This window comes from Nicotiana sylvestris, chromosome 2 (genome assembly GCF_000393655.2).
Source record: "Nicotiana sylvestris chromosome 2, ASM39365v2, whole genome shotgun sequence".
Taxonomy (NCBI): Eukaryota; Viridiplantae; Streptophyta; class Magnoliopsida; order Solanales; family Solanaceae; genus Nicotiana; species Nicotiana sylvestris.
In genome coordinates, this window is record NC_091058.1 from 83,620,910 (window position 1) to 83,692,998 (window position 72,089).

The 72,089-nt window shown below is 37.8% G+C and overlaps 4 protein-coding genes across 5 annotated transcripts; all 4 read right to left on the minus strand.

The window, feature by feature from the left end:
* Positions 1 to 19,009: 19,009 nt before the first annotated feature.
* LOC138885160 (secreted RxLR effector protein 161-like) lies at positions 19,010 to 19,399 on the minus strand. Its single transcript, XM_070166067.1, has one exon. It carries the CDS (start codon positions 19,397 to 19,399, stop codon positions 19,010 to 19,012), a length of 390 nt encoding a protein of 129 aa, XP_070022168.1.
* A 1,595-nt stretch (positions 19,400 to 20,994) lies between these two features.
* Positions 20,995 to 25,418, minus strand: LOC138885161 (uncharacterized). Its single transcript, XM_070166068.1, has 7 exons — positions 25,362 to 25,418; positions 23,513 to 23,986; positions 23,305 to 23,461; positions 22,937 to 23,199; positions 21,910 to 21,976; positions 21,454 to 21,662; positions 20,995 to 21,210 (listed from the first exon to the last, which is right to left on the minus strand). The coding sequence occupies exons 1-7, from the start codon at positions 25,416 to 25,418 to the stop codon at positions 20,995 to 20,997; spliced, it is 1,443 nt and encodes a 480-aa protein (XP_070022169.1).
* Positions 25,419 to 27,087: 1,669 nt separating this feature from the next.
* LOC104214408 (peroxidase 72-like) lies at positions 27,088 to 29,113 on the minus strand. The gene is made up of 4 exons (XM_009764067.2): positions 28,569 to 29,113; positions 28,106 to 28,297; positions 27,852 to 28,017; positions 27,088 to 27,753 (listed from the first exon to the last, which is right to left on the minus strand). Exons 1-4 carry the CDS (start codon positions 28,791 to 28,793, stop codon positions 27,344 to 27,346), a joined length of 993 nt encoding a protein of 330 aa, XP_009762369.1. The 5' UTR covers positions 28,794 to 29,113; the 3' UTR covers positions 27,088 to 27,343.
* A 1,614-nt stretch (positions 29,114 to 30,727) lies between these two features.
* Positions 30,728 to 41,955, minus strand: LOC104214409 (uncharacterized). 2 transcript variants are annotated; one of them, XM_070168030.1, is made up of 18 exons: positions 41,898 to 41,955; positions 41,686 to 41,773; positions 41,485 to 41,576; positions 41,135 to 41,173; positions 40,999 to 41,052; positions 40,178 to 40,252; positions 39,394 to 39,459; positions 38,862 to 38,904; positions 37,624 to 37,669; positions 34,856 to 34,949; positions 34,716 to 34,768; positions 33,332 to 33,416; positions 33,122 to 33,224; positions 32,911 to 33,003; positions 32,060 to 32,126; positions 31,762 to 31,828; positions 31,589 to 31,642; positions 30,728 to 31,260 (listed from the first exon to the last, which is right to left on the minus strand). In XM_070168030.1, the coding sequence occupies exons 2-18, from the start codon at positions 41,750 to 41,752 to the stop codon at positions 31,123 to 31,125; spliced, it is 1,236 nt and encodes a 411-aa protein (XP_070024131.1). In that variant the 5' UTR covers positions 41,753 to 41,773; positions 41,898 to 41,955; the 3' UTR covers positions 30,728 to 31,122. The 2 variants fall into 2 exon arrangements, with proteins under 2 accessions (XP_070024131.1, XP_009762370.1); XM_009764068.2 differs by lacking the exon at positions 41,898 to 41,955 and having other exon boundaries at positions 41,686 to 41,854.
* Between the last annotated feature and the right edge of the window lie 30,134 nt (positions 41,956 to 72,089).

Here is a 72,089-nt window from a genome sequence, read left to right on the forward strand (position 1 = left end):
TTACTTTCAGAACCATTTCTTTTCCGATCTAGGGTTTTCTGGAAAAATATTTAAGTGTTCTTCTGACTTTCTTCCTTTTTTATTTTGTGTAAATCTGCCTCTACTATGTTCTTATATTTTTTCTTCTACCATGTTCTTGTATGCTCGTTCTACTGTATTTTCTATATTCTATTCTTGTATGCATCTCCTACTATGTTTTTCTATACTATGTTCTCGTATGCTTTTCTGTTGTGTTTTGGTACTTTCTTCCACCATGTTCTGATATGTTTCTCCTACTATATTTTTCTACTGTGTTCTTAAGTGTTTTACTATTTTCCTTCTACTAAGTTCTGTTTAATTTTCTTCTAAAAACTTCTCAGCATGTTTCTGCTACTTATCTTATCAGTCTTTTCCATTACGTTTCGTGTTAGCTTCTTCTACTCTATTTTCTTTGAATTCTTCAGCTATGCTCTGTATGTTACTTTTCTATCATGTTTCTTACGAGTTTCAGTTGCTGAGAGGAACATGGTAGAGGTTTCAGTTCTTTCTGAGACCTCTGAACCTATTTTGAATATCTGAAATGAGTTTCAAAACATTTGTTCTTCATATGATTCCAGCTCTTGCTAAACTCTGTTGCACTGGATCTTCTACTAATTTTACAATGACATCACAGTATTTTTCATGCTTAACATGTTCGTATGCTCCTTATATATGATGAATTTTCCTCTAAAATGGTTTTCAAATTTGTAATTAGTTCAAACTTCCTTCTGAATATGGCTTGATTGATTTCTTTCCATTGTTTGCTGATTTTGTCTGTGACTCGGCCTAAGTTAAAGCCCTTCTTCATCTTTTCTTGACTTGGTTCATTCATACAAAAATCCCTGACCTTTGATTTACTGGCTGTTAATTGATTTTCTTACCTTATTTGTACAACCGTGTACTGCAAAACCCTGACCTTAAAATAACCTTTTATGTATTTGCCCCTAATTGCATGTTGTGCACAAAGTGCTTACTCAATTTCTTTCCTTAAATGGTTTTTACCCGTTTGAATCTGAATCCCTTAATTAAGGGAAGTCTTGTGTAATTGATTGACAATCAGTTCCTCAACTATTTTCTTACCTTATTTCTGCCTGATTTTACACTATAAAAGGCACGACCCTCTTCACAAACAACGACACACTTTCACAATCCTTCTGAACTCTTACTTACACATAATAGTATTCTCTCTTCTTGTCTGCACTGTGGCTTTTACAAGACTACTGCATTTTCTCTATTTGTTTCTTTGAAACTGGTATGTCCTAATTTAAGCTTCAACATCATCACAATGTGTTCATTTACAGCTTTTATATCCATATCTACTTTACTGTTTCTGTAAAGTTCAATATTTAAGTTAGTATGCTCATGTCTTTCTGCTTGTTTCTACTGTGAATCCTTTCTCCCTATCCCCATTACCCCTATGTGTTTAAGAGTTGTGACTTAAGGCATGGCTAAGTGAGTTGTTGCCCATGAATTAAGTTTGAACCAATGGGGTCTTAACCTCTAAGCAAACAAGCTGGAGGGTGTGCCAGCATCTCCCATTGTTGGGTGTGCCCTTCAGCCTGCTTTTCTTTTGCTCTTGAAAATTCCCCCATTCCCCTACACCCCTATGTGTACTTATTTTAAGTTATTCCCATTTTCCCTTCCCTTTCAGAATTCTACTTTCGCACTTGCACTCCCTCTTAGTTCCTAAGTTTTGCCCCCTCTTGTGAGCCTTGCCTTGGGACCTTGAGTTCCCTCTAAACTTGGACACCTGAGGGCTGGCCCTTCCACACTGCACTATGGCTTAATTTGGTGATACATTTGGGTGTAAGCACTGCCCGGAGTTCTTATGAAACTCTTAGGGAACTCTGACACATCCAAATGGAAGAAAGGCTTTGAAATATGACCTCTTGGAGTTGGTTTACTTCATACTTCAGACAGAAAGTCTGAATCAGGCTCTCTTTGGTTGTACTTTTTAATTTCCGATATATTTTTTACTTTACTTTTTTGGGCTGTAATAACTTTGTAATAAGACTCTCGGGGATGGCTAGTGAAAAAAGGAGGGGTAACCATGTATGCAAAAGGGGTAGATAACCTGCCTATAGGGGTTTATGAATTCCTGCATTCTTATATAAATACCATGTCTATAGGAATCTCACATTCTCATATAGATACCATGTCTCTAAGAATTTCTGCATTCTTATGTGTAGATACCATGTCTATAGGAATCCTGCATTCTCATGTATAGATATCCTGTCCATAGGAGTTTTTTGAATTTCTGCACTCTCATATAGATATCATGTCTATAGGAATCCCACATCCTCTCATATAGATATCATGTCTATAATTACTCGAAATCTGAATTCTACATATGCATATAGAAAATATGCCTATAGGTCTTTCTAATCTTGCATATCCACTTTTCATTAGGCAAACATGTTTATAGGTCTTAAATAACCAACTGCAATTAGATATCATGTTCATATAAAATACAACAGCTAGATATCATGTTTGTAGGATTCTGCATTTCTCTATGTCTATAAAAGTGTTCTAAAGTCGACAAACGCATAGAAAGTATGCCTATAGGAGCTTTAATCAAATCTGAATCGCCTCACTCGCTTATGAGTCTAAACCAGCAATAATAATGCATTACCAGTTGAAGAACTTATGATCTTTTGCTAAAACTCGACCTCCTTTAATAATTGACAACTTTTCTTAAATCAGTTTGTAATCAGCTCATATCCTTGTTTCTGAAGTCTGTAGATATCATGCATATAGGATTTTCGTCCAACACTTAGGCATCCATAGGGTAAACTTATAAACTGAATCAGACTTTTTACAACCAGCAGGCAGGCCTGATTTGGGCTTCTTATCTGAACTATGTAATAAATCAATATGCCTCAACTTTTTTAGTTTTAATCAGACCCTAAATAGTACATGCAAGTCATGCTACATTATGTGCTTTCTTTGGTTTAAAGGGGGTCTGTTTGAGCCCTTTTATTTGTTTATATGCTTCCCCAAACTTGCTATATGTGTTTTGTTTGTCGCCTTAGTATTTTACCTTCTGAAACTACAAATAAGCCCAATACCTCCTCCTTTTAGGATTAGTAGTCCCAAGTGCCTCCGGGGCTGATAGGATTGGGGCGGGTAATAGCATGCAATAAGTAAACGAGACCATTCTGCGCTTTAATACCTTAACGGGGTGGGAAAGGGTAGATATAGATATGATGACCACGCGATAACATCACGTGTAGCCCCTCACTGAGGAGTGATTACCAGATGTTGTGTGGGGTGATCCATATTATTAATAAACCTAGGACCACCCCCCCCCCTTCCCTTTGTTTTCTTTGTTTCTTTTAAATCTTTTTCAAACCATTTCTTTTAAGAAAATCAAATCTTTTTTCCTTTTTCTTACTTTTGTTGATTTGTAACCATTACGTGAAAATCCCCTCTTATTTGAAGCCTTTATTTGCCTATGTGTTATTTGCACTTAAGTCACAACAATAGTTTGGCCGGGAACCACACTAGTAGATCCTGAGGGGTGCCTAACACCTTTCCCTAGGGATAATTTCAAGCTCTTACACAATCTCTGGTTACTCAAATCAAACCTTTCTTAGTGTCCTGATGCACTTAAATCATTAGGTGGCGACTCTTCAATTCAAAACCCAATTCCCAAAAGGGAACGAGTTGTCCTCCCAAATTTCATAAACCCGATTTCATGAGAAAAAGGGGGCGCAACACCAGTTTCCTACCCTCGACCTCTACACCATTATCTTCCCACTGAGACTCAGATTCTTGTAACTCTAAAGTAACTTCAGAAGGCATAAGAGGAGTATTACCTGTAGAAACAAGGCCCGGGGCTGTCATTGTTGATTCATCACTGGTATGACCCACACCCTATTCTTTCTCAAATCTTTCCTCCACTGGTAGGCTAGAAACTTCTTGATTTTCTACTTCTTCCACTGTAACTTCTTCGACCATTTTTTTCTAGTGAGGCAGGAGGAGAGGTCGTAACCATAAATTTTTGGGGCATTGATCGCGGCCTACTCCACACTACTATTGAGTAGCGAGAGAGGGTCGGAGCAGCTTTTACCGATTTAAGGTCGGGATCGATTTCCACAGAGAGCTAGAATTTGGAATCAAGTATCTATATAGTTTAGGATTGCGTATGTGTTCGAAATTACACTTCCAATCATTTTTGGCGTTTTCGTTTTACTTCTACTATTATCAAACTACAAATGGTAAATACAACTAGATTAAGCTAAGAGTTAATGCTACGGGTTGTTCAAATGGTTTAAAAGGCACTAGGGTAGTGACTTTTGCCTAGGTGGTCAATTGAAGGTACTTGAATCTAAGGCACAATTGACATAGTTGAGGAGTATGATATAACCGTTGCGCGACTTTACCCACTCTACACCTCTCGGTGGCTCGAGTGATTTTTCCCGAATTGACTTTCTCAAGACCAATTGGGTATGCAAATTTGCACAAACAACTAAGGTTCAAGTCGGGTATTACTCTCTCGAGGTTTAACCCTTTAATAGGGACTATCAATCTCTTGAGTACACCTCAATTCCTTGTTGGACCAATTTCGGAGACTTAGGCTCTCTTTCTCAAGAAGAGCCCAAGTCAACTAAATACAAACTAGTGTTTGCAACCACTAATTCAACAATTAACCATGAAATTGGCCCAAATATCAAACACTCATAGTCAATTTAGCCCTAAAATACAAGACTCATCAATTACCCACACTAGGGTTGAGCCACAACCCTAGCTTATGGGTCTAGCTACTCATAATTGAAGAAGAAAAACAAGAAATAGATGAAGAACAACTCATATTAATTAATTGCTAAGCTAAATAACAAGATTCAATGATGAAAAGTAGATAAAATTACCCAAAATATCTAAGAATCTCGAACCCACAGGCGCAGGTGCTTAATTACAATATCTGATACCCTAAAAATGAAAAAAGAAGCTATTTATACTAAGCTAAAAATTTTGGACAAAAATGCCCCTGCGGGGTTAGTGCGGACCGCACAAAATGGTGTGCGGTCGCACTAAGGCTCTAAACTTGAAAATACAGCTCTCTGAACTCGGGCAATGCGGACCGCACAGAATAGACTGTGGCCACAGAGGCTTCTAGTGCGGTCCGCACAGAATGGACTGCGGACTGCATTAGCTTGAAACTTCAAAACTGGCATCTCTCTGATTCTTAGGTCTGCGGACCGCACAAAACCTAGTGCGGTCGCATTGCCTTCAGTGCGGACCGCACAAAACCTAGTGCGGTCGCATTGCCTTTGTGCCTGAATGTCAACCTCTTTGAATCCCCTAGTGCGGACCGCATAGAATGGTGTGCGGCCGCACTGGGCGTCTTTTGCCTGAGCTTTGTCTTGTATTGGGACTTGTGCAAGTTTCACTCCTTTTTGAGCTGATCTTTGACATATTGTCACTTTGTTGATCAAACCTGCAATCAAGCACAACTTGTGAGCCTTTTGGGACTATTTTGTATGAATTTCTAATCAAAGCATAAGCAAGAAGGAGTATAAAATGCGGTAAAATCCCTAGTTATCAACTCCCCCAAACTTAAGTTTTTGCTTGTCCTCAAGCAAACAAAATAAGACCCACCCCTTAAGGGAAAATCTAAGAAATTTTTAGCTGACCTAAAGTAACCTCATCTAGCATCAGTTGGGACTAACTATTGCCCTCAATACAAATGAATCATGAACAACTTTTACTCCTTGAAACACCATGGATTAAGTGTGACACAAGAGCATCAAGAATTGACTCAACACATCAAAGAACTCTTTTCTATTACTTCGGTCATTGTGGAACCCAAACTTACACATCCTCAACTCTCCCTAAGCAAACCTCACATTTAGAATAGTGGCACTCAAAATGAGGTTAATGGAAGTTCACTCATCTCTCTCAAGAAAAAGTCACAAGTCCGGCTCTAGGTACCATATGCTTGCCCCTTATGTGAGTATCCACTAATGTAAGCTTCATTCAACTCAAGATCATATAGGGCTTTTGTGGAGACATTGTGAAGGCTTTTGGTTCAGGGTAGGAAATGTTTTGGTCTAAGTAGGTTCCATCTTCCCTTAAGCACTTCTTTTGATTCATTTGGCATCCATTCACTTGACTCTTTGAGTCATTTCACTTCTTTCTAAGGGGTTAGAGAGACACGCTGTCACTCTTTCTTATGCATTTCAAACCTTTTCTCCTTTTTCAACTTTCCATACCTTTCATTCTTTGCTTTTCTTGAATCCCTTTTTATTCTTTTTCACATTGAACATTTTTTTTGTCTTTTTGCTTTTCTTTCTTTTCATTGCCTTTCCTTTTCTCCTTTTTTGTGCTTTTTACCACTTTGTTGCAATCCTCGTCTCTCCCCCCAAACTTATACTTTTTCCATGTGCTAAAGGAAAGATCGGGTACCAAGAGAGGGTATCTTTCAGAACAGGTATAGGCTTGTATCATGGTTCTTGAAGGAAAGAGGTCTAAGGCCCAAAAGGGTTAACTAGGAATCTTATCATTAGTAGGTTATGGGTGTGTTCAACTATCATTTGGACCAAGGAGAGCCTATAATCATGTCTCAAGTCAGAATTCACTTAGGATTTCGCCTCACAAAACATTCAGGGCAAGTTCTAGACTAATGGCTCGGGACTTGGACTTGCAATGCGATTACTCACCACACAAGCTATGGGATTGCTAGATGCAGATTCGGAGGCCCACAACAACCTTAGATAAGATTTGAGCACACAACGGTCCCGAAAAACCACTTGATGATTATCGATCAACACAAGAGTCTCAAGGTCACTACTTTCACCATCCTAAACACAACACTTTGTTTTTGACCATAAGATCGAAGGCAAATGTACTAGGCCCAAGTGAAGCTTTGCTTGAGGCACCCTTAACTACTAACTACTAAAAACAAAAAGAAAAATGGACTCAAACAATTAAGAAGGTTGTCACACCATCCATCATTGGGAAGAGCCACCTGGTTCACACAAAACACCACCTTTGGAAAGAACCGTGGCATTAAGAAAACCAAAGGATTATTGCAAACTTTCAAAACAAGAAGCTACGAAGCACAAATAAGAAGCTAAGAATGAAAAATTTGCGAAAAGTAGAATGAATATATACAAGAGGGGATTTGAATATACAATAGATGGGATGAATATGTACAATATAGCATAACTTTATATACAGACCCAAAGTAAAGTAAAAGTGCAATAAATGTAACGAAATGTTAAATTATATACAACCCAAAGATGAAAAGATAAAGAAAGCATAAAAAATGTAAATGTCAAATATATACAATCATTCGAATGTAGGGCCTACCCCCTCAAATGAAAGCTGGCATTGTACCCAATGCCAACTAAACCAAGTAAAGCATCAAAAGAGAAAGGAAAAAGGATATAGGGACTCCATATGGCCTGTCTGTCTGCATAGACTCCCGAGTGGTCCCAGGGTCCTCACTGTGCTCGGGAACCTCAGACTGGTTCCCAGGGGCCTGCTACTCTGCTGCTACTAGGACCAGGGCCGGGACCTGGACAGGCTCCTGAAGTGCATCCTAAGGCTGACTGGAGGAAGCGTCCGGTGGGTCGGCCAACTGGATGACTGCATCATCTGCTCTAGGAATCATCCTGTTCCTCTTAGGAGGCCTCTATGACTGATCTAGCTGGGAATGAGCTGCGGGTACTAGGTCCTAGAGCAGTAAGTCTAAAGGTAGCCGATCTGCCTTCAGTCTGTCAACATCAGCTCTTAACACCTTCACGGACTCCTTGGATGCTCGTGTCTTCCTCAGCTTCTTGTGCTCCCGAGCAAGCTCCTTGAGAGCCTTGCTATGTGAATCAACTGCCTCAGTCAGTACCTTCTGACTGTCGAGGATTTTCTTCTTGTTGTCTAAAATCTCTTTGAGAGCATCCTCTATCGACTGGGGAACCTGTGGGGGTGGAGGTTCCGATTGAGCCTCTACCATGGTAGTCAGGATGGACAACTTGGATGAGGCAGTTTGCATCTAGTTGTTGATACTAAGAAGTGCCTGGCTCAGTCGGTGGGCAATAATAGGATGGGCCCAGGAAGATGGAATCTCCGGGTCTGCTGAGATGGATGGACCAAGAGGGATAGCAGTGGAAGTAGAGGCAAACTCGGCAGGAGTCACTACCACAACTAGCACTTTAGACTGGCCAGTTGGAGCAGTAATTGTACTCTTGAAGTTCTTGCTCTTGGGGTTGTCATCCCCCTGCATGATGTACTAGGAAAAAGGGGCCTTCACTTTGACTCTGATGTCGAAGGGCCTCTTTTCCACCTTCAAATCTCAGAAGTACATAGTGAGAAAACTGGGGAGCGGGTAGTTTCTGTCATGCTCAGCACCCACAATAGTAATAATCTGCGACATCACATTCCCCATATTGATTGGGTACCCCGCCATTTTCGAAGCCACTAACACAGTCCGGTGGAGAGGGAGAGAGTTGTCATGCGTTGTAGGGTCCAACCTGCTACATACAAAGGTCTCCCACCCCCGTGCCTCAAAATTCAAACTACGTCTCAGAATCTTGACGCCCGCAGTCAACCAGTCAGGGGTGGTACCTGGGATTGCCAGATACTGTGCCAACCATGGGCGGACCTTCTCGCCCATTTCCATCTTTGCCATGTATATGGTTTCATCTTCCTCATTAAACCCAAGATAGTCATTGATTGTCTTCCCGTCGAACAACACTTTCAGATTTCGAACCTTGGTCACTTTGGAGCCCTTTTTTATGTGGGCTACGTTGCTGTAAAATTCCTTGACCAAGTGTTCGTTGGCATCCACACACTCATCTAGAAAATGTTCCCAGCCTACTCTTGTCCTAAACTGCCTCCTCACATTGGGGTTGTGAGGTAGCAAGTCTCTAACAATAAAACTCTGCTCCAGGATTAACTTCCTCACCGGCCACCATTCCCGGAATTTATGGTATGCTACTTCAATAACGAAATGGTCTTGCCAAACCTCTGGCTTCCTAGTTCTAGCAATACCCCCCACCTGAGGTCACCACCTTCTTCAACTACTTTTTCTCCTCCTACTTCCTCATCATCTCCTACTTCACCCTCTCCGGATAATGAAGTTGTGGGAGAGGTGGAATATTCATCTCCGCTACCTGTTGCTGAGCCCTCAGACGACCTAGAAGATATATTCACTGACGCTTGGGCAGTGGGGGATTCTGGAGGTATGTCCCTGAGCTTGTTCCTCTCCGGCCAGTCATGGATGTATTCTGGCACGGAGTCTAAAGAAATCTCCTAGGAGGGCTCGTACTTACTCCCCGACATGTCAATGGCTCTATCAGCAACTTTTATCATATTCCTTATTTTTTTGATGTTTTGCCTAGCTTGGGGAGTGAGTCTTATCATTTCCTGCTTCCCTCCCCGAGAGGATCCACCTCTAGCAGGTTATTTAGATCCTTTACCCCGTTGTTTCACCATTGTCTGCAACCATAATCAAGTAAACTTGTTAGAATCAGTAGACACTGAAAAGCAGTGTTGTAGAAAGAGTTGCAGAATAGGAGAAAACAAATTGCAGACATGTTGCAGAAGTCACGCAGTACGGACCGCACAAAGTGGTGTGCGGCCGCACAGGGGTCAATGCGGACCGCACAAAATGGCCATGCGGTCCGCATAGAGGTGGGGTTCAGACTACCCACTCTCTGTATCCAGGCAGTGCAGACCACATAAAATGTAGTGCGGCCGCACAAGGGGCAATGCGGTCCACACATAATGTAGTGCGGTCGCATTCCCTGAGACTCATTTTTCAGAACAATAAGCAGTGTGGTCCACACAAAATGGTACTGTGGACCGCACAGAGGCACCGCGGACCGCACAGAAGTGATTGCGGTCCGCACTGAGTGCCCAACTGTGGCACTAAATTAGATTATACGAGATTTTGATTTTTAGTCCAATTTTTGCATCTAAGTAAGTCCCTAAGTGATTGCCCATTGATTGTAACTACATAATCCTACTTTAATTAAGGAATTAACTACCCCTAACCTAACAAAACTAAAGAAATACGGGGAGAACATGAATATAAGCAAGAAAAATAAAAAGTAAAAGAAGAACAACAAAATTAAAACAATATAAAGAAGATGGGGGTTACCAGATGTGAGAAGCAATGGAAATGAATTAGCTCAAGCAGTTAATTGTAAATAAACGAGATGATGAACAGTGTTTTGAAGGTTCTGAGAGTCAATAGTTCGAAAAATTTGAACAGGAGGGCTTTAAGCCCTATTTATAGAAAAGAACCTGGGGCATAGTCTCACCAACCAGTGTGGACCGCACAAAATCGACCGCGGTCCACACAGCATAGCCTAATTCAAGCTTGAGGAGGCAACACACTGCGGTCCGCACAAAATGGACTGCGGCCGCAGTGGTACACCACGGACCGCACAAAATGTAGTGCAGCCGCAGCGGCAAACTTCAGAGAGGTCTACATTTCACCCTCACCAGTGCGTTCCGCACTAAATGTAGTGCGACCGCATTAACAACTTCAGAGACCTAGCACTTTTTTCCACTATGTCTTGTACTGCATCAACACAACCCTGTAACATCTCACAACCAGTTAGCCCCAAACATCAATCCTACTCTACAATGAAAATCAAATAAAAACAAGAAGAAAAATATATGGGTTGCCTCCCAAGAAGTGCCTGATTTAATATCGCGACACGACGCAGGTTACCATCACATCATTTGAAATGAAGAAGTGCCACCACGTGGCTGTCATCAATTTTTCCAAGGTAATGCTTAACCCGGTGCCCATTAACTCTTAAAACTTCACCATTTTTGTTCTTTAAATCAAGAGCACCAAACGGGTCACACACACCACTTCAAAAGGTCCACTCTATTTTGACTTGAGCTTTCTCGGAAACAAACGTAACCGAGAGTTGAACAAGAGAACCAAATCACCTACTTTGAACTCCTTTCCACGAGCATATTTATCATGAAGGTACTTCATCTTGTCCTTATACAAGGACGAACTGGAGTAGGCGTGGTATCTAAATTCATCAAGTTCATTGAGCTGCTCCACACGAAGATTAGCTGCAACATCCCACTCAAGATTTAGCTTCCTCAAATACCACATGGCCTTGTGCTCTAACTCAACCTGTAGATGGCAAGCTTTCCCAAACACCAACCGATACAGAGACATACCAATCGGAGTCTTGTAAGCAGTCTTATAAGCACATAGAGCGGCATCCAACTTCTTTGACCAATCGGTCCTATTTGCATTGACCGTCTTTGACAATATGCTTTTGATTTCCTTGTTGGAGACTTCAACTTGACCACTTGCTTGAGGATGATAGGGAGTAGAAACTTTGTGATTGACACCATACTTTGAAAGCAAAGTGTCGAAAGCTCTATTGCAAAAATGAGACCCCCCCATCACTTATGATTGCACGATGAGTACCAAACCTTGTAAAAATGATCTTTTTGTGAAATGCAACAACACTTCGGGCCTCATTGTTGGGCAAAGCCACGGTTTCAACCCACTTTGAAATATAGTCTACCGCCATAAGAATGTAAGTGTTCCCACAAGAGCTAACAAATGGGCCCATGAAATCAATGCCCCATACATCAAAAATATCAACCTCAAGGATGGTATTGAGAGGCATCTCATCTTTCTTCGAAATTCCACCCGCTCTTTGGCATTCGTCGCATCTCTTCACCAAATCACCCGAATCTTTGAACAAAGTTGGCCAATAAAACCCACAACTAATAACTTTAGAAGTCGTCCTAGCCCTGCCATGATGGCCACCATAGGGAGAGGAATGACAAGCCTCCAAGATACTCAATTTCTCCTCCTCCGGGACACACCTTCGGATCACACCATCCGTGCAAATCTTGAACAAGTATGGATCATCCCAATAGAAGTCCAAACTATCCCGTTTGAGCTTATTCCTTTGGGTAGAAGAGAGATCACACGGGATTATACCGGTCACAAAGAAATTAGCAATATCGGCAAACCATGGCATATCATTCATCGACACCGAAAGGAATTGTTCGTCAGGAAATGAACCATTGATCTTTAGGCCATCACGAGGCCTCCCCTCCTCCTCCAAGTGGGACAAGTGGTCTGCCACTTGGTTCTCACTACCCTTATGGTCCACAATCTCCAAATCAAACTCTTGAAGTAACAAGACCCATCACATCAGTCTAGCTTTGGAGTCCTTCTTCGTCATCAAGTACCATAGTACGGCATGGTCGGTATGAATAATAACCTTAGAACCCATAAGATACGGCCGAAATTTTTCCATAGAAAACACAATAGCCAAAAGTTCTTTCTCGGTCACTGTGTAGTTTGCTTAAGCATCATTCATTATCTTGCTCGCATAGTACATCGGGTGAAACATTTTGTTCACTCTTTGACCCAAAACCGCCCCAACCGCAATATCGCTCGCATCACACATGAGCTCAAAAGGCAAGCTCCAATTAGGCACGGTAATGATAGGAGTGGTGGTCAACTTATGCTTGAGAAGTTCAAAGGATTGCATACATTTGTCATCAAACACGAACTTAGCATCTTTTTCCAACAACTTGCACAAAGGATTCACTACCTTCGAAAAGTCTTTGACAAATCTCCGGTAGAACCCCGTATGCCCAAGAAAACTTCGGACTCCCTTGACGGATGTAGGGGAGGGAGCCTTGAAATTACATCGATCTTTGATTTATCTAGCTCAATACCATGCTTCGAAATTTTATGCCCAAGAACTATTCCTTCTTCCACCATAAAGTGGCATTTCTCCCATATGAGGACAAGATTGGTTTCTTCATAACGGTCCAACACCCTATCAAGATTCTTCAAGCACTCATCAAATGAATCCCCCACAACACTAAAATCGTCCATGAACACTTCCATAATGTCTTCCACCATATCGGTGAAAATGGCCATCATACACCGCTGAAATGTAGCCGGTGCAGTACACAACCCAAAAGGCATCCTAGAGAAGGCAAAAGTGTCATATGGACAAGTGAATGTGGTCTTCTCCTGATCTTCCGGAGCAATCAAGATTTGGTTGTACCCAGAATACCCATCCAAGAAGCAATAGAAGGCACGTCCAGCAAGTCGGTCCAACATTTGATCCAGAAATGACAAAGGAAACTGATCCTTGCAGGTCACTTTATTTAACTTACGGTAGTCCATGCATACCCTCCAACTAGTGACTGTTCTTGTAGGAATCAACTCATTTGAGAATTTGTAACGACGGTCATGCTACCCTTCTTCGGTACACATTGCACCAGTGAAGTCCAAGAGCTATCAGAGATGGGGTATACAACCCCGGCATCCAACCACTTGATCACCTCTTTTTTCACAACTTCTTGAATTGCTTCATTCAATCTTCTTTGATGCTCCAAGAAAGGATTTGCATCATCCTCCAAGATAATTTTGTGCATACAGAATGCGGGGCTTATTCCCCGAATATTAGCTAGAGTCCATCTAATTTCCTTTTTCTACTTTTGAAGCACCGCCAATGTGGCATCAACCTGCATTTTTGTAAGGCAAGAAGAAAGAATACCTAGCATAGTAGAATTTGAGCCTAAAAACTCATACCTGAGGTGTGGAGGCAGTGGTTTCAACTCCAACACTAGAGGCTCCTCAATTGAAGGTTTAGTTGGTGGAGTCTTTCTATTCTCGAGATCCAGAGACAATTTCCTAGGCTCATAAGAATAAGAGCCCATTTCATGTAAAGCATTCACGCACTCCACTCGGCTTGCATCCTCATTGACATCAAGATTCAACAATACGGCCTCCAATGGGTCCTCCACATTGATCATTGCACTGGTGTCATCAATTATCACTGTTGTGACGAGGTCAACAAAAGAGCACACCTCTGTACTGTTGGGCTGCTTCATAGATTTGCACACATAAAAGACCACCTTTTCATCACCCACCCGGAAGGTGAGTTTCCCTACTTCCACATCTACCAATGCCTTCCCTGTAGCTAGGAAAGGTCCGCCCAGTATGATAGGAACTTTGTAGTCCACCTCGCAGTCCAAGATCACAAGCTGGCAAGATAAATTGTCCACCCGGACAAGCACATCATCAATAATACCCAAGGGTCTCTTCATCGATCTATCCACCATTTGTAACCTCATGGAAGTTGGCCTAGGTTACCTAATACCCAAAGTTTTGAAAACTGAGTAGGGCATCAAATTGATACTAGCTCCCAAATCACATAGAGCCTTGGCAAAATCCGCACTCCTAATGGTGCAAGGAATCGTGAAAGCACCAGGATCTTCAAGCTTCGAGGCCATTGAATGCACTATAGCACTAACTTGGTAAGTCATGTTTATAGTTTTACAATCCATCGAACGCTTCTTTGTGACCAAGTCTTGCATGAATTTTGTATAGCACGGCATTTGTTCAAGAGCCTCCACCAGAGGGACATTAATGGACAAGCTCTTCATCGTGTCAATGAACTTCTTAAACTGATTATCATTCTTTTGCTTCGTGAGCCTTTAAGGATAAGGTGGAGGTGGCCTTGGCAAAGGAGCCTTGGCTTTAGGCACAACCGGCTCCGGCATGTCTATTATATGTTCCCTAGATGGGTTCACATCATTTTAGTTTCCATCTCGACATCTTGAATATCAATCCTCACTTCGTTGTTCACATTTTCTTCAACCACATCTTCAACTACCAAAGGGACTTCATCTTCTTGCAACTCAATATCATCATCCAAGATTTGTTTTGTTTGGAGGCATTCACATCACCGCCTCTCCTACTTCTCGTTGTTACCTCCATGACATAATTGTTTCTACCCTTCGGGTTCACTACCATATCACTTGGTAGAGCACCCTTAGGGCGAGTATTTAAAGACAGTGAGATTTGGCCTAACTGTACCTCCAAATTTCTGATATAGGTATTGTGGGAAGCCAACTGTGCATCCGAATCCGCATTCTTCTTCATCATCTGTTCAAACATCATTTCAATTCTACTCATATCATTTCCAGAAGAACTAGGACCTTGAGATGGAAATGGGGATGGATTGTTCGGTTGTTGGTACATTAGGGGCCTTTGAAAGCCTTGCCCCCGATTTCCTTGGTTTCCATTGTTCCATCCACCTTGATTGTTATTGCCACCCCAATTGTTGTTATTACCATTCCAACTCCTTTGGTTGCCTTGATTGTTGTTCTGATTTCCCCAGTTGTTATTTTGGTTGTTATTCCCCCAATTACCACTATTTTGTTGTTGGTTGCCCCAACTGCCACTGTTTTGTTGTTGGTTTCCCCAATTGCCTTGAGGTCTCCACTGTTGTTGGTTGGAAGAGTTGCCCCGTTGGCCTTGATAGTTATTTACATATTGAACCTCTTCACTTTGGTCATCATAACCATCATTTTGAAATTCATCACAGTCATCATCAAATTGCTCAGAACTCCCTTGGTTTTGTTGCCTTCTTTTGTTGACAAGCATATTGACACCCTCCATGGCATTCATTTGGCGAGGATTTTGGACTTGTTGTAACTGTGTCTTTGCCTATTGGTTCATAGTAGTTGTCAACTCCACTATAGCCTGACCATGATCATGTAATTCCTTGTGCAAATGAATAACCGTGGGGTCACCCTAAGGCACATTGGCTCTACTTTGCTATGCAGAAGAAGTGTCAGCCATCTCATCAAGTATATCACATGCCTCATCATACGACAGCTTCATAAAGTTTCCCCCAGCAAGTTGGTTCACTATACATTGATTTGTTGTATTGATGCCCCGGTAGAAGGTTTGTTGTATCATAGCCTCGGTCATATCATTGTTGAGGCATTCCTTCACCATTGTTCTATAGCGCTCCCAAATCTCATGCAAAGGTTCCGGGGGCTCTTGCTTGAAAGCCAATATCTCGTCACGCAATGTCGCCATATGCCTTGGTGAGAAAATTTAGCAATGAACTTATCCGCCAACTCATCCCAAGATGTGATGGAATGGTTGGGAAGTCACTCGAGCCAATCCAATGCTTTCCCTCGAAATGAGAATGGGAAAAGCCTCAACCTAAGAGCATCCTCGGACACATTCGCCTGCTTGCTCCCCCAACATGTATGCATGAACCCTTGAGATGTTTGTAGGAATTTTGATTTGCAGCGCCGTGAAATACCCACGCTGCTCAAGTAAGGTCAACATCATATTGGTTATCTGAAAACTGCCCGCCCAGATTCGGGGTGGGACAATAGCACTCGCATAGCCCTGGTTCGGAAGTACTCTGGGAGCCACTCTTGGAGGGTGCGGAGGAGAGTCTGGAATATTGTCATTCACATTAGCATTAGCCTGACGGCCTCTACGTTGTCCTTGAGGTACAAGAGGCACCTCATCTTCTCCGACATCATCTACCTCCTCCCCCGCAATCACATTTCCAAGAGGGTCATTAGCGTTGTTCGTTGCCATTTAGTACCTGAGTTGTGAGACAAACAAGTTAGTAACAAAGAAGGAAAGAAGAACAATACACAAAACTAACTAAATAGATAGCCAAAACAGTTAGCTCCCCGGCAATGGCGCCAAAAAGTAATTGCGGCCTACTCCGCACTACTATTGAGTAGCGAGAGAGGGTCGGAGCATCTTTTACCCGATTTAGGGTCAGGATCAATTTCTATAGAGAGCTAGAATTTGGAATCGAGTATCTATCTAGAGGATCACATATGTGTTCCAAATTACACTTCTAATCATTTTTTGGGGTTTTCGTTTTACTTCTATTATTATCAAACTACAAATGGTAAATGCAACTAGATTAAGCTAAAAGTTAATGCTATGGGTTGTTCAAATGGTTTAAAAGGCACTAGGGTAGTGACTTTCGCCTAGGTGGTTAATTGACGGGTACTTGAATCTAAGGCACAATTGACATAGTTGGGGAGTATGATATAACCGTTGAGCGAATTTACCCACTCTACATCTCTCGGTGGTTCGAATGATTTTACCCGAATTGACTTTCTCAAGACCAATTGGGTATGCAAATTTGCACAAGCAACTAAGGTTCAAGTCGGGTATTACTTTCTCGAGGTTTAACCCTTTAATTGGGACTATTAATCTCTTGAGTACGCCCTAATTTCTTGTTGGACCAATTTCGGAGACTTAGGCTCTCTTTCTCAAGGAGAGCCCAAGTTAACTAAATACAAACTAGTGTTTGCAACCACTAATTCAACAATTAACCATGAAATTGGCCCAAATATCAAATAACCATAGTCAATTTAGCCCTAAAATACAAGACTCATCAATTACCCATACTAGAGTTGAGCCACAACCCTAGCTTATGGGTCTAGCTACTCATAATTGAAGAAGAAAAACAAGAAATAGATGAAGAACAACTCATATTAATTAATTGCTAAGCTAAATAACAAGATTCAATGACAAAAAGTAGATAAAATTGCCCAAAATAGCTAAGAATCTCGAACCCACGAGTGCAGCTACTTAATTACAATATCTGATACCTAAAAATGGAAAAAGAAGCTATTTATACTAAGCTGAAAATTCTAGACAAAAATGCCCCTGCGAGGTTAGTGCGGACCGCACAAAATAGTGTGCGGCCGCACTAAGGCTCTAAACTTGAAAATACAGCTCTCTGAACTCGGGCAATGCGGACCGCACAGAATGGACTGCAGCCGCGGAGGCTTCTAGTGCGGTCCGCACAGAATGGACTCCGGACTGCATTGGCTTGAAACTTCAAAACTGGCATCTCTCTAATTCTTGGGTATGCGGACCGCACTAAGTCGAGTGTGGCCGCATTAACTTCAGTGTGGACCGCACAAAACCTAGTGCAACCGTATTGTCTTTGTGCCTGAATGTCAACCTCTCTGAATCCCCTAGTGCAGACCACACAGAATGGTGTACGGCCGCACTGGGCTTGTTTTGCCTGAGCTTTGTCTTGTCTTAGGACTTGTGCAAGTTTCACTCCTTTTTGAGCTGATCTTTAATATTTTGTCACTTTGTTGATCAAACCTGCAATCAAGCACAACTTGTGAGCCTTTTGGGACTATTTTGTATGAATTTTTAATCAAAGCATAAGCAAAAAGGAGTATAAAATGCATTAAAATCCCTAGTTATCAGGTGTCGAAGTTTTGCGACTCTGATGAGAACCAGTACTCGATTGGGTTGGAGAGGAAATAGAGGGTGCTTGTGACTCTAGGTTAGGGTTTGGACTAGTCGGAGTAGGGAGTGTGGGCTCTACACTAGTACTTCAATGGATTAAGACACGGTGGGGACAATGTTTGGAGTAGTCCAGGTTTCTTGATTTTCCGACATGGTGGAGTATAGTGAGATTCGTTAGAAGAAGAGAGTGTTTAGGAAAAAGAAAAGGGAATTTTTGGCTCTTGATGTTAACAGTTATGAGAGTGAAAATGAGTGGATGTATTTAAGAGGGGTGGGTAACAGGTTAGGATTGGGTATCAATTTTGGGTAGTCGGGTCGCTTATGAGGGTGAGACACTTGTGTTCAAAAAGCGGGAAAGAGAGAAACTGGCAATTTTAATGACGTGACACCATTTTAGCCGTTTAAAAGTTGTGCATGAGAGTACAGAGGAACTACTAACTTGTGTCAAGGGAACCAGGTTCCCTAACAGATTTTGCAAATATAAGCCCCATCCTTTGTACAACGTGCAATGCATTTGCTACTCATTTGCTCTGTAATCATCATGCGTGTTTACCTGTAACTGTATAGAGATAAGTTAGACTTTGCCAGAAAACACCTTTTTAGCTATTTTACATGTACATTTCTTTCGTAGCCAACCATCAAGGGACCAGATCTTTATCTTGATTTCATCAACCCTAGTGTCAAGCGATTCTTTTCAAAGTGCTCTCTACTCAGCACTTTAGTGAAGATGTCTGCAATTTGATCTTCTGTGCTGCAAAATTTCATGAAGATGAGCCCTTTTCCAACATTGTCTCTGAGAAAATGATGTCGCACATCAATTTACTTTGTTCTCTTATGTTGAACTGGATTCTTGGCCATGTTGAGAGCATTGGTATTGTCACATAGTAAGGGCATGCAATCGGAAAATATACCAAAATCTTCCAGCTACTATTTAATCCATAGCAGTTGAGCACAGTAAGAGGCAGCCGCCATATATTCAGCTTTTGTAGTTAAGAGGGCCACTGAGTTTTGTTTTCTTGTACCCCATGAAATCAGACATGAACCCAGAAAATGTGTCATGCAAGAAGTGTTTTTCCTATCCACCAGATAGCCAGTGTAATCAGTATCAGCATACACAATTAAATCAAAATTGTCTCCTGAGGGATAGTAGAGAACCAGGTCCTGTGTTCCTTTGAGATATCTCAAGATTATCTTGGCTGCCTTCAAATGATATTCCTTTGGATTAGATTGAAACCTGGCATAAAGTTCCACACTAAAAACAATATTTGGTCTGCTTGCTATGAGGTACAGGAGTGACCCTATGATACCTCTATACATGGTCTCATTCATAGAGGAACCAGGTTCATCCAATTCCAGACGAGTGGTTGTGGCAATGGGAGCATCAATGATTTTTTATCCTTCCATGTCAAATCTCTTCAGCATCTCTTTGATGTACTTGTGCTGACTAATCATTGTCCCCTTAGGAGTTTGCTTTACTTGTAAGCCCAAGAAGAAATTCAATTCCCCCATCATGCTCATTTCAAACTCACTCCCCATGAGTTTTGCAAATTCCTCACACAGAGAATCATTTGTTGCTCCAAAAATAATATCATCAACATAGACTTGCACAATGAGTAGGTTCCTCCCTCATTTCTTCAGAAAAAGGGTGTTGTTAATTTTTCCTCTAGTAAAGCCATTTTCTAAAAGAAATTTTGACAACCTTTCATGCTAAGCGCGAGGAGCCTGCTTTAGCCCATATAAAGTCTTGTCAAGTTTAAAGACATGCTCGGGATGCTCATGATTATCAAATCTAGGTGGTTGCTTGACGAAGACTTCTTCCTTTAGAAAACCATTCAGAAATGCACTTTTGACATCCATTTGATACAATTTGAATTCCATATGAGATGCAAAGGCAACAAGGATTCTGATGGCCTCCATTCGAGCAACTAGTGCAAAAGTTTCCTCATAGTCAATCCCTTCTTCCTGATTGTAGCCTTGAACTACTAGCCTTGCCTTGTTTCTTGTTGTGTTTCCAAACTCATCAAGTTTATTTCTGTATACCCACCTGGTTCCATAACGGTTCGGTCAGTAGGTCGTGGAACCAGGTTCCATACATTATTTCTCCCAAATTGATGGAGTTCTGTTTGCAAAGATGTAATACAGTCTGCATCTTTCAATGCTTCCTTGATATTTTTGTGCTCAATTTGAGAGAAAAAGGCTGAGAAGGCAAGTGAGTTTCTTGTCTTTGATCTGGTTTAAATTCCCAAATCAAGAGGAGTGATTATGTTTTCAAGGGGGTGTGAACTTTTGTGCTTCAAGTTAGACACCGGAATCTCATTGTGAGAACTTTCAGGTATTTCTGACTGTGATTCTTGGTTGCTTCTCATCTCAGCATATGGGGTGCCTTGGACAGCATTGACAACTCTGTTCTCAGCCTCAGTTGTTGTGATTGAGGGACCAGGTTCCTCTCCACCAATTAGATATATGGTTTCACCATCCTCATTTGATTCCTCGACGTGGCTCATCATATCAGCCTTTCCATTTGCCATGTCAACTACTTCACCAGGGACAGTTGACTGTTCTCCGTCTTGATCAATTTTATCATTTGAATCCTTTCCACATGAGTAATGAGATTCATTGAAGATCACATGTATGTGTTCCTCAACACATTGAGTTCTTTTGTTGTATACTTTGTAGGCTTTGCTCTGTGGTGAATAGCCTAAAAAAATTCCTTCATCGCTTTTGGCATCGAATTTTCCAAGTGCTTCATTACCATTATTGAGAACAAAACAATTACAGCCAAATGTCCTTAAATGTGTCAGCTTGGGCTCCCTTCCGTTCAGCAGTTCATATGGTGTTTTGTTCAGAAGGGACCTGATCATGCACCTGTTCACCAAGTAGCATGCGGTATTGACGGCTTCTGCCCATGAACCTTATGCAATGCTACTGTCAATCAACATTGTTCTTGCCATGTCTTCAAGTGTTCTATTTTCCCTCTCCACAACATCATTTTGTTGAGGTGTTTTTGGAGCTGAAAAATTGTGAGTGATGCCATTTTCAGTACAGAATTTGTCGAATTTGGCATTGTCAAATTTTGTCCCATGGTCAGACCTGATACATACTACATTATAGCTCATCTTTACCTGGATCTTCTTCACAAAGACCATTAACACTTGAAAGGTTTCATCCTTGGTTCTGAGAAATAGAGTCTAGGTGAATCTGGAATAGTCTCCCACTATAACGAAGATGTACTTCTTTCCTCCTCTACTTGACACCCTCATTTTTCCACATAGATCCATATGGAGGAGATTAAGTGGCCTTGAGGTACTAAATTCCTTTTTGGGCTTGAAAGAGGATCTGACTTGCTTTTATTTTACACATGCATCACACACCTTGTGATCCTTGAAGCTTGACTTTGGCAGACCACGAACCAGGTCCTTCTTAACTAATTTGTGTAGCAACGTAAAGCTTGCATGACTCAGCCTTCTATGCCATAGTTCAACATCATCATCAACAACAGTCAGACAACTGAGATCCCCATTTTGCAAGGATTCAAAGTCAGCAACATAGATATTTTTGTATCCTTTGGCCACTAACACCACTAACCAGTCACAAGATTAGTGACTGTGCATATCTTTGATACAAATTCCACTTTGTTTCCCTTGTCACATATTTGAGAAACACTCAGGAAGTTGTACTTCAACCCGTTCACATAGTACACATTTTCCATTGAGTAAGAGAGAGATTTCCCAATCCTTCCAAGTCCCAAAATGTATCCATTCTTGCCATTTCCAAAGGATACACTCCCCCTACCTATAGGGCCTTCAGTGAAAGGAAATCATTTGTACTTCCATTCATGTGCTTCGAGCAGCCACTATCCATGTACCATTGTTGGATGCTCCCTTTCACTGCTCCCTACACAAGAAAATCAAGAGTTAGACTTAGGAACCCAAACAAGTTTGGGCCCTTGTAATGAGGAAATGGGTGAATGAGGGCTCTTTTGGTTCAAGCAGGCATCACAAGTTTTTATATGAGGGTCCAGGTTCCCTTGCAGTAGTTAATTTTTCAGCAAAACCCTTATTTTTTTGTTGAGACTGAAACCTGGACTTACAGGTTTCCTTAAAGTGCTTAGTGTTAGCACAGTAAGTGCAGAACCAGTTATCAGTTACAGAACGTACTTGCTATGAGGGTTGTAGGGAGTCTTTTCCCTTTGGAACCTGTTTCCCTACTTGCTTCCCCCACTGTTTGTATACATAGCAGTGATTGCATCAAAGGACCAGGTCCACTTAAGAGATTTTTCTAGGTCACTCTTCACTTTGCCTAGATCTTCTTGAAGTTGTCTATTTTTCTCAAGCTCAGCACACTAACTAGATTTCATTGATTTTAACTCATTCTCAAGCCTAAGGTGTGCCTCACTTACAACTTCATTTCCTTTTTGAGTGTTCTCAAGCGTACTTTCCCTTCTTAGTTCCTCAATTATTTCCTTTAGGTCTACAACCACTACTAATAGGTCATCTCTCTCATGCTCAATGTTAGCAACCTTCTCAGTAAAAACTTTTTTCTCCTTTTTTATCATACTCAATGGTATCTTTTAGATCGACCACAACAACCACTAGATCATCTCTCTCATGTTCTATGTTTGCAATTTTTTCAGTTAAGGCATCTTTTTCCCTTTTAAACTCTCAATGGTTTCATTTAAATCTACTACAATGACTACTAGATCATCTCTCTCATGTTCTGCTTCTCCTAGTTCCACAGTTAATGCATTTTTATCATTTATAAGACTATGATAAGCATCAATTAACACATTGCCAAAGACACAAGTTTTTTCGGAGAATAAGACTTCAGATTTCTTTGAAAATCTAGAAAGTTTACCTCATCATCATCGTCGTCACCTTCATCATCATCATTAGATTTTGCTATCAGGGCAAAGATTGAGTCATACTCAGCTGCTTCACTTTCCACTGCCATCATGGAGTTGTCACCTTGATCATCATCTTCTTCAGATTCGCTGGAAGAGTTTCCCCATGTAGCAAGAGCTTGTTTCACAACATTGTCAGCGACATCTTTTCTCTTGAATCGTTTGTCAGGAATCGAGTTCCTCTTAGATGCTTTGTTAGTGTTGTGTTTGTACTGATCTTACTTGAAGAGAGGGAAATCCTTGATGAAATGTCCTGTCTTACCGCACTTATAACATAGGTCATACCCTTTTGGCTTGCTGGAGCTGCCCCTTTTTGGAATACCTCCATTTCTGCGAACCATTTTCTGAAACTTTTTTGTCAGGTAGGCCATATCAGCATCCTCACCACCTGAATCATTGTTGTCCGTCTTGAGGACTGGGTTCTTCTCCCTTTTGGGATCTCTTCTATCATTATCCTTCTTCTTCTTCAATTCATAAGTCTTCAGATTGCCAACAAGTTCATCAATGGTCAGCTTCTACAGATCCTTTGCCTCTGTGATAGCATTTACTTTGCTTTCCCAGGAACCAGGTAATACACTAAGTATCTTCCTGACAAGTTTTTTCCTGGGGATGATCTCTCCTAGAGAGTGAAGCTCATTGATGATAGATGTGAAACGACTGTGCATATCCTGAATAGACTCATCGTCCTTCATCCTGAAAAGCTCATACTCTGTGGGTAGCATGTCAATCTTCGACTGCTTTACTTGTGTTGTCCCTTCATGAGCTGTATGGAGAGCTTCCCAGATCTCCTTAGCATATTGACATGCTGAAATTCTATTGTACTCATCTGGTCCAATACCACAGACGAGGATTTTCTTGGCTCGAAAGTTCTTTTCTATAGCCTTGCGGTCAACATCGTTGTATTCCTTTCTTGCTTTAGGAACTGTCACTGCTGGGTCTCGAATGGTTTTTGTAGGAACGATGGATCTATCGCTGATGATATCCCAGAGCTCTGAGTCTTCAGCCTAGAGGCGGATCCAGGATTCGATGACTACGGGTGCCATTATATTTAATTAAAATTTACCATTAGTCAAGGAGATTGAATTAGGCTGTATATTTTGCTAATTTTCTATTTTTTATTCAATTTTATTTTGAATTAATTCGATTTACTTTATAAAATACATGATAACCAAACTAAAAAAGTTTGGTCCTTTTATTCAAAATCAAAGGGAAAACAACAGTATATGGATAATAGAAGAAAATAATTAAAATTATATTCAAATGAAAAATATTGTAGATCTAGAAAAAGCAAAAAGAAGCAAATGTTTAATATATAGTAAAAATGGAGTTGTACACTGAGAGGAAATACAAAGATGAACAAAATTACAAGAATATAAGAAAAAGAGAAGAAAGATTAACAAATGGAAAAAGGGAACGAGTAAGGCCGAGAGGGAAAAGTAAAAATCCATTGCCTATCAACAGCTTCGATCGCGGGTCTTGTATGGAAAGCGGCTATCTTACCGTGGTACCTAAGGTCACTTTGTGATTCCGGGTGCCACTCTTTGCATAATAATCATTTTTTCGTGAAATACCAGTATATATAAGAAATTCTACCCTAGCGTCAGGGTGGCGTACCACCTCGTCTCCTCTACGCAGATCCGCCCCTGCTTCAGCTATGATGAAGTCGTGCATCCTTTTCTTTCACCATTCATAGTATTGGCTGTTGAATTTTGGTGGTTTGTAGGTAGATTGACCTTCTTCGAAGTTTGGCGGAGCAGCCATGAGGATCCTTTCTAGGTGTTAGCCTGATAGAAAGAACTTGCTCTGATACCAATTGATAAAGCTAAGGGTCCACCAAACTATATAGAGAACCAAGTTCTTTATTAATTCCCACAGAACATACGCACACTGTAGTAAATAAATGACACAATGGAGTTTTACGTGGAAAACTCCCAACTCAGGGGATTAAAAACCACGACCTACCCTTATAGGATTTCAACTTCACTATTGAGCAAAATTCAAATTACAACCTATTGTAACCTAGAAATTAACCTCTTAATCTCTCACTAACTTGTAATAACTCTATTACAAGTCACTTTAATAACTCTATTACAAAGGTTTTACAATTCGACTAACTCTAGCCAAGACATAAACACAAAGGTTTATGATTTACAAAGGTTTTCTACACAGTGCTTCTCACTAAGCTAAGTAGGAATTACAAGTAAAGTACACAACTAAGGACATGCAATAACTCGATACAGGGAACTGTTCATTGTTATGTTGTTCTTTATTCTTGATGCCCTTGAGAGTCACTTACCAGATTGATTGATCACTTGAGAGAGTGCTTGATTATTCTTGAATGTGCAAGTGTTTTGTTTTTCCTTTGCTTGATGTTAATACTTCATTTGTGACATCACTTGAATGATACAAGCAAGTTAGGTAAAGGGCATTCCCCATAAAGTTAATTGTTGCACTGTTTTTGCACTGTTGCGTGTGTAGGCAGCAACTTTATAGCTATGGAGGGTTAACTTGTACCGTCACCACGGGAATTAGTAGCTATATATTCCCTCTGTTGTTCCTTTGACTCTGAAGAGTTAAACCGCATCCCCGACTGAAGACTTGTTGATCTTAAGTACATGAGGATGTGTAACAGGTTCTTTATCTGATTCTTAACAATAAGTTTGTTAGATCATCAAACATAACAAGGATACACATATAACCTATCACTAAGAAATATTAACCTCTTCCGCTAATTTTTATTATTGCAATCCACTGATTGAGTTTTGTAAACCTATAAATGAAAGTTGGAGAAGTTTAGTCAAACAAGACAAAAATTAATTATGCTTTTCCAGTGTACTTTGAGCTATGCTAATGCACAGTTTCTTCTCAATTAATAGAAATGGCAATCCGCGTTTACTGCTTGCTCTATCTCGATCAGTTACTCGAGGCGTTGGAAATCCAGACGGCTCAGAGAATCACTCTCGCTATTTAGCCCTTTGTTCCACCAACAAAGAAGTCATCCTTGATGATTTCCCATTCCTTCCATGCCGAGCCGCCTCTCCGTCTTTTCTTCTTATCTTTACTAGGTTTGACTCTAGTTTCTCGTTCAACAAAAAGAAAAAGGAGTGTGATTCTTTTATTCCTAATATTTTTCATCTCTTTCTTTTTCTGTTTCTAGGTGCACAAGGTTTTCTAATTTAGCTCATCATCAAATTAGAAACTACATTCGGATATCTACACATAATACCTCATACTTTACAAGGTATTTAATAGATCCATTTACCTTTAAAATCTTAGCAGATCACTTTTTAATACCATATATGTGCAAGTCCATAAAAAATTCTACCACTATCTTGATCCACGGTATATAGTGAGTTGAGTTTTTTTTTCTCTTGTTGAATCTTTCAGCCACTCACATCCAATTCCCATGTTTTTCAGTAGTGATCCAGTAGAAACAGACTGCTTACATTGATTCCTTTTTTTTTCCTTGGGCCTGTGCTCTTAACACGACAGCTGCATACTATTAAATGAAAAGAAGCTGCAAATATAACGATTTAAGTGAATTTACTCCCTCCTCTTTCTTTGGTCGTTGAATGCTTTCAGATTATCACAGTATATAGTATCCTTTTTCATCTCTATACCAATTTATGTTTGTCTGCTGATATAGTATATGCATCTGCAGCTTCTTTTATTTGTTCAATTCGATTGCTCCACTGTTAAAATAAAGTGAGATGGCTGCTAAAACTTTAAGGGGTTGTTTGGTATGAGGTATAAGAAGGTATAGGGGTGGTATAAAAATTTAATACCACCTTAATATTCTGTTTGGTTAGCAAACCAGGTATAAGTTATCTCGGTGTTAATTTTAACGCCGGAATAACTTATACCTTATAGGGGGTGGGGTAATTAGCACCGATATAACTTATACCTTCTTCTTAGAAATTATACTATTGTCATTCAATATAACATACCAATGAGTGAATAAACAACAATCCCAGCATAACTAATCTCAGCATAACTTATCCCAACATAACTTATACCGGCATAAGCCCTATTCCAACCAAACGACCCCTAAGACTATGAGTGGTATAGATTCATGATTAGCAATTTCCAAACAGATGGCCATGTGTTTCAGATAATGTGTATGAACCCATGCATTAATTTCTGTTTAGCACACTTTTGACAAAAGCAACCTAAAGTACCCCTCGAACAACAATAACTGTCTATGAGGATGGCACAAGCAATGCGATCCTCAAGGACGAATATTGAATAAACTAGAAGAATGTAAAACAAATGAACAAGAGAAAGATACATAACAACATATCAATAAAGGGACAATTATTGACTTTGTTTTGGCAATGGAAGTTGTGCTAGCTCTTTTAAGATCAGTTCATCTTCCTGCAATTTTTCCTGATCTCTCCCGTGGAACCTGTCAAAGGTGAAATGTTCCCCATCTTAACCATAGACTTGGCAAAGTGCTCGAAGAAAAGCGCATTGTTCTCTGCATATTGTTTCACCAAGGCTAATGATGCTTGACTCTTAGTTATAAGAACTTGGTCTGAATTCAAAAGGCCCTTTGAAGCCAACAAGTTCTTGAAGTAGCTGTTGTCAAATTTTGTGGGGGAAACAAAGTCCAAGAAAAATAGGTTCTGATCACCTCCAGATCTTGGGCACCTGTTGTGCAATTGAGCAGCATATGATTGATCCAGAGTAGAGTCTGGCTGACTGTTTCCTGATTGGTTGTAGAGCCTTTGTCTGAAGCTGGTACATCTTGAATTTCCAATTGTGTGGCTCCCTGCATAGATAGTGATTTATTGGTATTAACTATTGGTTTCACGTGAGAAAACTAGTCTGTCTAAAAATTAAGCAATGTCTAAGAGTAGGAGTTTTTACCAGATAAAGCGACAAGGTCAACAAGACCAAGACCTTGTCTCTTGAATTTAGTGAGAATGGTATTAAATGTGTTGTTTGGAGAAGGAATGTCATTGTTGGAGCCACTTAAACTGGCACTTCTGGAGTCTCTTCTTCCCAATGGAACCTCCCAGTTTGGTCCACCAGCCTGTATTGTATAAAGAAAATAAAGTTACCTCTGTTTCATTAGGCCTCCTAGTAAAGTTGTATGATCAATTTTAAGTGGCTCTACTTACTAAAACAGTAGAATCCCTTGCAGCAAGTGCCAAGATATCAGCGCAAGATACAGTTTGAGGGCATTCCTTCTCCAGTGCAGATTTAATCTCATCAATGACTTCAAATCCACGAGCTGAATTCCTGTTGGGGTTTGATCTTTTTTCTGTTACTATACCTCTGCTGCTGTCCAGAAGCAAAGACGCATCGCAACCCTACATGGCATAGTAAAACAAATAATTAGCCATCAACTTTATAATACATATCAATATTGGAAAGAAAAAGCAGCCTGTATTTTGTTCATAGCAAGTAACTTTTAGTAGGTGCGTTCTTGCATGCTAGTGTGCTGCAAGTTTCCAACTTCGTATCAAATCTTTTCCAAATTCTGAACTTTGCCATGTCGAATGGTCATGTTACACTTTGTTATGTTAACAGGGGCAGATGTAGTTTGTTAGGAACGGGTTCAGTAGCAAAGCTATGTTTTACCTTGACAAAGCAGTCATGGAAATGGAGCCTCAGTAACGAAGCAGCCATTCGAGCTTCTTTGGCAACAGACTTGGCAACAACAGACTTGACAATTTCTTGCGCTTTTGGGCATGATCGGTAATAATATTGTGGGTATAGCGAACCACCACTTGTCTTAGCAGAGAAACAAAGCGGTGCAAAAGCAAGGAGACCTATGAGAAAAAAGAAGCTCATGGACTGAGCCATCTTGAAGCTAAGTTTTAAAGATTTGGTATTGAAGAAGTTTGAATATTAAAGAAGGCAACTTTGCTGTGATGAAATTGAAATAGAGTTTCACCAGTATATAGTGTGTCCAATGAAAGAAGAGGTACAAAGGGCACACAAATAACATATGGAGTTGGTAGCTTTTTTGTTAGGATTAGTATGTTTCTGCTTGATTGACCAAGTGAAGCAAATTAAACTTGTGTTCTACAAGTAAATGATTGATCTGGTCCATGATTGTAAAATTAGAGGACATTCACCAGCTACGTAAATGTTAATTTCCAGCATCCACTCAATTGTAATGCATGACAAAAAGTTGATTATGACTCTTAATCTTACTAATTGTTGACTTAGCTACATTTTCGAGATTTTGTAAAGTTGATGCGGTCCAACTTTAAGGGAATAAAACAATTAATCGGCTTCTTAAACAAATGATTCTTGGGACACAATTGTCAAAGTTCATCTGTAAAATCGATTTGATATTAGTATGGATGAATGGCTTCGTCCTCTCCTACCCAAAATCCAGATTAATTAGTTCTAGAAAATCTTTAATGAAAGTATAAAATTAAACATGAGAGAAAGACTTGATCTGGTCAACCCCGCACATACCTTGATTTCTTTTGGTATGAGGGGTGCAGAGATGACAAACATTCATGAAACATAAGAGTTGATAAAAGTGGGGACAGAAATCACCTGCTTTGTTGACAAAAGAAGACCTCCATAATATTAATTTTATTTGACCGAATTTCTTCATCTCCTATTACACAAGCCTTTCTTCCTTATCTTGTTTTTCTTTTTTGTTTTATTTATCAGCATATGAAGCTTAACCTTTTGTTTTTCCTCCTTTCAGTTTCATGTGAAAGCACTGCTGAACTTCAATTCATTAATAACTGGAAGTAAACAACTACTACTATAATTTAACGCTTATAATTTACTTATTTATTTTGAATACTATTTACTACTATATGAAATATTCAACTTTTCCGCTAAATTTTATTGCATTCAAATAAACTGTATTAGTTCGTAGATGTATAGAAGTTGGGAATTCATCTTCATCAAGGTGGTCAAACAAATAAAATATTGATTATGCTTTTCTTGTATACTATGAGCTACGCAATTGACAATTTCTTTCTCAGGAAAATCGAAATGGCAATCCCCGTTTATTAAAATACTAGTACTAGTGTAACTTGGTGTATGTCTGCTCTCATGCGTTACAGAAGTGAGGAAGGTGACCTACGAATGGGTAAGCGAATATTAGGTGTATCTGATTGGTCCAATCTATATATCATAAAAATAACAGGAAAAAAATGTTAGGAGAACTGCTCCTCTACTTTTTCAAACATGAACAGAATAATCTTTATTGGACATTTATGCCAAAATAATTCTTTATTAGAATGAGGGCAATGTGGTTGAAGCAGATTGGCGATCTAAATTTTCTCATTAGTAATGAACTGTACTATATCCTCTCTGAAATAGGTGCAAGGAAGTACCTTCCTCAGCAACTTAAGCAAACGTGAATCCTAAGTTTTGAAAAGCCCAAATTTGCTCTTACAGTCTTCGCTCTTTGCATGCATCACGAGGAATGAGAGTCCCCAGCCCACCCCAAAAATCAGATAATGTTAAACATTGAGGTTGAACAGTTGTTTTTCATCCTGTTTAAGGGTTGTCTTTGATTTCACTCGAGACAATAAAATTGACCCGTTTTTACGAAATTTTGCTGATTTGATAAATATAGGAGACTTGTCGGAACCAAACATTGTAGAACCTGCAAAGACGCAGCAACCACACTAGTCTAGAACCAGCGCTATTATCTGTTGATACTGACGGCATGGTTTTTGCTACAGGAATCTTAATTCTCCTATAGGTTATTGGATTTCAAAATTACCGTCTACCATAGTACCATATCAATTCAATAAGAATGTCAAAAGCCAGTGTTCCATAAATCTATATACCATGAACAAGATAACCAATAAACATTCGAATTCACAGCATTTTCGCCTCATTTTGAATAAGCAAGTGGCTGCTTGACAGCCAGTAATTAACGGGAGGTGGCCTAGGGAACTAATAGGAGTAAGAAATTGGTAATCTGGTCTATTTCAGAGCTTCATTCTAGTCATGCAAACAGTAGCTCTCAAAACATTTCTTAGTTCGTCAGTTAGCAAGAATGCGAGAGGATGAGGCAATGTTTTATATGCAGAAGCAGAGCACCAAATATCAGTTGCTTCTAAAGAGTGACCCGTCTTGTGCACATTTCTAACTTGAAACACTGGCCTGGGATGTGGGCAACGCTCTTCCATCTAGAAACAAACAGGACTCAGATTGACCCGTACCTAACTTCACTAGTTCTCCGTGTTGCTTGGGCAGAAGCAGGTTGACGCTCCCATGAAGCTTGATTTACAAAACGATTGTTGACATCTTCAGGTCGTGAGTAGCCATGGCCTCCCCCGCTTACCTGTGTTTCAGTTCCAATAGTGCAGGTTAGACGAGCTAAGAAGGTAAATTCAGCACAGTACACCAGTTCATTGCACATGATTTTCACAGCATGCTCAAAATACTGTTTTCCCCTAGTATACCCTTCTACAACATCCATACGCCCTTACCCTGGCCTGAACAACCATACCCCTTGCACTACTTACACCTTCATCTGTCACTCTCCCCTTGCAGTGTAACCTCTTCACATGCTTCACTTTTTTGGCCTCCTAAAATAAATGTATTGACAGCTGACCCAAAGCCTTCCACACCATCCCAAGAAGTTAAGCTGCACAAATAGGTAGACTTACAGTTTCCAAACATGCGGATAAAAGTGTCATTCCAGGCAATGCATCAAGCCCGCGCTGTGAAAATGAATTGTAATGAATTACTAAATGTTGCAAGAGAATCATACAATTGAAAACAGAGCTGGACTAAAAGAGAGAGCATAGAAGACAGCAAAAAGCATAACTAGTAAACCTACCTGATTTTGCACACGTGTCTTGTAAATGAACCCTCCAAAGCAGAACAGTGTTGAGGCAACCAATAATCTGTACCACAAAATGTCATATTTATATGATACACAAGATGACCAAGAGAAGCATCTTTATATATGAAACAGTATTCAAAATATAAATCTCAGCTACAGCCTCGACAACTTCCTAACCAAGACTACCAACTGTGCAGCAGCAAAACATATGAAGTATAACCGTATAAGATCTGGAAGAATTCACTCATACATTTCAACATGAAATAAGAGGTTGAAAAGGAACATGACATACATGCATGAGAGTACACCAAATATGGCCCATCCTCTTGCAGCATCTCCGCCTTCGCTTTGCTGATATTCTGCAGAGATTTTATTCTATTATCATGATATAAATGGACAGCCACTCAGAATAGTAGAGCGCCAGCTAGAAAGGACAAACAATATTGTTACGACTACATAATTCATATTACGCGAAAACATCACCAATCCAGATCTTCCCTCTGCCCAGATACACTACTATTGTCCTCCCCCCCCCCCTCTCCCCCCAAACCCCCAATTCTTACCCTAATATCTTTACTAATGATAATCTTATGGTGGGAAAGGTGGATAAGTGCAGGGGAGGCTGGAGATGGTTAGCTTAAGAGAATGAACCACATTCTTTTCTTTTTCCTTTTGTTTTTGTTGCTTTTGTTTTATTATTCTAGTTATCATTTTTGTAGATGAGACTGCTTTCCATCTTTCTGTTTCTTTCGCATTCTGCAATTGTTCGCATTTTATACATTTGACATGGGATGCTTGCATGTACTCTTACATTGATTTGGCTAGTGGTGGGGTTAGATTACCAATGGTCTACTTCAGAATATTGGAATGCAGTTGAATTGAATCAATTTTAGAGACCAGATCAAACTGAAGGCTAAAACTTGACTGAAGAAAGGACTTCACAAACATTTTGGTAAAAAAGCACATAAGAGGAAAAACCGGATTTCAAGTTTACTCAAAAGTTAGTTAACTGTTATTGTAGACGCACATTGTCAAAGACTCAAACATGCATTGCTCAATGAGCGAAATGAATGCTCATTATTTGAGAAGCATATATAGATGGTACATACAAGTGTAGTCGAATAAAAGCCAGATTGCACTTACCACACATCTTTGTGAGGGTGAACTGAACGGGGTCGTAGTTTTCTACAGGGATGGTGACCTCAACTTCATATGGGGAATCACGAGCAACTTCACCTGAAAATACAATCAGCAATTTAGAGGAACAAAAGGTAGAGGCAAAAGATTATATGATAGCAAAACAAGAAAAATCTCCCCAAATAATCTAATAAGAGGAACAGTCGAGTCATTATACATCTCCAGTCGATCAGTAATACTGTTGGAGACAAAGTTGTTGGTGATCCACCAGTTGCTGCTGAACCAGATAATGTGACCTTTAACCCTTTCTCTGGAGCAACCTGGCATGTATATGGAGAGGGGCAGGGAAAGAAGGGAAAAACAGTGATTTCCAAGTGAAAATATTCAAGCACAAAAAGAATAAATGCATAACAAAAAGCTTAAACACCTTTATTAATGGTTTCTGCACACAACCCGAAACCGAAGCAACAGCAGTCATATAAAGGGCTACACGAGTTTGTGCAGTGCTGAAGCTACAAAATAAATGAAGAATCAATTGAAGTTACTTTAAGCAATTTAGACAGTGATATGATAAAGACTGCTGTAGCTATGCAGCTTACGATAAAACATGGAAGTCTCAACCCCAAAAGAACTGATCGAGTATAAAAGCACATAGGGTGGGCAAAATGTGTATTGGAACCTAACAAACTTAGAAGTCATAAGACATTCACAAGCACACAAAAATAGGCAGTGGGAAACTGTTGGCAAAGTTGACCAGCAAAAAAACCTAGGATTACAACTAGTCATCTCTATGGTATTGTGCTTGGTTACCCGAACAAAAGCACATTCATATGTAAATGCAAAGCATCTCTATGCAATCATGAAGGGAAACTGTGTTTTACTGAAAAGAGTTGCCGAACTTCATATTGAAGGAAAAGCAGATTTTGGAAGGTGACTAATTTGGCCACCCAAAACCAGAAATCTCTATTCCAATTTTTTCCCTGTTCCCTGTTTTCAGATGACAGATGACTACGTCAGCAAATGTGTACTTCTTAAGTTTGAGCCAGTATTTCTATCCAATTCAACATCTTATGATTGGCAGGATCTATCCTGTTACAAAATAGAACTCAACTATAAAACACAATTACTGTCCTACATAAAAGGCAAAAGTAACCATATAGAAAACTACATAACCCATACATATTCTATGTCAAGGCATAAGAATATTGCTATTCATCAATCAAGACTCAGTTTGAATTCTCTCCGCCCTCATAATTTCAAATGTAGTATCCATTAGAACTTTGCTAGAACCAATATGACGAGCCATAATACCTCCACAGTTCGAAAAAATGGTAGATACCTAGGTGGACGCAGATGTCAGACTAGAAAAATGAAGATACAAAGATTTGTTCGAACAGATAAGCAGCAGAAGATAAAAATAAGTAGAAAAGAAAAAAAAATTAAAAAAAACAAGAGCAACAAGAAAAATCCACGGTCTTCTTTTGATTATCTTAGCTTGAATGCACATGGAGTATAAGATTATAGTTGTAAAATGCAGTTGTTTAAAGCAAAGTGGACGCAGATCCAAAGATATGCTAACTTTATGAATATGAAGTAGTATTAGAATAAAAATGGGGTCCAATGTGATGTATGCAGCAGTACAGTATTCAACAATTAACGAGTAAATGTAAGAAGGCTTCTACTTAAAGAAGGTAGATAAATTATCTGGTAGTCCAAAAGAGTAAAGTAAGACAACCATGTCCGATATAGGGAGTAGTTGTAATAAACTAAGAAGAGATAATACTTTGTAAGTAATGAGATAACCCCTTTACCTGAATTCCTTGTGAGCTTCTTCATAGCCCAATTGAGTCATCCCATTGTAAACCTGTAAATTCACAAGCAAGGGCCTCCACACCATAAGCCTGTAAGACAATTTGAAGGTACCGGGTGAAAGAAAAAACGGTTCCCTTACAATTTCCCATGACCTTGGATGAAAACCAACTGTGAAACCTTCGAAGACTCGCAGACCTGGTTTCTCACATGGAATGGCAAGTTCAACGACAGCTCTGTCCAAAAGTGATATCAGACATACAGCTAGACAAGTTTGAAGTAGAAGTGTACAAATTCATGCAGTTTCAAAACCCCCACATTTAGTGAAGAAGTCACAAAATCCACAATATTTTATGTAACTCTTTCCCAATAATCAAAACTTTTAGTTAATCTGGTCAACTTTGCCCTCATATCTTGTCACCAATACATAGTTTAGAGATAATATAGAATAATTCATACTTCATAATATCGGTTTTATGAAGCATTACAATTCCACAATTTCTTTGCACCGTACAGGTTGAGAAATGTCCCTCATTTCTAGGTCCAAAAAGAGGTCTGTCATGGCAATGAGTAAATGGGTAAGTTGAGCAGCAGCTATTTAAAGCAGTGCAAGAGATGTTCTCTTAGCTTGATTAAACAAAATTGCTAACATTGATGCTTTGTCTTATGTTCTCAGATGTAAGGTGGGCTCCCTTCCCACTACCTACCTGAGTCTCTCATTGGGCGCTTCGCATAAGGATACTACGGTTGGAATCCAGTGATCGAAAGGATTGAAAAAAGATTAGCAGGCTGGCAGAAAAGGTACTTGTCAAAAGGCGGTAAGGTAATGCTTATTAAAAGCACTTTATCGAGTATGCCCACCTATTACTTGTCCCTGTTGCAAGTTCCTGTGGCATCACAGAAAAACTGGAGCGGCTTCAAAGAATTTTCTTTGGGATGCGCTAATGGAACTAGAAAGTTTCATCTAGTGAATTGGCAGACAGTCACTTCCCCAAAGAAGTGGGGTGGACTTGGAGTAAAAGATCTTAGGGTATTCAACAGAGCTTTGTTGGGGAAGTGGCTGTGGAGATTCGGGGTAGAAGAGCATGCTCTATGGAGGGAGGTCATAGTAGAAAAGTACGATTCCACGGGAGGGGGTTGGAGGACCAAGGCAATCACAGCACCTTTCGGGTGTGGCATGTGGAGGAGCATAATGAAGAATTGGGAAGCTTTCAGTGGCAACATCACTTACAGGGCGGGAGATGGAAGGAGAATCAGCTTTTGGAATCATAGATGGTGTGGAGAGGATACTCCGAGGGTCTCCTTCCCCCACGTCTTCAGAGTTTCAAACCAGAAAGAATGGATGGTCCAACAGATTCGTAAGGAGCATGAAGGGAGGGTAGTATGGGACCTCTTATTTAGAAGGAACATGCAAGATTGGGAGATTGCGGAGCTCCAAGATTTGTTGACACTGCTATATGGGCAAGACAGGCCCCAGCCATCTTGTGATTCTTGGAGATGGGGTTTGCGTGGCGATGATTTGTTCACCATAAGGTCCTTTTATCAGAGTATGTTGGTGAGAGAGGAGGTCACTTTTCCATACTCCTCGATCTGGATTCCTAAGACGCCCACGAAAGTGTGCTTGTTTGCATGGCTAGTGGCGAGGGGAGTGATTTTGACTGCTGAAAATCTGCGAAAGAGAGGAATTACACTTGTTAGTTGGTGCTACATGTGTAAAAGCTCAGGGGAAGATGTTGATCATCTTTTGTTGCATTGCCCTGTGTCCTCGGGTTTGTGGAGGGCAATCCTGAATCTTTTTGGTGTTTAATGGATGATGCCAAGCACTGTAAATGAAATGTTATATAGCCGGGCTGGTTTCCGTCGAAGAAGAAAGCAAAAGGCGTGGAAGTTCGCCCCGTTAGCTCTCATATGGATAGTTTGGGGGGGAGAGAAATAGGAGAGCTTTTGAGGGGATTGAGTTTTCACATCTTAAGAATAGTCATTTATCTTTGATCGCTTTTTGGTGCACTCATATAGCTCCTACTTGTATAGAAGATTGGGCGTCTTTTGTAGAGAATCATGTTCTGATGTAAATTCTCTACTTTTTGGTATACCTCCTGTATACGGGAGTTCTCTCCCTTTTGATTAATACAATTTACCTTATCCAAAAAAAAAAAATCATATCATAGTTAAAGGTCAATTTGATTAAATTCAAAATCAGATCAGATATGGATTACGTACTGTATTGAAAATAAAACATAACGATTAACAAACAAAATGAAATGTAGTACAAGTTACAAACTTTATATATTGAATTATTGATGAGAAGTGTTAATAACTGCCAAAAGTAAACTTGGACAAGAAAATATGCCATCCTGTGAGAAACACACTACAATTACAGCATACCCCATAAGAGTTGTGAACCCACCTCATGCTCACCCCACTTCCAGTTGTCAGGGAATGCAAGCATCTAATGAAGTAATTCAACTAAAGGAGACATGAGAATAGTGTTAATCTTAAGTCTTTCCTTTTCAAGGGTCTGGAAAGGGAATGCACCCACAACTCCAAATATATACTCCCTCTATTTGAATTTATATGCACTCTCTCCACAACTTCAAGAGGTAGAAAATCTTAAATTATTGAAATTGTAAATTTTAATGGGATGATTTCTCTGTCAAACCAACTTTTCAACCATTAGATTAATATTTTCTTCCAATATAACTAATATAATATATAAGTCACATTTATATCTTAAACTGCAAACCCAATACTATACAGTTATAAAATGGAATGAGGAGACTGTGAACTTTCCCAATCTTTTAGACCTCACTCCAACATGCAGCTTCTCTCTTTTTTCTTTTTTTGTTGGAAAGGGGACACAGGGGAGGGTGTGAAAACACATTGAATATCAGCTGAATGATGGGAAAATACCTACAAGTAGAATCATATTCAACATTGCAGATGCATCCAAGTCCACCTGAGGAATTGAATTTAACCAAATAATTAGCAAGACAAAGACAGATTCTATAAGACTATAACTGACTCTCAAAATTCCAAATCCCACGTCATTCTTAAGCAAAGAGATAGTAGTGGATTCCTCAGTCAAATCAGACAAAGATTAAAGAACCTAGCGTCTTCTACTACTTCACTCTTTTCTGCGAAAAATCACTATCTATACCACCAGCAGAAGTTATTCCATTAAAAAATTAGCTTTTAATTTTAACAGTGAGGTACATATGACACAGAAACCAGGGAGAAAGAGAATACATGACTAACAGATTTAGACCAATAATACACTTCAAAACTAAAGATGAAATTCAGGCCCGTGACCTGTCACTCTGTCAGCAACTCGCATACCGTTAAGCAACGCAAAGACCTACTGCCTTTATCACATCCCTGGAATCGAAAACCAAACTTAGCAGTATGCTGGTCTTCGCCTAATTCAGGATCATAAGACAAACTAAACCACACAAATCACATTTTCTAAACACGGACCAAAGCACCAAGAATAAGACATCTGTCTTACATCAATTCATCGAGCCATGTACATATCTCAGTTACACGGGTGATTAGCTTTGTCCTTATATAACCTGATACACATCAAGGGATACACGAATAAATGACATAACTTCTGGTAGATTTTCTAATTAGCACTTGTTGCATATAGATCAACCTCGTGACTCAATTCCAGGAACCACGATACACTGCCAATCAGAGGGACATAATATTCTACCCCAACATGAAGAGCCATGGCGAAACCTAATAGAGGTATATAAGATTTACACAATGGTCAACAGCTAATAATGATTTCACTAGCAACTTTAGTAAAATTCACTGTACATTCACTGGATAAGTCACGCAAATATGAGCCACCAAAAATGGCATGTTCAAAGTTATTTAACACTTGCAATACTTTGTACACCATTTCGGCTGGCAACTTTTGGTGCATTAATATGTGATATCAAAATTATGTATCTCCTAGCTGACCCCCAGGCTTCATGTTTATGATGCCATTGTAGATCTAAATTTTCAGAATCAGTCAACTGTTTCAGAGGTATTTCAGAGATTAATCAAAAACACTAACTCGTACAGTTTGTAATTTATTGAGGCTATTTCATGCATCTTGCATTAACAAACTATCTTACTAGTCAAATGAAGGGTTTGCATACCTTTGCATTGTCCCTGAGGACAGTTTCCACATATGATATTTACCTATCAATCCAGAAGTGAGAGAGTCAATCCAATTGTGTTGGAGTTCAGTACATGTAAACCAAATATTGGAAGGTGATATTCCTATAGGGCCCACTACTCACTTTTATCTTCTTCTTTTTTTTTTAGAAGGTAAAGTGTCCAATATATTCAAAAAATCATCAGTACAAACTTTGTGCTGGAAGCCAAAATAGGCAATTACAATATGGAAAAGCAAAAATATAGTCCTTGTTCTTCCTACAAGGAACTCAAAACCTCTAGGATTAAATCAGGATCCTCTACATATTCTGATTTAAACCAAAAACAAAAGAAGAATACACTTCATCTTAATCTTTTGTAGAGAGCTGGTTGTATCTTCAAAGCATCTCAGGTTCCTTTCTTTCCAAATTGTCCACTCACTTTTATATTTTGGGAAGATCTATAATATGATTTCTTGAAAGTACAACACATAAAAAAAGGTTACATAGCTGGAGAGAGAGAGATCATTCAAACCTGAGCTGTTCGGCCCATCTTATCATAACTCTGCTCGCAGTTCATCAGGTCACCGTTGAAATATTCCTGGGGACAATAGAAACAATGTAAATTAAAATTAGACTTGCAGGGAATCGGAATTGAAAAGAAGGCACTTTGTTAATTCAAGTGACAGAGCAACATGAAGCAAGGGAGCAATGCATCTGGGGAGCAGGTTGATGCGACTTGAAGCACATACTTCACAAGTTGAAGCTCAAAGTGATCCAAGTGTTTTGCTTATCCCAATTACTAGTATGTATAAACATGTCTGCTAACTCTACTAATACACCTACAGCTAACAAATCAGTAAATAAGCCCACTGTATAACCCCGCATTAAATTTTTTCCTAAAGTCAATCGCTCTTTTCTCAGCTAATTTATTAACTGTCATTTCCAGTTTATGTAGTAAACAGCTGCAGCGAACCAAGAAACAATTGTTTAGATGAATCACTAAAGTCTCGTAGCTCTGTACGGTTTTATATGCCACGGAGCAGAAATAGAACACAAGCCACACATGCCTAGAGCCTATCAATTACCGTGGGCCATATAATGCAGCCAGCAAAGAGAACAACAATTATGTCAATCCCAAGGAAGTGTTTTTTTTTTGGGTTTGGGGGGGGGGGGGGGGGTAGCCAGCCAATAGAACAAACAGAATACATTTCACTTCCCAATTGCACCAATAGGCATCACAGTCTTGCACAGACATGCAGGAGTCTTTAATTTTCTCCAGCATAAGATTAAATTTCACCAACAGTTGAAAAGCTTACCTGAATGAAGCTGACATGTCCAGACCCAGTATGAAAATAGTAGAGTTTATCAAATCTGCCAAAGTCCACATATCCCTGTAATTCAGGTTCACTCTTTATTACATAAGGCATCAGCGTTACAAGAGCACAGAATGGACTAGTTAATCAAGTAGACATTCTCTTAGTATAACAGCTCGGTATTTTTAACAATCTACAAGATACAGTGAATTATGAAAGATGCATGGAGTTGAGTAAGAATCATTTTCCCCACTTTCACTAGGCACTCACAAGCAAATCCAGCTTTTATTTATTCATCGGTTCTTGATAGGCAGCTAATTTCTACTCCTATGTACTTCAGAGGTGCCAGCCCCTAAGAAATTACTCATCACAACCACAGAGAAAACTAACCAAAAATCTGACAGTAACAGGTTGTTTTGTTTATGGTCTAATACAAGGATTTAATACAAAGATTTTAGCAACAGACAATAATATAGGGATTGTTATGCGGTGAACAATAATAAGGTAACTTTCTTTATTTTGCTTTAAAGTAACTATGAAGAGCCACTATCAGCACCAACTGGTATGCTCAACAGCTATTAATCTAATTAGGTATGAAACCCTGAAGGATGTTTTTGTGTGCATCACATCAGGATAGGGATGCAAAGATGAGAAGTAGGGAAGGAGCTAGCTGAAGATTACTAGAAAAGACAAAGTTTGTAACAGTTGGAGAGAACATTTTCCGAAAAAGAAGTACTAACAGAAAGGAAAGAGGATAGAAGCATCTAGTAATATACCGAGTGACAAAATCACAAAATAAATGAGAACATCCTAAAATGCATTACCGTGTGTGATCTAGACTCGACATCTTTGCAAAATCGAACCACCAAGTCAGCTTCCTACATTAAAAGACACTAATGAGCATTGCATTTTGCATATAATCGAAACCATTTGTGGACATAGCATCAAATTAGACATCACCTTCCCCTCATACTCAAATGGATGTCCAATCCAGCTACTCTGAGACACAGGTTAAGAAACACAACTTTATTCAAAATGCACCTCTAATAATACGGCCAGGTTTAATCATTTCAGATCTCGAAGGATCAAAAATAACATATAAGAAGTTTGCAAGTATTGTGGCACCGTCATGGTGATTTAATACAAGGAGATTTATTTTATCAGAATAAGAAATATAAGAAGATTGCAAAGTTCAGCAGCATGACATTATAAAGGTTAAATTTCTGTATTTTACGCCACTGAAAATGGAACAATTTCAGCATTTCTGTGCGCATCTCACTAAATCGACTAGCAAAAATTTCAAAGGATACAAAATCGTGAATGTGGCTGGAGTTATCCAGTGCATAGCAACCAGTATTTGGTGCAACAACTGAAACAACCTCAATTGCTTGTAACAATACAGCTGAAGAAAATATGAATTTGCAGATTAGATCAGAATTTTCCAAATTCGTCAGTATAAGGACATCAAGTAGTTCCAGAGAATTCTTCCTCGTAGAATATATACACATCACCTGCTACTACTGTGATTAGCAAATGATACGCCACATTATCACTAGAGTAGTTTTTTGGGCTCCGCATTTCCTCGAGCACACCGCGGTCCTGCCAATACAGTTCAAGCAAGCAAATGAGAATTTATTTTATCACTACTCTATATTGACTAATTGGTTATTGCTGCAATTGCTAGCAATTTTGCTATGTCGATAGTTCGGAGTTCGGACCTTACCAGGGGCGGGTGTAGGGGTAATTAAGGGTTAAAAAAAAAAAGCACTGCTATATTATTATATGATATATAGTGCATAATTTATATTTAACACTTGATAGACTAAGATTGAGTGAGTTAATTGGATATATTTTTCTCGCTAAATTAAATAATATATTTACTTTCTTATTAATTTTATTTTTCTTTCATTATATATAGTCTTTTTTATGGTTCTCACGATTTTACTTACCAATTTCAACTCAAATTGTCTTTTAAGTATTCCTTTTTGTCATATTTATTTGATCCACACACCAAAAAGTAAGTTTTTTTGTGTCTTGTCTTTTTTAACTAAAAATCCCCGAGACAAATGTCGCAAGGTTCAAAACACGATGGATAATGGGCTCACCCTTTACCATTTTCACTTAAGGGAAGAATTCAATACCATATGACGTGTGCCTAACTCATACATCATGAGTTGCGCTCTCACCGCTATATCAAAGTCATATAAGTTTTTTTGTGTCTCATTATTTAATATAGATTTTATAAAAGAAGTTTCGGAGTCTTTTTAATATATTTTGGTTTTAGGCCACCAGCTTTATTGAGCCACCCCTCATTGACGATCAACAATTATTTACAAACTATTGCCCTACTATGAACATATTATTCAACCAGCTTCATTCACATTTGGTAATTGAATGACATACTCATTGCCTTTAATGTTCTTGTCATTGTCGCTTTATCTTAAATGAGACTATAAATTTGATTAAGAATGTCAGGGATGGACAAGTGACTCTAGTAAGAGACAAGTAAAGCCTTGATTTAGGTCCCCCAAACTTTTTAATAATAAATTTTATAATTTTATTTCAAATTAGACAATATTAACGTTTGTAGAAAAAAATTACAAAATAATTTGTAAGAAAAGAAAGGAAGGTGTCTACTCTTTAATAGTAAAAAATATTTTTAAAATTTTAAATTAAACTACTTAAATCTTCATATTAGTAAATATATTTTTTACAATAATTTCAAAGGTAACATATTGCAAATACATGTCTAATATCTTATTTATTTAAAATTTCTTTTTATAATTTAAATAATAATATTACTATGTGAAGTTAAAGACTTTATGTCATTTAAGAATATATACTATAAACAATAAGTATGAAAAAAATGGCAAGATTATTTTATTTTATTTTTTGTATATGTGTGTATATGTACTAATAAAAAAAAGTATAAAACTTCTTATTAAAATTTAGCTTTAGGTCACTAATTTCATGGAGCCGCCTTGGACCTTACTAATAGAAACTTTCTTTCACATAGGTGGCAGACGAGCTTCTGAATTAAGCAATGCCAGTACGCAGGAACGGAAATAAGGAAACCACCTGAAAATCTCCGCCGTTGTTGTTAGCACTTGTCGGTGTACAGATTTAGATGAATTGCTCTATACCAATTCTTCGTCCTAAACTTTCAATGACCCCCGTTCTTGATTTGATTTGGAATATCATTTCGTTAACGATGCACCTTGTTTACCGTGAAAATAATAATGATAATTATATTTGATTTAGTGGTTCTAAAAATACGTGATATATTTTTATGCTAGTTGTTAAGCAGTTGATACTATGTGAAAGACTTAGAAACGAGATAAGAGCTTGAAAGCACGGTGATAACCAAACAAAATGATTAATAATTGGGGTCTCGGGCTTGCCTATTCGAGGGTCTCAGGGTCGAGTCTGGAGCTCGACTGGGAACTATCAAGGGTAATTGATGGGTGACTAACAGTAGGAATAAATCAATGACGGCTCTTTATGGCCAATAATCTATACTATATTAAAAGCACGAAGGTCCTTAGCGAAATGTCGTTCGCCTTTTTACCCTTTAACGTTAGGTTTCATATTAGGCGAAATAGTCATTTAATAATTCCTAATATTTAGGAGTAAATATTTAATTATTTTTTTTATATTTAGGAATAAATAATTAATTTTTTTGATAAGGTTAGGAATAGATAATTATTTACTTCCCTAATATTTATGATTCCTTTCCTTTTAGGTTTTGAAGTCCTTTTTTTTCTCATAGTTTAAATTGTTTACGCATTCCTTTTTTTGTTTTAACTGATTACATGTAAACATTTCGCCCACTTACAGTTTTGTTAAGATTTAGGAGTCCTTTTTTCCCGCATGAGAAAAAATTGTCTCTTTTAGCTATCTAAATACAAAAGGACGTCATATTTGTGAACTTGAAATCACAATCTTTGAATGCTCCTCTCCTTTATTTTTCCGGGGGAGAAAGAAATTACCTTTTTTATTTGATAATGATTATGTTTATACTATAATTGACGTTACAAAAAATATACCATTGATATGCAGGTTATCTTAGGAATACTTTCTATGTTTAAATAAAGTATAAGCAAATTAATAATGTGGATGTTTGATAGACAATTGCAAATTAAAAGGATGTCAGTTATGATTTTTTTTACTATATCTCATGTATGATTATTAGTTTAAAATGACATATTTACAAATTTTATACATACTAGTATCTATGAACGTACGTTGTACGTTAATAATGACACGTGATGGTTTAAGCATTTAATTATATAAAGGAACAACAAAATTTAATTAATGAGAGAAATTTTATATATAATAGTCATCTAAATACCTAAAAATATTATTACCTTAGCATAATAGATGAATTTAAAATAAAAGGACATCATTACACAAATGATCAATTTTTTCAGTTAGATAATAATGTATTAGTACTTCCTCTGGTCCACTTTAAGTGATTTTTTAGTTGCTTTCACACATATTAAGGAATTCACCTTTTATCATTAATTAACAATATAATTGACCATATTAACCTTAAAGTGGTTCGGAGGAAGTATAATTTAAAAGTATTTAATATGATGGTATCTTATCGAACACTTCTTTGTGGGCGATATTTTAGTGTGTGTACGTTTCCTCCTAATTGGTTACTCTACCTTAACCAGAACTCTTGTTGTCGATTTTGATATCCCTCTTGAAAGTACAACATATAGTTGTTTGTGCAAGAAAATATATTGTGGTAAACATAATCTAATATTTAGGATGTTTGTCCTTGTGATTTATTTATTATATTTGAAAAACATAAACATGCTAAAAATTATTTTGACACAAATTTAAAAGAATATTCCTTAGTTTTGAAAGACCAAAGTTGAATTTAGAGATAAGAATATACTTAGAAGCACATTGACCAGTATCATAATTTTGCATGTATGACATTACTGTCACAACTTCTATATACCATATGTGTGCTATTACATTAGCTATTCGGTATATCTAAGTTTTTCAGTAGCATGACGAGCATATTTTTTTTCAAAAACAACCTATATACAATGGAAGATCAATTTTAACTTAGTCTATTATATATACAGTGACACTAACATACGTAAGAAATATTAAACTTGACAACAAATGTGTAAGGTAGAAGGCCATTTGATATTAATGTATTTAAGTATTCTTCTTGGTAGTAATTATTGGTATCATTCTCTGCTGAGTCAAAAACTAAAAAATATTTTATTTTTACTATAAAATTTTGCAATCAACCTTTTATTTAGTTGATCAACATATTCATTTCTGCTAGTTATGATAACTTTTTAATTCTATCATGTGATTTGCAAATTGTGTTTTAATCTAATGATAGAAATATTTCTCTTATTAAATGCACTACTATTAGCATTGGGATTTGTAACCAAGTATTCGAGAAGAATCAAATCATCTTTTATTGGATGCTCTATTTCGTTTCCGACATAAAGCAAGAAGACACTAAATACTGGATCTGTTCTTGCTTTATAATTCTTGTCAGTTGAATCTTTTCTTTGAGGCCAGAAGTATAACTTTGGCGAGCTAGATTTTACAGTCTCTGCTTTTGTCGATTTTGGAACTACTGGTAGTACTTGATAGAAATCACCTTCCAAACCATTAATTTTTCACCAAATGGTTCATTAACATTCAATATATCTCTAAAACTCCGGGCAATTGTTTCGATCGTTTGACACTTAGTTATAAGTGTTTCATCCCATATTATCAATTTTGCTTTCCTTATAAATTTAGCACATTTGCTCTACTTTGATATATATTTGTGATGGTTATTTGAGTAGGAAAACAGTTCAAATATAATATAAAAATATATCATCGTGGGGATATTATTTTCCTCAATTTCAACTCTTTATGCAGCCCAATTAATATTACTTTTATTTTTCTTGGTATTGGACATTATGGAGTGGTAATGTATAGCCAATATGGAGGACTATTATAAAAATTGATTTTATTAAACCTTCCTAAATATTTTTAAATAAGAATTTAATAGATAATTTTTTTAAAAAAAATATTAAATATTAAAAATTTGCATAGAAGGTATTGTAGTCCAAGAAATAGATTATTGTAGTTATGTCCTTTACCTATGAGTTCTTTCATTAATATTTTAGGGCTATTTTTGTCTATTAATAATGTATTTGTGCCTTTATAATAATATAGGCTTCCTTTTTCTAAATCGATTTGGACAATATAATACATTCTCAAATTAGTCCAAAAAATAGGTTATTGCAGTTATATCATTTTCCTATGAGTTCTTTCATTTAATATTTTAAGGCTATTTTGGTCTATTAATATTATATTTGTGCTTTTATAATAATACATGATCTCTTTTTTCTTAATTGATTTGGACAATATAATACATTCTCAAATTAAATTAGTAATAGGACACTATAATACGTTTTCAAATTAAATTAGTAAGAGAAAATTTTAAGAAGTATATCCTAAAAGTAATAGAATAATATGACTAAAAACACGTCTCTACCCCGAAAGTAAATATATTAAAAGGAAACATAACGTGTTCCTATAGGTATTAGGATAGGATTCCTAAAGGTAATCATGCAGGATTCCTAACGTATAGTATATGTCCTAAAACTAATAGAATTATAAGGCTAATATCTAGAATTTCGATTATGTCCTTTTAATATGCGTTATTATGCTTAATATTATAAGGTTATTTTGTAAACCGACATTGTATACATGCTTTTATAATAATATAGATATAGATAGATAAATTAATCAATGATATATGCATGTGCATATTTTTGGGGGTGGCGAAAGTAAGATATTTACACAAAATCTGGATATTACATATATGTATAGCACAATTTCTAATATAAATATGTGAATAGTGATTATATGCCGGGCAACGAAAAAGTCCTTCTGATTTTCATCATCTCTTTTGAAGTTTAAATTGTAGAATGCTTATGAACTTTTAACGGTAAGTGTTACTTTTTCATGTTTTTCTAGTAGTCATAATGTGCAGTATTATGTCCTACAACTAATATGATTATAAGGCTAATATCTAGAATTTCGCTTATGTTCTTTTATTATAAGTTTTTATGCTTAATATTATAAGGTTATTTTTGTAAACCGACATTATATTCATGCTTTTATAATAATATAGATTGTTTGGATCTTCCATTCCCTACAAAAAATTGGTTAGTTATTCTAACTCATATCAATAAAATAAAAGGAATTCATATAAAAACATTTTTAGAAAATAAACATGCAAATTATTTTTGTAACTTATTTCTCATAAAATGTTTTTATATAATATAAAAAAATCAAAAGATTCTTTTAATTAAATCAGGCTTACTTTTAAAAAGCCCCAATTTTAGATGAGAACTGATTATACAGACACAAGAAAACTAAAACTAAATTCATGAGATTTGGTTGAAAAAAAATAAATTGTTATTCTGATTTTAACATGAAATTTATATTTTTACACCTTCTAGGATAGTATTAACATAGTCCTTCAACTACAAGTAATTTAATTTTAACTATGGACGCTTACTCCATAAAAAATTAACATTTGGATGCATCCAAAATAAACACATGGTTATATAATTGGACAAAGAAAAGAAAGTTTTCTCCAAGACGACAAAAGTAGTGATTTCTTCTTTTCTAATCTGTTAAAAATAATTTCTATATTATTTCTTATTGATTAAATAAATTGAACAATTTGCATTTTCGTTGCGAGAAAAATAAAAGGAGACGTATTTTGTCAGTTAGTTGATCCTTTAAAGTGGGTACAATTCCCTATCCATGATTAGTACTTATCATTTTTAGGAGCATATAATTGTATGTTAGTTTTTATTTTATGATATAGATACACTTTGAAAATTATTTCATGTTATTTTTAAATAGTTATTTTCCAATATTCTATACTATATTAAAAACAAAAAGTCCCATAGTGAAATATTCTTCACATTTTTTACCCTTTAAAAATACAGTTTGCCTAAGAAAAATAGTAATTTTTTTTACTATTTAGGAACAATCATTCAATTAATTATCTAAGTATTTAGGAATTTAAAATCAACTAAAATCTTACATATTAAATTTTTCCTTGTTTGAACTATATCGAAAGTCCTTATATGTAGAATTTTAAAATCATTAAAATTTTACCTTATAAAAATCTTACATTAAGCTATATATAGATTATAAACAAAATAAATAAATAAAATAATTAAAAAGATCAATAGGAAGTATGAGGTTTAGGATAATAACGGAGATGGTCAAAGTCTTTTTATAAACTTTTATACATTCTGATTTATATGAAATATTATCAATTTTTCTAACAAAATAATTTATGAGATATTTTGGCATTTTTAAATGAGGTTAAGTTTAGTTGAATATAAGTAGGTTTCTTGACTACAATTATGACTTTGCATTTTGATTTAAATTTATTTATGGTATATAGTGATTTTTAATTATTTGAGATTTACAAAGTATTTTCATTTGTTTTTTTCGGGAACATGTCATTCGTGATTTTTTTTTACCTTTACTATTTGAAAAGGAATTCTTATTGAATAAGAATATTACTATAGTTAAATATTTAAAATATGGTATTAGGTAATATTATTGAAGTACTAATCTGATTTGAATAATGACACTTCTGTTTAACCAAAAAATGGAATTTCGGTCAAAGCTTTAATTTAGAAGAACTCGAGTTACTGATAATCAAAAATTGAATAAAAGAAAGTAATTTTGCTAACAATCAGATAAGCAAAAGAAAAAAAAGTAAACCAGTGTATTCAGATAATAATTTCCCGTCCTTACAAATGATCCATTCTCTTCCTTTTATAACTATCTTTAAGATATACGTTTTGCCTTTGTCATAATAAGGCCATTATAGACATTTAAAGGCATTATGTGCTACGTTACATAATCATTGTAATTCAATACAGATTCTCTAACGTTTTTTAGTATTTAATGCTTATTAAATACTGTATCTGTACTTATGAGCACGTGGTTTTTGCCTCATATGAATTACTCCAAAAGAATTCCCAAAATTAGGTCTTTTCTTTAATTATGTGTTATTTTTAGGAATTATTATGCTATTTCCCTAATTGTTTGCATATGTTTGTGTACATGTTTAATGCATTGAAAATACAAAAATATAGTATCTGCATTTAGGATTTAATTTTACATTTTTTAGATTAATTAAGTGAATTGTTGTTTTACAAAAATGAAAAAAAAAATAACGTATTTTGCATTTTAGTGTTTAATGTCAAAATTTTGCGATTTTCTTTTAATTTGGTATTAATTATGTGTGATAATTATTATTTAGAAATAATTAGTATTTTTAGATACTTTGGGTTTTTATAGCTTAATTTAGGATTTTTAAGTTTTAATTTTTGAAAAAGAAATTAGAAAGAAAATTGAAAAGAAAAAAGAAAATAAGAGAGAAATCTGGTTTTGGGCCAATTTGGCCAAAAGGTCCCCAAGCCCAAACAAAACCCGTCCAAATCCACCCCAAACCAGCCCAGACCCGTCTTCAACCCGATCCGTCTCCAGCCTCAACCAAACGACGTCGTTTCAGGTGTTTCAATCTGGACCATTGAATCAACCTGATCGAACGGTCCAAAACCTTCCCCATTACCCGCCCCTGAACCAGTCCAGCCCCAGTCAAATAAAACGATCCCGTTTTGTTTAAAAGCTTTGATCGGAGCCGTTGGATTTCAGTCATCCAACGGCTCAAATTAAATCACCCATTTTAATAATACCAAAACCCCTCATAACCCCTCCATCTCATCGCTCATCTTCCTCACCCAAACCCTAGAGACCAGCCGCCACCATACCCCACCGCCTTCCGGTGGCGGCGCCGGCTCCGTTCACCTCCAAAATTACACCCCAGAACCACCACAACCGCCTCTTTCCAAATCCTCGATCTGTTTCCCTCGAATCTTTCCAGAACCTCTCGAATCTCAAATCTAAGATTGAGCCCTAAAAGTTTAAAATCGGTTTCCCATGAACCTAATAACATGCATCGATCCAGACCTCTAATCTTCGTCATTAGAAGGATTGATTCACTACAAAATCGATGCTGCTCATTTGTTCTTGACAAAGAACAAATGATTGACATCAGTTTCGGATGAATCAGAGTATCGAGTGTAATTTCAAGTTTAGCCGGTAAGTTCCCTTCATTATTTCTGTTCGTTTAGTGTTTGTTTCATCTCTATCTCTTCTTCTTTTCTACTTTGTGTATCTTAGTTGTATGACTTTGGATTGAAATTATAATAGTATCTTCCTATTAGGTTAATTTGTTTGTTCATTTATTTCTGTCCATCTTTAGCTTTTATTTTAATTCCTAAAAAAAAGGATTGCGCCCTAATTTTGGTTTATCCGTTCTGTCTAGTTTTAGGTTTGTATCCATGCTTCTGTTTTAGTTGTTTAAGCTCATGAGTTTGCCATTGAATCAGTAGGTTTCCAGTTTTCAATTTATGTTTATATTATTCTAATAGGCAGCATATTAGTATCCTCGTGATGTTTTGATTCCTTGTTAAAATGATTATGTTAAATGTGTCAAAGGTCGAATCTCAAATAGGCTATTTATTGTTCTTTTCTTGCTAATGTCAGTTCAGATTGTTCATATGAAGGGTTATTGTTGACTTTGTTTCAATGCTAAACCTATTTAGGTTTCAGAAACTGATGCCCTTTGGTTCTGGTTGCCTAGCAATTCTGTAAATGTTTAGAACTTTCAGAGATTCTAATTGAATAATTAGGAACTTAAGGGGTAGTCTGAGAATTATTTAATAAAGGAGATTGTTTACCTAGCTTAGGAAGCTTCTCAATAGTGGTAGGGTAGAAATGGTATTACTGAATTAATTAAAAGCACTAAATTAGTGGATAGTTAAGAAATAAAAAGTAGAATTGATAATGGGAATGACACTAATTGAATGCCTATTTAAAGTCTGAAAATCAGAGAACAAAAAAAAAAGAGAAGCAGAACATTCTGAGAAAGGGAGATATATAGTAAAAGATAGAGAAGAGAGGACAAGAAAGATTCTGAAATACTGGAAATGAAGAAGAACACTTTCTGAAAAAAATACTAAAAGAAATATTGAAGAGATTTTCAGAGAGTTAAAAATTCCCGGAAAATACAGTATACTACAAAGGAACTACTGTTCCATTGATCTTCCTTTGAATCTGGAGGTTTTTGGCATTTCGAAACAGTTTCTGATTTCTCTTTGGTATCGAAGAAATGGTTTTAAACTGATTTTTGAAAGTTCTGGGTTAAGTTCTGTTGCCTGGTTACTATTCCATTGGATTTCACAAATCGATTTCATTGTTCAATTGGTTGAATCTGGGCTTTACTGCTTCTGCTGCCTGTTTTTTCCTTGCTAAATCAATTCTGCTGCTGCCTACTGATCCCTCACTTCTTTTTGCTTTCCCTTTATTCCCAAGTATCTCTTTCGAAACATGAATGGAAATGAAGTTTGTTTAGGCTATTGTGTGAAGATATGTAATTCCAGTTGAAGAAATGGACCATTGTTACTTCTCTGTTGCGTTACCAGTTTCTTTTCAAGTTTGTTGCATTTTGTTTTATGTTTTCTCCTAGCCAAGCTTTCCCATGTGTAGTTAATCATGTAATCAATACTGCATGTTTATCTTAAGATTACATATGGGTCTTGTTTTGAATGTAGTCAATTCAGAAATCTCTTAGATTTTGCGTAATATGTATTAACTGAGGACTTTGATTCTTTAGCTTGATTGTGAGGTTGGTTGGTTTTTGAGTGTCTTTTCCATAGGTATGGGTTATGTACTTGCCAGTTTAAATCGTTCATGTTTTGACTGATGAATCTGAGCTAAGTCTATTTATCCCGTCAATCATGTGTTCAGATTCGCCTATATATATAGCTTGAAGTATAGTTTATTGATTTCAGAAGTTTGTAACTTAGTATTGCCTCTGTTCATGCATAGCCCCTTTAGATTTTAAAAGGATTTTAAATGGAATTTGAGTTTGAAATCAGACTTGAGAATCTTTGAATTTGGCTTAACTCTTTGCATTTGGTTTTCTTTAGAAAGTCTTGAGCCATGTAGTTTTGTTAAGAGTGCTGGTCTGAAGTTGGAATTTTGCATGAATTTAGGTATCTGAACCTTGTTGTTAAATGATGCATAATTTGCATAAGGCCCGTGACTTCACTAGGAGTATATTTCAATATAGAATGAATGTGGTGTCCAAGTGTACTTTGCATGTGATTAAGGGAGTCAATATTTGGTTCAGGTTCAAAGATTTTATGAAAGATGTAGTGTTCCCTCATTTGTTAAGGTTGACGCATCAAATTGGGTTATCAGCATCAGTCCCTTTGCGCCAAACTCCCCCTCCCCCTTTATGCATTTTCGGTTCTCGATTTGTGCGGCATTGTGAGCCCAATGGTGCTCATGTTTGTCAAGTAATAGGCCATTGGCAATTGGGCTTCAGGCCAGGCCAACCTTTGGAATAAAATAGAACGGATTCCGTGTAATGTTTTCTTTGATTAGCAAATTAAGTTTAAACTTTAGACGAAAGTAATTATAATTTCTTTAAGCCTTTCCTTAATTAATTAATTGGGCTCTTGAAAGTGCGCCATATTAGGCAAGATGTAGTTATGGCCCTCAAAAGCGTAGTTTGAATTTCCTTTAGAAAATTAGAATCGAGGTGCGTCATACCAAATAAAATCCCAAAATGTATGACCCTCAGATAATTAATACTAACTCTTTTAAAACCGGGGTGTGCCATCAATTGAATTTTTCATGGCCTCCGCAAATTTCTTTTGTTATTTGAACGATCGTAGTTTGCTTTAGAACCGATTTAGATTAGTATTGTGATTATGTATACGCTCGCGTAACATAATTGCAAATTTAACTCTAAAAAAAGGGACTCGAGGGATGCGTTCGCGCAGCTTCAACTAAAATTTTCTTAAATAAACAAAAGCGTTATTAATTGTAGACACGTTCGCGTGACATAATTTTTGACGCGCCAAAGGGAAAGAGTATACGTACGCGTAACTCAATTCTTTATTTACGAATAAATCAAGTGATTTAAAAAGTTTTTAATAGTTGAAAAATGCACACAGGTTTGAAAATGTTTTAAAAATCAGATAATTAGGCCAATAATAATAGTTGAGCAACCGTGCTAGAACCACGAAACTCGGGAATGCCTAATACCTTCTCTCGGGTTAACAGAATTCCTTACCCGAATTTCTAATTCACGGACTGTTAAACGGAGTCAATTTTTCCTCGATTCGGGATTTGAACCGGTGACTTGGGACATCATAAATTATCCTAAGTGGAGACTCTGAATTTTAATTAGATAATGCCATTTCGAATAATGTCACTTTAATTGGAAAACCTCCCTTACACCCTTATGATGGGTGTAGGTAAAAAATGAGGTGTGATAGCTCTGGCGACTCTGTTGGGGAACGAACACAGAATCTCTGGTTCAGGGTTCAAGAATTCGAGCTTATAATAACTGTTATATTTGGCTTTATTATTATCTAATTTTTACATGTTTGGGCCTAATGTGCTAAATGTTGCTTTTTACCGCTTTGATATTATCTGAATTGTATATATAAACTGTTACAAAACCCTTCTTCTTTCTGAGTCTTTTAAATTTATGGTGCACATGTGTGCGTGACCCACCTTTCTGTTAGAAGTCATACCAAATAGAACGAAGTTGGGCCAAGTAACTAGGCCGGGTAGACTTTTGTGCTCCCAGTACGTTGCCCTCACTTCGGCTCGAGCTGTCCGCTTGGGTAAGCCAAGTCTAGAATAGTATACCCCAGGTTTTACACTTAGAATAACTCAGCTTCATGCCGGATCCCTAGTAGGAACGTTTGTTTGCATCATGTGCATTTGACTTCGGAGACTCAACACAGGGGTTGGGTCTGTCTAGGACAGGTGTACCCTGAAATGAAAAGACCATCCTGATGCATCTTACTTGTGCATTCATTTGTTTCGGATTTGCATGTTGACCAGCTTATAGGAAAAAGTTAAAAAAGGAAAATCAAGGTGAGGACTGAGAAAGAAAATTGGTTGTTTTTTGAAAAAAAAAACAATTTCCAAAATATTTTGAAATTCTTTCGAAATTTTGAAAAACAAAAGAAGGAAATTTTGTGTTTCTTTTAAAAATAGTTTTATTATTACGAACTACCTAAGTTTGATTCTCGCCGGATGTGAGATACGTAGGCAACCTACATTGGGCCCAGCTATTTTAAAAAAAAAAGAAAGAGATAATAAATAAATAAAAATGTGGGTACATAAATGTCGTTGTCATAAGTAAGGCGATGCCATTCTTGTCCAAAATATGCCGAATGTCCCCAAAAGGGCGCCGGAAGGCTGTTTTTGCAAGAACAGTCGCCTCTGGTCATTTTTGTTTTTTAAAAAAATTGGCCGGTTAGCAAACACAGCCTTTAAATCTTCTTCATCGAAGTGTTTTTTATGAATTTTTTTTAGAAATATTGATGATTTTTTCAAATGAGTCTTGATTTTTTTTTAAAATTAAAATCACTCACAGGTACAAAATGAGCACCATCCAAAATCCACCGTTCACAGATGTAGATGAGTTTCTATTTCGGCTTCAGATGTGGTGGTATAAATTAGGAAGAGATGGTCAGAAATGGGTCATTAAGTATTTGGGAGCTCTCACAGATATTATAAAAGTTAAACCACGCATGATTTGATTACGACACTAGTGACTTTTTAGGACCCTGTTCACAATGTCTTTCGCTTCTCTGATTTCGAGCTTACTCCCACATTAGAAGAAATAGCTGGATATTCCGGTTTTGACGGAGATTTGAGAAACCAGAATCTTATATTCCCAAAGGCTCCCTCTGTACACCGATTCTTTGGCCTTATGAATATCAGTAATCAAATTAGGAAAAGCAACGTTGTCAAAGGGTGTTGTTCTTTCAACTTCCTATGTTCAAGGTTCGGAAAGTCGAATGGATTTGAAATTCATGAAAAGGGCCTTACTAACAAACAAAACAAGGACACCTGGCAGATTCACCATCGCTTTGCTTTTATGGTGGCTTTTCTGGGAGTCATGGTCTTCCCAAACAAAGAGTGGACGATTGATATTCGCATAGCCAGAGATGTACAAGTCCTCATTACCAAAGAACATCACAATCTTGCCCCGATCATTCTCTCAGACATTTATTGGCCGTTGACTTTGTGTAAGTCCGGGGCAAAATTCTTCGAAGGGTGCAATATTTTGTTGCAAATGTGGTTGATTGAACATCTCCGGCATCACTCCAAGTTCATGCATTATGGTCCGAGCAAGGACAATTTCATTAAGAGTTATGAAGAAAGAATAAATGATTATAAATCTCCAGAAGGGGTGGATGCCTGGATATCCCATTTAAGATCTTTAATGGCAAGTCAAATTGAGTGGACTTTGGGATGGATCCCGGTAAGAGAGCTGATACACATGTCAACCTTAAAGAGTTATTTGCTGTTGTTGGGTTTAAGAAGTGTCCAGCCGTATGCGCCACAGAGAGTTCTAAGACAGCTAGAGAGATACCAAGTGGTGCCTGATGATGCAGATTTGAGTGTGCAAGTGATTGAGCTACACCCCGAAGCCACACTCCCTGAGGTTTTAATCCAACGGATTTGGAATGGTTGTCGATCCTTGAAAGATGATACTCAAGTTCCAGATCCTGCGAAAGGTGAGATAAATCTGGGTTATGCTAGGTGGTTTGAGAAAAGATCTCGTGTGGATGATGCACCAGAACCCAATCCCAGAAGACCCATAAAAAGACCGCATATCCGAGCCTTTGATGACAAAATCCAAGAACGATTGGCTTGGGGTGAAAAGGAAAAGGGGTACAAAGCAACTATTCATGCCTTAGAAGAAAGCCTGAGGAACCTCAATTTGGAGAAAGACTTAAAAGCACAAGAAACAGAAGGTGAAAAGAAGAGTCTGATTCGCGAGAATAAAACTCTCCGCGCTCAGTTTCAACAGATGAAGAAAGCCTGTGAAGCGCCAGTGAGAAGTTGGAAAGATCAGAAAATCATTTCCAATCTGATGGAAAGGATGCAAGATTATGACTCCATTTTGGCAAGAACCAAAAAGGCGTTAGATAAAGCTAAGGAAAAAATCATACAGTTGAATGAGGAGGCCAAATCTAGTAAAAAACACCAAGTAATGAGATTTGAAGAAGAAATGGCTCAATTCGAGAAAGAGAAGGATCATTGGATACGTTCAAAGGCTCAGCTCCATGCACAATTGGAAGAAATGAGAAGGCACAACAGAGAACATCAACATGCAGATATTGATAGGGAGATAGCACATGCAAGACTCGAGCAGGCCAGACTTCGGGCTCAATTGGAGTCGGCTTTAGATCGCGAGGGCCACATAAAAGATATAGCCACCACTCGCCAACAGCAATTGCAAAACCAAGACCAAAATCTCCAAGATTTCAGAGCACAAATCCATGATTTGGCTGTTTATACTTCTCAAAGTTATGTGAACTGCCAGGGGATGGATTATGAAAGGTTTTTGGAGCATGCGCCTACTTTTGCCCGTCATCTTGCAGTAGAGTTAGAGAGGATGTACCATACATTAGGGGGTCAGCCGGGTTAAGCTCCGCCGTGAGCAGATGTTCCAGTGATTGAAAGCAAAAGATTGTGGAGTGAAGCATAGTCATTGTTGTTGAAACTTTTCATATAATAGTCATGTTTGAGTACATGTCGAGTCTTTTAAACCATTTTCTTAAAGTGTTGTCCAAATGTAATGTCATTTCTGTCTTTGTACTATTTCGTTTGTTAAAATAAATAAAAATAATAATAATTGTTCCTGTGAGCACGTGATTTTTGCCCTATATGAGAATTACTCCCAAAAAATCCAAAATAAAATAATTTTCCTTTGTGTGCAATTTTTTTGTATTTTTGTAGTATTTTTTTGCATACTTATTTGTATTTTTCTGTGAATGTTTATTTGGTTAAATTAATAAAAAATTATAAAAATATGTCACATTTTTGCATTTAATATTTATTTAAGTTTGTTTTACAAAAATAAAAAATCATAAAAATAATGTACGTCGCATTTTGGCATTTAACGTTTAATTGTGCGATTTTATTGTTAATTGCTATCTTTATGTGCGATAATTTATATTTGGAGCTAATTAGTATTTTTCGATAAGTTAATTTAGTTTATTAACTTAATTTAGAATTTTTTTTAGTTTTATTAATTAGGAAGTAAAAGAAAAGAGAGCAAAAAATACAAAGAAAATCGGATTGGGCCACTTCTTCAATTTTGAACCACATGCCCAAATATACCCAACCTTTCCCTACGACCCGGTCCATTTCAAACCTGGTCGACCCAGTCCATAACCCCACACCCCTATTTCCCTATCTTTCAAAAAAAAAAAAAAAACCCTAACATTTTTTTTCTTTCACTGTTGAAACCCGCCCCCCTCTCTTTCCTTCTTCTTCCTCAAGCTCCAAGCAAGCCATCCATGGCAGCCCCGCCTCATTCTCCTTCTCCAACACACACACACACATATACAACACACACACAACAACATACACACGCACACACGCAGCAACCGACCACCATCTCCTTCGTTTTTTCGCTTTTTCCGTCTTCATCGTCGCCATCTTTTTCTAGCTCGAGCTCAAGCATCCATGGCTGCCCCCTCGCTGTTTCTTCTTATCCGTCACGTTGATGGCTGCTGCTTCACTGTCGCTGCCATGGTTGCTTCTTCTTCGTCGTGTTGCTGCTGCCATAGCTGCGTCACTGAAGCTCTAGCCCGATGCTTCTACTTCTTCCAGCCTCGTCATTTCTCCCATGGCCGCGTCCAGCTACGACGAGCAGCCATGGCTGCTCCAGTAGTGTCGCTGCTGCTGCGTTCTTCTTCTCCATAAGCTGCTGCTCCTGTGCTGCTACTGTTTCAGCAGCGTGGCAGCAGCATGCTACTGCTGCTTCAGCTCTCGTCGTCGCCAAACACCCTTCCAGCGAAGCTTCGTCCATTGTTTAAGTTTCCGGGCAGATTCGAGTGATTTTGGTGCGATAATCGTTTCCGGACAGATTTGTTTTCATTCAAGTTCATCGTCGCTTCGATCTGGTTAGTAGGTTTGAGTTTCATGTTTTCCGTATTTTGTTTTGATATTTTCGGATTTAAAATCGATAAATGTTCGATTCTTGTTTTGTTCATGTATATCGTTGAATTAACTTTCTAGTTTGTTCATATGTTTTGTTGAATTAATTCATGTGTTTGTTCACGTATTTTGTTGATTGAATTAATTGTTTTTCAGTTTGTTTCATGTGTTTTTATTTATTTTTGTAAAAGAAATTGTTAGTTTAATTTTAATGTTGTTAGATTCAAAAAGAAAATTGCTAGTTTAATTTTAATGTTGTTAGATTCAAAAAGAAATTGTTAGTTTAATTTTAATGTGGTTAGATTCAAGTTGAAATTCAATCAATTATTTCTTCTTCGGTTTATTTTTATTTGTTTAAAAGAATTTAGTTGTAATATAGAAATATGTTAGTTTAATCACTTAAATCGTCCATTTTTGTTGTTTAATTTAGATTTAATTCGTGTTTATTGTTTGTTTGAAGTTCGTTTTAATTTAGTGATTTAATGTGAGTTTATGTTTTGGTTTGTAAATTTTTGATTTAGTTTGAATCATACATCTTTGTTGTAACATTGTTGAATTTAATTTGAAGATCAATTGATTATTTGAGTTTAGTAATTTGAATCTTTTCATTTATTTTGTTTAAGTTTAAGTTGAATTTGAGCTCAATGATTTGAATATATTTGTTTGTTATTATGTTGAATCTGAAAATAGGTTTGTTGTTAAAAAATATTGTTCAATCAAAATAATTCTAGTGGTTTCTTTGTTGTTCATCATTTATTTTGAGTTGTTCATAAAATCTGATTAGGAATTGGTTATAGCTGCTATATTTTGGTTAGAATTGATTAGTTGAACTTGTTATAGCTGACGGGGTAGATTGGTAAATTACAATATTTTCAGGGTCAAAATGGTAATTTCAGTAAGGTCAGAGGGGTATTTTTGGAATTAAAATTCTGAACAAATATTTATTTTTGAGTGCTTTGTCCATTAAGATTAAGATAATATTAAAATAATCAATAATGGGGGGACAGGATATAATGGTGGGGAATAATGCAATTGTTTAATATAAGCATGGGGGACAAGACATAATGGTGGGGAATAATGCATTTGTTTAATCAAAGTGGGGAACAAGACATAGTGGGATTGCGGGGTTCAAGAAAAGTTGTTTAAATAAATAATAATGGTATTTTTTATGTAGTAGTGAGTTTGGTAGGAGAAAGTGGTTGTTTTATTAATTCAGTAAAGGGTTTGGGATGGAAGATAAATAGAGAGACTTGGACAAATTCCAGAAAGGGAGAAGAAACTGAAAATAGAGAGAAAAAATTCGAAAAATATTAAAAGATTTTTAGGGATTCGAATTTGAAGAGAGTTAAAAAGAAAGAATTTTCTGAACATTAAGATAGAATTAAGGGAAACATTAACTGGTCTTTCAAATAAAATATAAAAAAAAGAAGTTCACTTTGTTATTGCCCCTTGATTATTATTGGCGTTTCTGGATTTTCATGTGGTTGGTTTCTCGAGTTTAATTGGTTATTTGCTACTACTTCATTGGTTATTTCTGGATTTTATTCGGTTTTTAAATCTATCACTAGGTGTTCCGTTTGTTGGATATTGCTGGTTATTTGTCGCTGCTGCTGTGTTACATACTACTTTGCTGACTTTCTTCTTCTTATATTGGCAATACCAGGTACACAACTGTAATTTTGACATTTTGTAAGCTGAAATGAAGAATGGAATGTTAAATTTCTAATTTAGTTTTTTTTATTAATTGTATTTAGGTTATTTCATGTATTATTATTCTGTAAATCGCCGTCGTTTTGCATAACTAGACATATTGTAGCGATGTATTAAATAATGTTTTGCTTTAACCTGATTATTAGGTAGTATATATTTAAGCATGTTCATTACTGATTAAACTATCTAATAATTAAAATGAGAAGAAATAACGTAAAAATGGCTTTATTAAATCAGTTTGGCAAAACTAATTAAGCTCACTATTCATAAGGGTTTTAGTATCGCCAACATTAAGTTAATCGAAATCATGTAGCTAAATTTAGTTAAAACATGAATTTAAATTAATTTTGCGAATCAAGTATTAGGACATGATTTGAATTAAAACAAGGTTAGTTAAGGTTAAATTAATTAAATTTTAGAAATACGCATTAGTAATCAAGATTGTTTCTAATTTTCAGTAGTTGTAAATAATTAATTTCAATAGCTCAAGTCATCTAACAATATGATTTTAATCCGGTTATGGGATAATTAGTTTTTTTTAAAAAAAATTATTTGACAATTCCATATTGTATTTATAATTACAATTTTAGTAATATTCCTTTCCGCTAATATTTGTTTTAAATTAGTATTTAATATGTTATTTTTAAGTATGTAGAGATTGATTTTATATTTATAGACAAACTTAATAATAAAAAATATGTAGTCATTTTAAGATATTCATAAAATAAGGGAGGATTTCGTTAAAAAAAATAATAATAAATATAAACAATACAAAAATTTGCAGGGTCCTCCAATCTTATTTATTTTTTTTTTAAAAAAATACTTAGATTCCGGGATGGGCCGTTTAGTAAATTTTACGGTCCTACCTAAAAGTATAACAACGCGTAGTCTTTAGGCTCGTATTTAATAAGGGTATTTTCTTAAATATGGGTGTGCATTTATATAACCCAAATCCCAATCTTGGCGGAGTCAAAATGCGTCAACAAATCACGTGTACACTGGTTGTGACGTGATTCGAGATGCGTTTTCACGACGTTGCAATTCTTGTATAAAATAATAATAATAACAATAATGATAAAAGCGGGTCAAAGTTAAATTTGCATATAAGTACTTAATTGTTAAAAAAAAAATCAGATAAATAAGCCAAATATAATAGTTGAGCGATCGTGCTAGAACCACGGAATCCGGGAATGCCTAACACCTTCTCTCGGGTTAACAGAATTCCTTATCCGGATTTCTGATTCGCGGACTGTTAAACAGAGACATTCTTTCCTCGATTCGGGATTCAACCGGTGACTTGGGACACCATAAATCTCCCCAGTGGTGACTCTGAAATAAATAAACAAATCCCGTTTCGATTGTCCTTTAATTGGAAAAAACTCCTTCACCCCTCGCGGGGCGGAAAAAAGAGGTGTGACAGTTCCCACCAGAACTATGCTCGGTCTGATTCATGCAGGGTCATGATACATAGGCAATCTTCATAAGATTCGACCACAACCAAAAGAAAAGAATAAAATGAAAAAAAGGGAGGGCAATAAAAGATAGGCGTGAGTGACAATAAAAGGGAAAGGTCAGGAAAAGCTGGGATGACACAAGCAACCGAGCAAATACATGGTAGAAATGACTAATTGCCTAGGTGCATTGCATTCCTATGTGTGGTTGCTTATTTGTTAAAACTCTAATCACCGACAAGTTTGGTTGTTGCCCAGAATTCAAGCAGTTAGTTCACCTAAGCATACTGGCAACCCACCCATACCAAACCAGATCCAAAAGAGAAATAATCATGTCTATCCTAGATGTAGACACCAGTGTCATTGAAGGAGAAGAGTTGGACGTTAACGCCATAAAAGAAGAGATGTACAAATTAAAACAACAAATGGCCGAAATGTATCAGGACTGGGCTAAAAGACAACCGCCATCTGCTTACCCGGTTAACCCTACCTTCACTTCACCACCGGCTCAAACTCAGGATCATCCTGCCACCGATCTATCCCCGAGCTTTCCCATTTACCAACACTACCGGGGCACCACTTCTCATACACCACAATCTCCACCCCCTAAACCGATTCCATACCCTCCTCCACCAGTAACTCCTGTCTTCGTAGCACCTCCACCAGCTACACTCCACAAATCTCCTAGCGAGCCTATATTCTAGGCCCAGGACAACCAATACTACCCCTCGGAGCCCACTTTCAAAGCTCCAGAAACCCATTCCTATACTCCTCACTTTGACCTCCCGATAGAAGCTGATAAATCAGTCAAAAATACCGAACAGGAGGAGATGTTCAGGAAAGTTAAAAGCTTAGAACAATCATTCAGAGACATGCGGGGGTTGGGAGGGCAAGTCAGCGTGGCCTACAAAGACCTATGTTTGTTCCCGAATGTACAATTACCGGCAGGTTTCAAGATGCCCAAGTTCGATCTATACAACGGGCACGGTGATCCAGTAGCCCACTTGAGGGGTTTTTGCAGTAAGATGAGGGGAGCTGGAGGAAAAGATGAATTGTTAATGGCTTACTTCAGTCAGAGTTTGAGTGGATCAACATTGGAATTGTATACCCGCCAAGACCATGGAAGATGGTACACATGGGATGATCTGGCGCAAATATTTGCTTGTCACTTCCAATACAATATTGAGATCATTCCAGATCGACTGTCCTTGACTAAACTAGAGAAGAAGCACAGTGAAAGCTTCAGATAATATGGTTTCCGATGGAGGGAGCAAGCAGCAAGAGTAGATCCCCAAATGAAGGAAAGTGAGATGGTAGATTACTTCCTACAGGCTGTGGAACCTACTTACTATGACCATTTGGTCTCAGTTATGTGAAAGTCATTCAACGAAGTGGTAAATATAAGGGGCATGGTAGAAGAGGGCCTTAAGTCGAATAAAATCATGAGCTATTCGGCTATCAAAGCGACTACTCAGGCTATTCAGGGCGGCAATAAGGGATTGGGAAGAAGAAGAGAGAGGAAACAACAATGGTTAATTTAGGAACTTGGTTCGAATCCAGAGGTTCACCTTACCGCTACAATCGACCTCGACCCCACCAACAAACTTATCACCACAATCCACCCAACACTATTATCCCCCACCAGAACCTCATTTTTCTGTCCACCATGCACAAGCATACAACCAACCTCCTGCCCACACTCAATGGCGTGCTCCCGTCCTACAAAATACTTATCCACATCCATGAGCCTACCAAAACACTCCCGGACAAAGTTTCCGGCCTAGTCAAGCATTCAAGGGTGAAAGGTTGCAGAAAAAGAAAACCTTTACTCCGTTGGGAGAATTATACACTAGTCTGTTCCACAAGCTAAAACAGCTAGATATGCTAAGGCCGATACACTCCAAACTGCCAAATGCTCATCCAAAGAATCTTGACTATACTGTCAGCTGTGAGTATTGTTCTGGTACTCCAAGTCATGATACAGAAAGTGCTGGCACTTGAAAAGTGCGATACAAGAGCTTATTGATACCAATAGAATTGAAGTTCAAGCTCTCGAAGCACCCAATATCAACAGGAATCCGATGCCAGCCCATCAGGAGGCAAATATGATCGAAATAGTGCATACGGAGGGAGAACCCAAGAAGCCATCACAGACCGTCATGATGATTCGGTCTAGGGAAGTCAAGACAGATGAACAATCAGCAGATGAGAAGTTGGTGCTCAAGCCGAGCAAAAAGAGTGTTGAGCTATCTGTGGCAGTTGAGAAGGGGTATTTAAGCAAAGTTGCAACGAACAGGAAGGGGTAAAGGTGATTGTACCAGGAGCGGCCAGAAAACCCATCATAATCGTGGAGGGTACCCGCGCAGATCGGGTTATTACCAAGCCGGTAACCCAGTTACCAATAATCAACAACAAGGCTATTCCATGGAATTACGAATGGGTAACAGTGATGTACAAAGGGAAGGAAGTCAAAGAAGAAATTTGTGAAGTACATGATTTGACTTGCTCGGGAAGGTGTTTTACTCCCGAGGAGTTAAGAAGAGCTAAAGATAATCCAGCGCTGGTAAAGAAAGCCGTAACTGAAGAAGAAGTAGAAGAATTCTTGAGGAAGATGAAATTACAGGACTACTCTATCATGGAACAATTAAGAAAGACGCCTGCTCAAATTTCCCTATTGTCATTATTGATCCATTCGGATGAGCACCGTCAAGCTTTAATGAAGATCTTGAATGAGGCGCATGTTTCCAATAAGATCTCCGTGAATCACTTGAAAAAAAAAGCCAACAAAATCTTCGAAGCAAATAGAGTCACGTTTTTCGATGATGAATTGCCTGTAGAAGGTACTGAGCACAACATAGCTCTTTACCTCACAGTAAAATGTGAGAACTCTGTGGTGACCCGGGTATTGGTTGACAATGGGTCAAGCGCAAACATCCGTCCTCTCTTCACTCTAAGCAAGTTGAAAATAGAAGATGAGAGGATCCATAGGAACAATATTTGCGTGCGGGGATTTGACGGCGGAGGTACAGATTCAGTTGGGGACATAGTGCTGGAGCTGACGATAGGGCCAGTTGAGTTAATAATGGAGTTTCAGGTGCTGGATATAGCTGTTTCCTATAATTTGCTGTTGGGTTGACCATGGATTCACGCCGCTAAAGCAGTCCCATCAACACTACACCAGGTAGTCAAATTTGAATGGGATAGATAAGAAATAGTTGTGTATGGGGAAGACAGTTTATGCGCTCGCAACAATGCCATTGCACCGATCATTGAAGTGGAAGATGACCAGGGACCATGGGTCTACCAGGTTTCTAAGATAATATTGGTAGAGAAAGTTTCGGAGGGGTAATACATTCCAAATCTAAAGATAACCTCCGCATCAGTCATGGTAGCCTATGAGATGTTGAAGAATGGTTTGTACTCGGTAAAGGTTTGGGCTCATCTTTGCAAGGCATCATACAGCCGGTGTCCCTTCCTGAAAACTTGGGAACATTTGGTCTGGGATTCAAGCCCACTGCCGCAGACATAAGAAAGGCCAGAAAGCTAAAACAGAAGGCATGGGTCCTTTCAAAGCCAGCCCCACGTCTTTCCAAATCATTTATCAAGTCCGGTACCAGAAGTCACCCAGTAACAACAATTCCCAGTTCTGTGATTGATCCTGACAAGGAGTTAATTGAAAGATTTGAGAAGTTGTTCGACAGTGTAAACATGGCGGAAATTGGAGAGGGTTCTAGCAACGCGGAAATGCAATTTGTCGGGCCAAAAACAAAGCTTAACAATTGGAAGGCTACTCCTCTCCCCACTCGGAAGGAGTCTTGGTAGTTTATTTTGAGTTTCCTTCAGTTTGTCTGGGTTATTCCAGGGTTGTAATCCAGATTTTTTATCTTACAATCTGTTTGAAGTGTACAAACCTTGTTATCTTTTCAATGAAATGCAGTTTCCCTTTCTTTATCATTCCTGATAGTTTTTCTTTTGTTTTTCTTTTTTTTCCCGTACAGTTCTTTTTACGCTGGTTCTAATGACATGGCATGCATGAGGAATCCTCAGCCCAGTCTTAAAAATCAATCTGATTCCGAAATAATAGTTCAAGAAGTAGATTGTGACTACAAATCATAATACGATGAAGATGAAGCCTTCGAAGAGATTAGTAAGGAGTTAATTCTCGTCGAAGAAAAACCCAAACCCAACCTGAATGAAATAGAAACCATCAATTTAGGGGACACAGATAATATTAGAGAGACTAAAATAAGTGTCCATCTCGAGCCAAAGATCCGGGAAGAGTTAATCAAAGCACTCATCGAATACAAAGATGTTTTTGTATGGTCGTATAACGACATGCCGGGTTTGAGCACTGATTTAGTGGTCCACAAATTGCCCACTTATCCAGCGTTTCCTCTCGTCAAGCAAAAGTTGAGGAAATTCAAAACTGATATGAGTGTGAAGATTAAAGAAGAAATCCACAAGCAGTTGGATGCAAAGGTTATTCAGGTCACTCGATATCCTGTTTGGTTGGCTAATGTCGTGCATGTGCCGAAGAAGGATGGCAAGATCAGAGTATGCATTGATTACCGCAATCTCAACAAAGCAAGTCCAAAGGATAACTTCCCACTACCCAATATCCACATTTTGATAGATAATTGTTCCAAGCATGAGATTGGATCTTTTGTGGATTGCTATGAAGGGTATCATCAGATTCTAATACATGAAGAAGATGCAGAAAAGACGACATTCATCACACCATGGGGTACTTACTGCTATCGGGTAATGCCATTTGGTTTGAAGAACACTGGGGAAACTTACATGAGAGCGATGGCTACTGTGTTTCATGATATGATACACAAGAAGATTGAGGTATACGTGGATGATGTGATCATAAAATCAAAGCATCAGGCCGACCACGTTGGGGATTTGAAGAAATTCTTCTTGAGACTTCGTAGGTACAACCTCAAGCTTAACCCTGCCAAGTGCACATTTGGTGTTCCATCCGGAAAGCTGTTGGGATTCATAGTCATCCGGCGAGGCATCGAGTTGGACCCATCAAAGATCAAAGCCATACAAGAATTGCCACCTCCGAGGAACAAGACTGAAGTGATGAGTCTGTTAGGGAGGTTGAACTACATCAGCAGGTTTATTGCTCAGCTCACAACAACTTGTGAGCCTATTTTCAAATTGCTGAAGAAGGATGTTGCGGTCAAATGGACTGATGAGTGTCAAGAAGCATTTGATAAGATAAAAGGATACTTGTCAAACCCACTCGTGCTGGTTCCGCCAGAACCAGGGAAACCTTTGATTCTTTACTTGACAGTCTTGGAAAATTCATTTGGCTGTGCACTGGGCAGTATGACATCACCGGCAGAAAGGAACATACCATTTACTATCTTAGCAAGAAGTTCACGGCTTATGAGTTTAAGTACACTCATCTGGAAATGACATGTTGCGCCCTAACTTGGGTGGCTCAGAAATTGAAACATTATTTGTCATCCTACACTACTTACCTCATTTTGCGCTCGGATCCGTTGAAGTATATCTTTCAAATGCCTATGCCAACAGGAAGACTTGCGAAGTGGCAGATCTTTCTCACAGAATTTGACATCATTTATATAACTCGGACTGCGATGAAAGCCCAAGCATTGGCCGAGAACCTGGTCGATGAAGATTACGAGCCATTGAGAACTTATTTTCCCGATGAAGAAGTGATGCATATCGATGAATTGGAGAAAATTGAAAAACCAGGCTGGAAACTTTTCTTTGATGGGGCTGCCAACATGAGAGGAGTCGGTGTCACACCTCCTTTTTCTACCTACACCCGCAAGGGCGCAAAGGAGTTTTTCCATTTAAAGGATAATCGGAGCGGGATTTAATTATTAATTGTTCAGAGTCGCCACTTGGGAGATTAATGGTGTCCCAAGTCACCGGTTGAATCCCGAACCGAGGAAATTTATGACTCTGTTAACAGTCCGCGATCCATAAATCCGAGTAAGGAATTCTGTTAACCCGGGAGAAGGTGTTAGGCATTCCCGAGCTCCGTGGTTCTAGCACAGTCGCTTAACTGTTGTATTTGATTTTATCTGATTTTAATACATGCTAGCTCATGTGACTTTTATTTGATTTTGAACTGCTTTTATTATAATTATTTTTAAAAGAATTTCGACGTCATGAAAATGCGTTTCGAACTACGTCGCAATCAATGCACCTGTAGCTATCAACACATTTTGACTTCGTCGAGATTTGAATTTGAGTCGCATCAATGCGCACCCAATTTTCTTAGAAAATTACTTAATTAAATCGTGCCTAAAGATACTGACGTAGTATTACTTTGGGGAAAACCTGTGAAGTTCGCTAAACGACCATCCTAATTCTAGTTATGTCAATACTTACTTGCTAAGAGCCCCACATTTATTATTTTTGGTGTGGTGAGGCTCGTCTTAATTTGTGAAGCTCTTTTCTATCATTAATTATTTTTTATAAGAATTACGATGTCGCGAAAACATGTTTCGAACCACGTCGCAATCAATGCACCCGCGATTGTCGACACATCTTGGCTTCATCGGGACTTGGATTTGGGTCGCATCAATGCGCACCCGAGTTTAAGAAGGTAACTTTATTAAGAGCGTGCTTAAAGATTCTAACGTATTGTTATTTTGGGAAATGCGGTGAAATTCGCTAAACACCATTTCCTAGCCTACGCAATAGAATAATTGTGTCATTAACTACTTGAGGATTCTAATTGATTAAACCTACAATTTGTTGAATTTGAAGTTGAAAATCTGGACAAAAATACCAAACGAATGGGCCCTGAGCTCACAAAGCCCCACCAGGCCAAGGCTGCGGACACAGCCCCTTAGAGCGCCTAGGCGTCAGGCACAGAGTAGGCCCAAAACTGGGCTTGCATTCGCACAGCCCATGGATTGAATCCTTGGGCCCTGTTTCATTTTCTTGTCTAACCACAATCTGTGCTGACTGCAAATTCGCCAGGCCCAAAACTGGCCTAGCATGAAGCTGTGCCCAATTCATCTTAGACCCAAAATTAAGGCAACCAAACGTGCTGAACTCTAAATTAATTGCAACTTTTGCTGATTTGGTTTCAGCATGCCATGAAACTTAAGCAAACAGAAAATGATAATGGTATAAACATGAAATGTTTAATTAAAATAACCCCCACCTGAACTATATACATGAACCTGAATACCCAAATGTCCATTTGCTAATTAAAACAATCAAAATCATGTGGGACAATTCATTAGTCTAAATTATACAAATCAGTTATTGGCTCGAATCCACACTAACTAAGTCAATTAATAATAGCCAGACAATTTAAACAAACTACGTTATGAAATGGTAATCAGCAAACAATGTTTCCTAAGGCCCTGGAATTCAGTAACATTCTTCACTGTTCTTCACTTCAAACTTGAACTTACATGGATGAGAATCAAAGAAATGTACCTGAGATTTGTAATGAAAATAGAGGAAAAGGAGAGGAATCAACTACTTTCAACAACAACAAACAGAAAACCCAACAATGAGACACCACAGAACACAGGCAGACTGCTTTGAAACCAAAAATATAAACAAATTCCCAAAGATCAGCTTAACAGACTTTTAACACTTCCCTGGCCCTCACAGCTGAAAACCAGAATTAGTGATAAACTGTGAAGCTGTTTCAGATTTCCACATTTGGGTGTTTTTATTTTTGAATACTCTCAGAATTGAAATGCTCACCAAAGAAATGAAAGCTTCAGTTGAAACTTTTAAGGCTCAAAGCAGAGTATCTGAGAGCAGCCCCCTTTTCTAAGGCATCTAATGCCCTTTTATAGGCCAAACCCCAAAGAATAAACTAAGTTCTGGTTTCTCTAATTAGTCCCTCTCTATTTTCACTTTGGTCCCTCTATTCTTATCTTGCTAAACAAGTAACTGCAGTGTACTTATTACAATTTACTCTTGAAACCCATTCTAGAAGGTCCTAAAGCATTCATCTACCCATACAATACCCATACTGCCCTTCTTTATACCTTGATATTACTATTCCTATCAGAACTACCCTTTTCTCTACCCAGATTACCCCTAAAAGCCTCTCAGAATCACTAACCCTACCCTTGTCCTTAATAACTAAACCCAACACCCTAACCCAGTCTGAAACTAACTAAATCAATTAAATAACAATCAGGAACCAGCTAAGATTAATCGACTAACAAACAGAAACCAAACTAAACAGACTGACTGCCCCAATCACGTTCAATTAACCAACTCAATCAAATTAAACTAAAACAAACTGTGCTTATGCTACCATGCTTATCATTAAAAGAACTTAAACTAATTATTAATCCACGAAATTATAATCATTCAATCAACTAACAAACTCAGAAACAACAAGAATTAACAGAACCTAAACTAACACAGTTAAACCAAAAATTAACAGGACAATAATGAAACAATGACTGCAAGTAATATTTTAATCATGCGAGTAAATGAAGCAGTAAAAGAAAGAACAGAAAAACTCACAAAGGCAAAAAGGGCTCCGTCCAGTCAAGAACATACGAACCCTTTCAGATTTTTGACGCGTAACATCCCTAACCATGTGTTCTTACACGAGAACACATGGTTAAGGGTGCTACGGTTCGAAATCAGAAGGATTTGATTTTAGGGTTTGGGCCGTGATTCTTAGATCTAATATTTGGGACGTTTCAGGGTGATTCGAAAGGAAACAACCACAGATTGGGGTTGAGGAAGGGCTGGGGGTTGTAGGGTGTGAATTTGGGCCGAGTTGGACAAACTATCAACTGACCGGAAAACTTCAAATAAAGATTCGAAGAGTTCTGGCCCTATTCGAGGCAAACCACCGAGTGTAGTAGCAAGAGGAAGGTGAGGGGAACCCATGGTGTTATTTTCAGGGTGAACGGTGTAGGTCACGTTCACCACCGGCAAGGGTTTTTAGGGCGGCGCGGATTAGGGTTAGGGAAGAAAGGGGTGGGGTGAGGAAGACGATGTAAATGGGGGTAGGGGGGTCTGGTTTGGACATTTATATACTGGGAACCTCGTTAGTTCCGGACCGTTGGATTGATGAGATCCAACGGTCCTGATCCAGAGGCCCTGAAACGACGCCGTTTCATTTAAAGGGGGGGGGGGGATCGGGTAGGGATTTGGGCTGGGCTGAAACGGGGTGTTTTTAAGTTGTTTGGGCTAAAAAAAATATGTGCAGAAACGGCCCAACTTTCCGGACCTCAAACAAACTCACTTCCATTATGTTTCAATTTTCTTCTTTTTTTTCCTTGTATATATTATTTTTTATTTATTTTCTGATTTTACAAAGATGTGAAATTAAACTAACAATTAAGCTAAAACCAATTAATGCCTAAAATTATCTTGATAACTATTTTCGACTGTTTCTCAATAATAAAATGCTGAAGTAAACTATTTTTGCTATTTTCTTCACATCCTATTCTAAAACTAGTTAATGCCAAATTAGTACTAAAAATATAAAATTAAATCCTAAATGCAAAATAAATACGTATTTTGTATTTTGTAAAAATTAATACGCACAAAAATAAAAATGCAACAATTATCGGAAGATGACACCAAAACGTACAAAAAATGGTAAAAATAAAGAAAAATTGTTTTGTTTGAGATTTTGGGAATTATTCATATATAGGGCAAAAATCATGTACTCACAGTCGGAATAGGAGCTGTGCTTATTTCTGAAACAGGGTCACTATCCTGTTATGGCTCAGCTTCAGTTTTATTGCACCAACAATATGGCTGAGTATGAAGCCTGTATTTTGGGTCTAAGGCTAGCTGCAAACATGGATATCTAGGAAGTCTTGGTCTTGGGAGACTCAGATCTTCTGGTACATCAAATTCAAGGAGAATGGGAAACGCGAGATTTTAAGCTCATACCGTACTGACAATGTTTGCATGATCTTTGTCAACGGTTTTGATCAGTGGAGTTCAGGCATATTCCAAGGGTCCATAATGAGGTCGCCGATGCCTTGGCTACCCTGGCATCAATGTTGCACCATCCGGACAAAGCTTCTGTCGATCTACTGCATATTCAAGTCCGAGATCAGCATGCTTATTGTAACATGATTGAAGAAGAACTTGATGGAGAACCATGGTTCCATGATATCAAGGAGTACATCAGAATGGGGATATATCCAGTGCAAGCCACGGGGGATCAAAAGAGAATAATTCGACGATTGGCAAGTGGATTCTTCTTAAGTGGAGGAGTTTTGTATAAAAGAACACCAGACCTTGGATTATTAAGATGCATAGATGCTAGACAAGCTACGGCTGTCATGTCCGAAATACATTCGGGAGTCTGCGGACCACATATAAGCGGATATGTGCTGGCATAGAAAATTCTCCGAGCAGGTTATTATTGGCTTACCATGGAGCGAGATTGTATCAATTTTGTGCGCAAATGTCATTAGTGCCAGATACACGGAGATTTGATTCATTCTCCACCATCAGAATTGCACACAATGTCGGCACCATGGCCCTTCATTGCTTGGGGCATGGATGCCATTGGACCAATTGAGCCAGCAACATCCAACGGGCACAGGTTCATTCTGGTAGCCATTGATTATTTTACCAAGTGGGTTGAGGCCAAAACTTTCAAATCGGTGACCAAGAAA

What these genes read in the sequence shown, in the direction of transcription:
- LOC138885160 (XM_070166067.1), bottom strand. Translation starts at nt 19,399, where the DNA reads ATGTATAGAGGTATCATAGGGTCACTCCTGTACCTCATAGCAAGCAGA.
- LOC138885161 (XM_070166068.1), bottom strand. Translation starts at nt 25,418, where the DNA reads ATGGGGAATGCCCTTTACCTAACTTGCTTGTATCATTCAAGTGATGTC. An exon ending in CAAGTGATGTCACAAATGAA is followed by an intron (nt 23,987 to 25,361) that starts GTATTAACATCA and finishes ATCCGCCTCTAG; the next exon opens with GCTGAAGACTCAGAGCTCTG. An exon ending in CTCGAAGCACATGAATGGAA is followed by an intron (nt 21,663 to 21,909) that starts GTACAAATGATT and finishes GTGACTGGTTAG; the next exon opens with TGGTGTTAGTGGCCAAAGGA.
- LOC104214408 (XM_009764067.2), bottom strand. Translation starts at nt 28,793, where the DNA reads ATGGCTCAGTCCATGAGCTTCTTTTTTCTCATAGGTCTCCTTGCTTTT. An exon ending in TCCATGACTGCTTTGTCAAG is followed by an intron (nt 28,298 to 28,568) that starts GTAAAACATAGC and finishes TATGCCATGTAG; the next exon opens with GGTTGCGATGCGTCTTTGCT. An exon ending in TGACCTTGTCGCTTTATCTG is followed by an intron (nt 27,754 to 27,851) that starts GTAAAAACTCCT and finishes CTATCTATGCAG; the next exon opens with GGAGCCACACAATTGGAAAT.
- LOC104214409 (XM_070168030.1), bottom strand. Translation starts at nt 41,752, where the DNA reads ATGCGGAGCCCAAAAAACTACTCTAGTGATAATGTGGCGTATCATTTG. An exon ending in TCCTCAGGGACAATGCAAAG is followed by an intron (nt 37,670 to 38,861) that starts GTATGCAAACCC and finishes TCAATTCCTCAG; the next exon opens with GTGGACTTGGATGCATCTGC. An exon ending in ATTACTGATCGACTGGAGAT is followed by an intron (nt 33,004 to 33,121) that starts GTATAATGACTC and finishes TTGTATTTTCAG; the next exon opens with GTGAAGTTGCTCGTGATTCC.